The following is a 72,089-nucleotide window of genomic DNA, read 5'->3' on the forward strand; positions in this document are numbered from 1 at the left end:
ACCTTTGAATTTGCAAGAAGTGTGTGCCCACTTTACATTGATTATTTGATATTTGATTGTGGATAAAGCGAGGAGCGTGTGCCTACTTTTATATTTATGATTTAACGTTTAAATGTGGATGAAGGAAGAAGTGTGTGCCTACTTTTATATTTATGATTTGACGTTTAAATGTGGATGAAGGAAGAAGTGTGTGCCTACTTTTATATTTATTATTTGACGTTAAAATGTGGATGAAGGAAGAAGAGTGTGCCTTCTTTTATATTTATGATTTGACGTTTAAATGTGGATGAAGGAAGAAGTGTGTGCCTACTTTAATATTTATGATTTGACGTTAAAATGTGGATGAAGGAAGAAGTGTGTGCCTACTTTTATATTTATTATTTGACGTTAAAATGTGGATGAAGGAAGAAGTGTGTGCCTTCTTTTATATTTATGATTTGACGTTTAAATGTGGATGAAGGAAGAAGTGTGTGCCTACTTTTATATTTATGATTTGACGTTTAAATATGGATGAAGGAAGAAGTGTGTGCCTACTTTTATATTTATGATTTGACGTTTAAATATGGATGAAGGAAGAAGTGTGTGCCTACTTTAATATTTATGATTTGACGTTTAAATGTGGATGAAGGAAGAAGTGTGTGCCTACTTTTATATTTATTATTTGACGTTAAAATGTGGATGAAGGAAGAAGTGTGTGCCTTCTTTTATATTTATGATTTGACGTTTAAATGTGGATGAAGGAAGAAGTGTGTGCCTACTTTTATATTTATGATTTGACGTTTAAATATGGATGAAGGAAGAAGTGTGTGCCTACTTTTATATTTATGATTTGACGTTTAAATGTGGATGAAGGAAGAAGTGTGTGACTACTTTTATATTTATTATTTGACGTTAAAATGTGGATGAAGGAAGAAGTGTGTGCCTACTTTTATATTTATGATTTGACGTTTAAATGTGGATGAAGGAAGAAGTGTGTGCCTACTTTTATATTTATGATTTGACGTTTAAATATGGATGAAGGAAGAAGTGTGTGCCTACTTTTATATTTATGATTTGACGTTTAAATGTGGATGAAGGAAGAAGTGTGTGCCTACTTTTATATTTATGATTTGACGTTTAAATATGGATGAAGGAAGAAGTGTGTGCCTACTTTTATATTTATGATTTGACGTTTAAATGTGGATGAAGGAAGAAGTGTGTGCCTACTTTTATATTTATTATTTGACGTTAAAATGTGGATGAAGGAAGAAGTGTGTGCCTTCTTTTATATTTATGATTTGACGTTTAAATGTGGATGAAGGAAGAAGTGTGTGCCTACTTTTATATTTATGATTTGACGTTTAAATATGGATGAAGGAAGAAGTGTGTGCCTACTTTTATATTTATGATTTGACGTTTAAATGTGGATGAAGGAAGAAGTGTGTGCCTACTTTTATATTTATGATTTGACGTTTAAATGTGGATGAAGGAAGAAGTGTGTGACTACTTTTATATTTATTATTTGACGTTAAAATGTGGATGAAGGAAGAAGTGTGTGACTACTTTTATATTTATTATTTGACGTTAAAATGTGGATGAAGGAAGAAGTGTGTGCCTACTTTTATATTTATGATTTGACGTTTAAATGTGGATGAAGGAAGAAGTGTGTGCCTACTTTTATATTTATGATTTGACGTTTAAATATGGATGAAGGAAGAAGTGTGTGCCTACTTTTATATTTATGATTTGACGTTTAAATGTGGATGAAGGAAGAAGTGTGTGCCTACTTTTATATTTATGATTTGACGTTTAAATATGGATGAAGGAAGAAGTGTGTGCCTACTTTTATATTTATGATTTGACGTTTAAATATGGATGAAGGAAGAAGTGTGTGCCTACTTTAATATTTATGATTTGACGTTTAAATGTGGATGAAGGAAGAAGTGTGTGCCTACTTTTATATTTATTATTTGACGTTAAAATGTGGATGAAGGAAGAAGTGTGTGCCTTCTTTTATATTTATGATTTGACGTTTAAATGTGGATGAAGGAAGAAGTGTGTGCCTACTTTTATATTTATGATTTGACGTTTAAATATGGATGAAGGAAGAAGTGTGTGCCTACTTTTATATTTATGATTTGACGTTTAAATATGGATGAAGGAAGAAGTGTGTGCCTACTTTAATATTTATGATTTGACGTTTAAATGTGGATGAAGGAAGAAGTGTGTGCCTACTTTTATATTTATTATTTGACGTTAAAATGTGGATGAAGGAAGAAGTGTGTGCCTTCTTTTATATTTATGATTTGACGTTTAAATGTGGATGAAGGAAGAAGTGTGTGCCTACTTTTATATTTATGATTTGACGTTTAAATATGGATGAAGGAAGAAGTGTGTGCCTACTTTTATATTTATGATTTGACGTTTAAATGTGGATGAAGGAAGAAGTGTGTGACTACTTTTATATTTATTATTTGACGTTAAAATGTGGATGAAGGAAGAAGTGTGTGCCTACTTTTATATTTATGATTTGACGTTTAAATGTGGATGAAGGAAGAAGTGTGTGCCTACTTTTATATTTATGATTTGACGTTTAAATATGGATGAAGGAAGAAGTGTGTGCCTACTTTTATATTTATAATTTGACGTTTAAATGTGGATGAAGGAAGAAGTGTGTGCCTACTTTTATATTTATAATTTGACGTTATACGGATTTTATACGGATGAATTAAGGATGTGTGGCTCAAAACATTTAAATTTTTGACCGTTGTACCCAACGGAGATGAATAAGTTTATAAAACTTATTGAAAATTGTGTGTGCATGATGGTTATAAAATTATAATAACTTTACATACCGATTTTCAGAACAACATAATGAACCTTTCTGAAACAATACTAAACTCCAATAAAGGGGGTAGATAACTATATTATTTCACCGTTTCAACATTAATGGTAAGAGGATAAGTCAACAAAGCCAACGAGCCTTCTGATACACATAACTAACTAACTAACTAACTAACCATCACGCCGTTGCCTCGCAGGGGTAGGCAGAGAGGACGGACCGCCAAACAACTCGGTCTTGGCACACACTCCTTGCCTCATTCACATGCATACATCGTCTCATACATACATCTGACTCTTGACATGGCCCGACTCTAGTATCTGATTCACTTGATCGTGCCATGTCTTCCTCGGGCGTCCCCGATTTCTGCTACCATTCACATTTGCATCATATATCCTCGTTACACTCCTATCTTCGCTCATTCGCTCTACATGCCCAAACCATCTAAGCGTCCCTTTCTTAATCTTACTCATTACGCTTACATCAGCGTTGCACTCTTTGCGGATCTCCACATTCCTCACACGATCAAACATGGTTTTACCACACATAAGCCTCAGGGATCTCATTTCAACAGCATTCAATCTACTTTCATCCTTTCTTTATTATATCCGTATTATTCTCCGTATTATCCTCGCCTTATAGAGCACGGCTGATTACGGAGGCCATTGAAATTCATAAAAATCCCGTAAACATTAATAGAGACGATGGAGCTAAGCTTAATAGTTCTTGGTATCCGGTAATTGACGGATACACCAGAGCTAAACGAAGAAAACCACTTTAAATAAAAAAATGATACGTTAATGTTAGCTCAGAGGGTTGGAGCTGGCAACACGGTATCACAACCTCATACTTAAGCTCACATTTTAACACAACCTCAAATAAGACATCTGCCCTGATGATGGACACTGCAATGCTGTCCGAAACGTTGGCTAAAGAAGGAGTTAGCGCAACACGGCATAATACCCCAAAAACAAATAACAAAAATATTGCACACTGTTTTCGTACTCTCTCTTTCAAACACCATTACTTTAGACTTACTTACATTCATCATTAACTCATTCTTCATGCATACTTCGTTCATCCTAGACACAAGAGACTGTAGGTCTTCTATACTATTAGCAATCAACACCGCATCATCAGCATACAACAGGCAACATACTTTCAAATTATTCAAATTCGCACCCAATCCCACCTCTTTCAATTCTTGCATACAATTATCCATGTATAGATTGAATAACCACGGTGACATTACGCAGCCTTGTTTAACACCTTTTGTGATATCAAACCACCCCGTAAAATCACCGTTCACCCTAACACATGCAACGCTTCCCTCATACAGAGACGCAATTGCCTGAGTCAGATTTGTATTCACTCCATACTTGGACAACACCTTCCATAGCTTTTTCCTGTCGACTCGGTCGTATGCTTTTTGTAGATCTACAAAGGCACAGAAAAGTTTCTGGGTTTTTGCCAGAAACTTTTCAGTGAGCATACGCAATGAGAAGATCTGGTCCATGCACCCCCTACCACTCATAAAAGCACCTTGCACATCCCATATTTTATCTTTTGTTTCCTTTCTTACTCTTTCAATCAAAGTTCTACCATACAGCTTGCCAACTGAACTTAGCAGGCTAATAGCCCTATGATTTCCACATTCCATACGTGACCCTTTACCTTTGTATAATGGCATAATCACAGCCCTTCTCCAATCTAAAGGCGTATAACCTTCCTTTAAACATTGGTTTAAAAGATTGCACAACCATGTGAGAATTATACGGCTACCTCCTTTAAAATATTCAACTGATACACATGGACAGGATAATACAGCCAGGTATCCCCACAAATTCAAATTCCCGGAGTAATTTAGGAAAGGTTGCTACGTTGAGTAGTTGCTATGGTTACCTGCTACGTGCAACCTACAATACTCACCAGACATTTCAGGTTATAATAATGAATGTGGAATCACAAACTTTATCCAGTACTGGAAGCGCCAATTCTTGAGGGTCAGATACCCACAAGAATGTTTGTGATCCCAGGGTTCTCAGGGGGTTGGGTTCGAAACCAGAAATGTGTCAGGTTACAATGTGTAATTTAGAGTCAAGGAAAGAAGATTTAGAGTAACATTAATGTATATTATTTCGAATACAATACAAGTCTATACACTCTACCGTGTGAGTTATAACGAAAACAATATAATAAAAGCCAGATACAAGCTTACCCCCAAGGTTCCGACCACGCTTTATCTATCTAGCTAATTAAGTAACATCCCACTCGAGCTGGAGCAGCACCTCATCAGGCTGAGCTCCAGGGGGCTCCAGACGGAGCAAGAGGAAGAGTCAGTTCCGCCTCCTGGCGACTGTCCGTGGCAGGAAACTGGCAATCTGGCGACTGAGGAAGAGGAATCTGGTGCCCGCGGTCTCATCCGTGTATCCTGGCGAGGATTCCCTTTATGCAAGGAAAAATAGGCCTCCCTACGGCCATGGTGAAAATGCGGTCGGCGTAGTGCCAAACCGCGAGAAAGAATACCATCCTTAGGCTTCCGGTAACCGGGCACAACATTTCAAGCCACTGGCTTCTTCATCCCATAAAGGATGGGTCGGATTCAAGCAGATCACACGTCTGACTCCGTTTGCGATTCATGATGCCGCGTGGTTACAATATTCGAACTAGCCACGGAACCAATTCCACTATGGAACCTCGTATTTTACTCCATTTATACGACTCTATAAAACTAGACTTCGCCACTCCGATTAAAGGGAAACCATTCCCAAACAATTTCACTCCGGAAAACTGTGACTGTCGTCTGCCGAGAGATCAGGCCCACTCTCTGGTTTCTCTGCAGGCAAGGAAGTGTTTTTTGTTTTTTTTTCTGTTTCCGCCCGGTACAGATTTTAAATTTTAAATTATGATTCGAAATTTTACCAAAACCAATACCCGCGACAATCGCCCAGTTCCTAACTAGGTTAGAGAATCGGCGAGGATAAATGTGATGATGCAGAATAAATTAATGAATAAAATATTAAAACAAAAGGAGTCTAGCCCTGCATCATAACATTACCCCCCTCGCCACCAAATGTTTGCCCTCAAACATATAAAATTGTCGAAATAACCTAACCCTATTCTTTCTAGGTCGGTCCAAGGGTCTACTACAACAGAAAAAAAAACAAAGTGATCAATAAAATACCAGTAGATAATAATAACCATCAATAGGAAGTATTCATATAACAAAATTAAACCAAAGTGAGAATAGCGAATGGGCGTGCCGCAAATCCGGTCGCACTTCATCGAACGTAAGGCAGGATGAACAGGATTGCGGTGCAGCCATTCTTACTTAAATAACTATAATATTGTAGGAACTAAACTTAAAAACTTAATCTAAACATAACAACCAATGTTACGTGAACGGGATCCGCCAACACCCACAGCTTGAATATGCTGGGTGAAGACTGATTGACTTAGCGTCATGGACAACCGTTGACGTTACATTTATAAAAATAATTAGTACATAATTAATAAAAGTAAGACTTAATTAATACAGACGCCACATTTATAACTAACCAAATAACTGACTGTCTATCACATTCATTTTATACAACCAAATGCGATAATGCATCACTGACCCAAAATAGGGTTATAAGCCCGTCAGGCAACACTTTTTAGGGAGCATAGCAACCCTCACTTATCACTGTCTCTACTTCTCCATAGGAGATAAGAAAACACTTTGTCGATGTTTATACCTAATCTACCTAACTAGGTCGTATGGGGGTATCCATAAGAGAACAGAGCAGTTAATGAAAATATACAATCTTAATTCAACAAGAGTGTTAAGCAGTCAACAACCATCGCATAAGAATGGAGCCAAATTAATACAGTATACAGCCATCAATATAGAAGGTGCAATCGGGTTAAGTGATATGCAACTATTATTAGTGCAGTGATCTAGGTATACGTCCAACAGTAACGAAGGCGTAATCGATATTTTTATGAAACAACTTATGGTTTTCTCTGTAAACAGTTGTTCAAAAAAAAAATTGTTAATAATAAGTCTCGCAGGACTGTAACAACAATTATGTATAATAAACTTAGAGTTTATAATAAAAATTCTAAAACAATAGGAAAGGAACATCCCAGGTTACTTACATGGTAGCAAGATTTAATGCAATGCAATTTTTAAAATTAAAAAAAAATTATTTGTAACAAGTACAACAAGTGTGTACACAGAAATGACTGTTGAGAAGTCAAAGAATCAGCAACAAATAAAATTAACATTTATAGATTAAACCTAGGTCAGAACCTACGGAAGGTTTCAATACATCTTCGTATGTTCTGATCTTGACAAAATACAGAAAAATCAGGTTCAAGAATCATAATATGAAAGAAGTGGCTTAAAATGTGGAAGGATCGGTGGTGGGATATCGTTCCACATTATAAGTCAGAACCGTACTTATAAAGGAAAACAAGTAAGTTATGTCTCGTTTCATCAGCAATAAAGCGAACAGCTCCATTTTATCACTATGAGATTAAATGTTCAGTGCACCGCTTGGTGCAGTCTTTAATATATTTTCATGACCCATCAAGACATTTACTGTAAAACAATAACAAAAATATCCGTTTACATATTAATGATGAAACGAGAACAACCAGTGTTCAAGTACGTAATTTGTAGACAATGCTTCTTTGTTTTCACCATCGTGAAACGAAAGAGACAGTGGGAATGTAACTCCTTACATTTCAAGATGTTATATCCTAACACATTTTTTATTTTTTTTTATTGTTGATACATTTTTTTTTACAATATTTCATATTTCAATTTACCGATACGTCAACCCCCGGTGCCGCAAAAAAATGCAGTGTCAGTGAGCCCGAGTTTGGCATTTGATAATTTCTACCAGATGTGGAGACCTCATCGACCGTCACATACCGATATTTCCACCCCCGCTGCCGCCACCATGCTCGCCGTTACCTTTACCGGCTCCGTTATAGACGTCAGAGTCTGTCGGCTATACGACCTGTCCGTGGGTCGGTCACTGATTCGCTCACGACCATCGCCCCTACAAGATGACCCATAAAAAACAATCATCTGGCAATTTCTACACCCCCGCTGCACCGCCCCCGTGCCCCTACGCCCTAGGAAGGACGAAATCGAAATGAAGCCGCGTCTTTTGTCTTCTGCCAATATGAACTAGTACAAACAATTATGCAGTGATTAGTGTATTGTTATAGTGATTATAATACTTTTTGTTTTAGAATTAAGTTTTTTCATTTGGACATCTGGAATAGTTTTGATGGCGTTAGGATTAAGTTAAATATTATACTAATTTGTATGTTAGTGATTTATACCTAAGTATCATTATGTTAGACTAGATAAGCAGTTTGTAGAAGGGAATGGCCGACACAGGTGTCGATGAGGCTCGCTATCCATCACATCGCCAACCCTTCGGTGGCGCAAAGAGGAGGAAGGAACTCGAACAATGTCGAATTGGTACGTGGAATATTAGAGGAGGTATGGAAAGAAAGATGAATGAATTGTGTGACACGATGGTTAGCAAATGTTTGGACATACTTTGTGTAACAGAGAGTATGAAAAAAGGGAGCGGTACAATGCAGCATAATGATAGGCTCGTCATTTGGTCTGGGAGACCAGATACAGAGAGGGCTTGTCAAGGTGTTGCAGCGCTACTGTCTCCCAGAATGATTGAATGTATGTTGCAGTATGAATGTGTAAGTCCGAGAATAATGTGGATTAGGTTCAAAATCGGTTTGACAAGGGTGTTTCTTGTTGTTTGTTATGCCCCTGTCAATTCTGAGAGTGACGAAGAGAAAGATGATTTTTGGACTGGTGTGAATGATGTGATGAGACTGAAAAATATTAATGAAAGGATTATAATGGCAGGCGATTTGAATGGGTGGGTAGGAATTAGACGTGACGGATTTGAATCGGCCTTAGGTATGTTTGGGGATAAAAGAACGAATGACAACGGGAACAGAATACTTGAAGTATGTTTAGAGTGGAACCTTTTTGTGTCCAATACTTTTTTCGATCATAAAGGTATCCACCAATATACGTGGGAAAGAGGAAATGAGAGGTCAATTATCGATTTTGTAGTAATTGACTCTAGGTTGAGAGCCGTTACCGAGGACACGAGAGTTTTCAGAGGGGCAGAGGTTGAAACTGACCACTTTCTGGTGGTGTCGAGAGTAAACCTCTTTCGCGGTTGGCGCTCTAAAGTGAAAACGGTACTAACTCCAACAAGAATCAAAATAGAAAAACTACAAAACGATAATGAGAGGAGTAAGTATGTGAATTGTGCAGAGATGAGATTGAATGAGAAAAAAATGGATGGTCTAAGCATAGACGAAACATGGAACCACATAAAAGTGAGTCTTTGTGAATCTGCTAGAGAGGTGTGTGGAATAAGTACGCAAGGTAGAAAGAAAGGTGATGCATGGTGGGATGATGATATTAAAGCACTGGTCTCAGAGAAGAAGAAAGCATGGTTATGTCTGATTGCGGCTGGCAGTGCTTCCAGCGAAGAGAAGGATCGAGCGGAAGAAGTATATAAGGAATGTAAGAAAAAAGTAAGAGTTGGAGTGAAAGAACGAAAGAAACGCCTGGAAGAGGAAGAAGGAATGAAAATGACAAACCATTTCCAAGAAAACATTAAGTTGTTTTGGAAGGAAGTCAAAAGGTCCCGGTGTGGCCCTGAAACCGGAAGCATGAAAGTAATAAAATCGAAAGATGGAAAAATGTTGACTAATGAGGAAAAAATAAAAGAGAGATGGATGAAGTATTTCGAGGAAGTCTTTGAAAGCGAAGTGAGTGACAGTGATTCTAGCGGCGAATCAGATATGAACGATGATGGACTGAATGTTACCGAAATTAGCATGGATGAGATAGAAAGATCAATTAAGTGTATGAAGAATGGTAAGGCTGTCGGTTTCGACAATATTGCTGCTGAATATTTTAAAGGAGGTAGCCGTATAATTCTCACATGGTTGTGCAATCTTTTTAACCAATGTTTAAAGGAAGGTTACACGCCTTTAGATTGGAGAAGGGCAGTGATCATGCCATTATACAAAGGTAAAGGGTCACGTATGGAATGTGGGAATCATAGGGCTATTAGCCTGCTAAGTTCAGTTGGCAAGCTGTATGGTAGAATTTTGATTGAAAGAGTAAGAAAGGAAACAAAAGATAAAATATGGGATGTGCAAGGTGCTTTTATGAGTGGAAGGGGGTGCATGGACCAGATCTTCTCATTGCGTATGCTCACCGAGAAGTTTCTGGCAAAAAACCAGAAACTTTTCTGTGCCTTTGTAGATCTACAAAAAGCATACGACCAAGTCGACAGGAAAAAGCTATGGAAGGTGTTGTCCAAGTATGGAGTGAATGCGAATCTGACTCAGGCAATTGCGTCTCTATATGAGGGAAGCGTTGCATGTGTTAGGGTGAACGGTGGTTTTACGGGGTGGTTTGATATCACAAAAGGTGTTAAACAAGGCTGCGTAATGTCACCGTGGTTATTCAATCTATACATGGATAATTGTATGCAAGAATTGAAAGATGTGGGATTGGGCGCGAATTTGAGTAATCTGAAAGTATGTTGCCTGTTGTATGCTGATGATGCGGTGCTGATTGCTAATAGTATGGATGATCTGCAGTCTCTCGTGTCTAGGATGAACGAAGTATGCGTGAAGAATGAGTTAATGATGAATGTAAGTAAGTCTAAAGTAATGGTGTTTGAAAGAGAAAGTACGAAAACAGTGTGTAATATAGCTGTGAATGAGGAATACTTGGAGCAGGTGGATGAATTTGTGTATTTAGGAAGCATGTTTACGAGTGATGGGAAGGCTGACAGAGATATTGAAAGAAGAGTAAATGCAGGTAACTCCATTAATGGAGGACTGAACGCAGTTGGCGCTAACAAAAAATTGTCCAAAGAAGCGAAGTTAGCAGTCCACAATGGAGTGCTGGTACCTACCCTGATGTATGGAAGTGAGGCATGGAACTGGCAAAGAAAGGATGAAAGTAGATTGAATGCTGTTGAAATGAGATCCCTGAGGCGTATGTGTGGTAAAACCATGTATGATCGTGTGAGGAATGTGGATATCCGCAAAGAGTGCAAGGCTGATGTAAGCGTAATGAGTAAGATCAAGAAAGGGACGCTTAGATGGTTTGGGCATGTAGAGCGAATGAGCGAAGAAAGGAGTGTAAGGAGAATATACGATGCAATTGTGAATGGTAGCAGAAGTCGGGGGCGCCCGAGGAAGACATGGCACGACCAAGTGAATCAGATACTTGAGTCGGGCCATGTCAAGAGTCAGAACAATAGAAGAGTATGTATGAGACGATGTATGAATGTGAATGAGGCAAGGAGTGTGTGCCAAGACCGAGTTGTTTGGCGGTCCGTCCTCTCTGCCTACCCCTGCGGGGAAACGGCGTGATGGTTAGTTAGTTAGTTAGTTAATTTAGTAATGTTGGCCTCACTGGGTTGTTTACCCGTGCTGAGGCCCCCATTTTATAATTTAAGAATTTATACATTTAAAAAAATAAAAGAAAAACAACATTAAAATAAAGATAAATTTAAAATAAAAAATAAAGATTAAAAATTAAAATATAATTATAACACTAAAAGAAAAATATCAAAAGAGAATGTAAATCGGCATTTATAATGATATATGTGTTTGTGCGTGTTGCGTGTTTTATATATTTTTTTTTGTGTTGCGTGTATATGTTTTATTCTTTTATGTTATAGTATTTTGGCAATATTGTCTTTTTGTTCTACATACTACATGTTAAGGTATATTAACCAATTTCATTATACAAAATTCATAATATTTTTAAATGAGTGTTCATTTGTTCACTTGGAGTCTGTTGTGTACTTAAGTTTAAGTAAATAAATAAATTATTGCTAATAAATAAATACTACATTAATTATTACTAATTCTAATAAGGTTTATTTCTAGTCCATTCAATTCGAGCATTCATACCGGAGTTGATGGTTAATTGTTTTAAGCAAGTAGCTTATAATTAACAATAACAGATATATATAAAAAAAACGCCCTCGCGAGGTATTTAAACATTTCTTCCGAAATGAAATTATGACAGGACCAAAGTCTGTCAGATGGCATGGGAATTCTTCAACTCGGTTGATCAGGCCGGTGAAGTTTTCCGTGCTTAGAAATTCTAATAAGGAACCGAAGTTCTTAATTATTAATAATATCAATCCTCACGAAAGTTGGCCAGACCTTCGGAGGCACTGATGTTCGAAAAGAATTTATACCGGAACATTGTCCGTCTTGACGATATCCTTTACATGGAAATCGCCAGATACTTTTCCTGTAAGGTCTGCCAGGGTATACACTAAATCCGATTTCTTCTTTATTATAACATTTTGCACGAAGCGTGGAGACAATTTTTGAGAGAAGTAATTTAATGCGTTTGACTGAACAAAGTTTCGTCTCCACACGACGTCCCCTACTTGAAATGTGACGTTTCTTCTGCGTAAGTTATAACGATTCGCTCCCGTCTTGTAGGCTTTGAACAAAGCGTCTGAAACCTGCTTGTATATGTTTGCTAGACCCTGTAGCCTTTGAGCATAAGCGGAGGGCGAAGCTCCTCTTTCCGAGTTAATTTCCCCATTATCTATAGGTATACGGTGCAAATCTCCGTCGAGAATTTGCTCCCTGCCGTGCATAAGGAAGTACGGTGTATAATTTGTCGCGCAATTAACAGTGTTGTTCATTGCGGACTGAACCTGTGGCAGAAATTTAGCCCAGTTACGGTGGTCTGATTCCACCAGGATTGACAACGCGGTGCCAAGAGTTTGGTTGTATCTTTCGACGACATTATTCTGTGGAGTATAATACGAGTTATAAAATGGGGGTGGAACATTATAACTCTTAAGGAGGTCCTTAAATTCCTTTGAGATGAATTGGGGCCCGTTGTCACAAATAATAGTTTTCGGTACACCGTGTACTAGGAAAATATTTTCCTCTTAATTCTTTACTATGCTTCCCGCGGTGCCTTTGCGCAGCGGAAATAACCACGTGAATTTAGAGAAAACATCAACGCAAGTTAAAATTACCGTATGTCCTGAATAACTACGAGGCAAAGGTCCTACCAAATCTAAAGATAGCATCTGCATAGGCCTTGTTACTTTTTTCGGGTTAGAAGATAAACCGTTCGGTGGTGCCGTGCTGATTTTATGCGCTTTGCAAACAGCACAATGACTAATAAATTCTTTGACATCTTTGTACATGTTAGGCCAAAAATAGCGAAGTTGTAACTTTTTATATGTTTTAAAAACTCCTGGATGACATGAACGAGTCGACTCATGGGAGTCTGAAATAATAGCTTTCCTATTTTCCTGAGGAATCACCTTCTTCCAAGCAGTGTCCTCCCGTAAGGCTAATTGAGTTTTCGTATGGCGATACAATTCGTTATCTTTAATTTGAAAGTTAGAAAATCTTTGAGGAAAATTCTGGCAACCTTGCCATGCATTTTGGTACCATTTGTCCGACGTAGGTTGAGAGTCAAGACCCGAAATTAGCGCGAGATCCATGCGAGAAAGTACGTCTGGTACAATATGCTGCGTACCTTTACGATGGATGACGTCAAAGGAAAACTGACAAAGACGAGTGCTCCAACGCGCCAGACGACCACTTGGGTTTGACAAGGATCCAAGCCATTTCAGGCTCGAATGGTCTGTAATTACCGTGAAATGAGCCCCTTCTATGTAGGGTCTAAAATGGGTGACAGAATCTAATACCGCTAAAAGCTCTCTTTCCGTGATGCCATAGTTACGTTCGTGGGTATTAAGACAACGTGAATAGTACGCGATCGGGTGTTCGGCACCATCTATATTTTGAATTAGAACACCACCAATTCCAACGGAGCTTGCATCGCAATGAATCGCGAACGGTTCAGAAAAATTTGGCCAGCTTAGAACTGGAGCACTAATAAGAGCTTGTTTTAGATCATTAAACGCTTTATCAGCTTCTGGAGTCCACTTAAATTTACTAACTCCATTCTTTGATCCAGTAAGCTTTGTTAACGGAGCGGCTATACTGGAGAAGCCTTTGATAAAACGTCTAAAATACCCTGAAAGGCCAATAAAAGCTCGAATTCCTTTCGCGTTTTTTGGAATAGGGAAATCCTTAATGCTTTCAATTTTTACCGGGTCCGTCCGAAGCCCCTGTGAATCTACTATGTACCCCAAGTACTTAAGCTCCGATTTACAGAACTCTGATTTTTTTTGATTTATTGTGAGACCCGCGTCTCTCAGTCTTTCGAAAACTTTATTAAGTAGTCTCATATTATGTGAATTAAAATCTTTCGAGATTAAAATTAAATCGTCCAGATAACAGAAAGCGTTATCATCAAATTCAGGTCCAAAAAGAGCGTCAGCCAGTCTTTGGAGTTCGGAGGGTGCATTTTTTAACCCAAACGGCATACGAGTAAATTCGTAGAGTCCCCGACCTGGGACGACGAATGCCGTTTTCTCGCAAGAGTCTTTATCCAGCGCTACCTGCCAAAAGGCCTTACTCAAGTCTATCGAAGACACATATCTTGCGCCACCAAGTTTGTCCAAGATACGTGCGATATGAGGTAGTGGATAACTATCTCTGACCGTGACATTATTAATTTTCCTGGAATCCAGGCAAAATCTCCCTGTCCCATCCTTCTTCTGTACAATAACAACTGGGCTAGACCACGGTGAACGAGAGGGACGGATTACTCCCAAATTTAGCATCTCGTCCACTTCCGCGTCAAGTTGCCTTTGTCTTGCCGGAGACAGAGGATAGTAGCGCTGCTTAATCGGCGGACCATTGGTAACGATTTTATGTTTTACTAAATGAGTTAAACCCAGACCTTTCCTTTCGTAAGAAATAGATTCGAATTTATTAATCATTTTCGAAAGAGCTTTACTCTCAGAAACAGATAATGAAGAAGCCGGCCGTATTGCTCTTAATTCATTAAGGTGACCTTCATGGTCAGGTTCGTGAACTTCTGGAAACAGTTCCGGTGCGATTCGAAACTGCCTCCAAAAGTTGACTCCTAAGATAAAATCAGGTGATAATGATGGGATGACGTAAAAGACAACCTCCTTCGTGATTGTCCTGTACGTCACCGGCAAGGTTAAAGTACCCAGAACAGACTGACTCGAACCGTCAGCTGTTTTAACTTTAAAATCAACTTTTTCTAATTCTACGCCTAAATCTACAAATTGCTTAAAACTATCTCCCCCTAAACAAGAGACTGTTGCTCCACTGTCTAAGAGAGCAGAAAACGTATTATCTAATATATATATATTAACGAATGGACGATTATCTCCCACAACCTCCGGCTTCTGTGGTAGCGGGCCCACCACCCCAGAAGACGGTGTTGACAAAAACTGACGAACCAGTCGGAGCCAACTCTGCCACTCCCGTTCCCTTTGCGCACAGGGAGGGGCGTGTCCAGATTGACTCCAAGCTAGTTTTTTTGAGTGTGATTCTTGCTACCAGTATGTACGGTACCAACGTTAGCATTTTTAGAATTGGAGGCTTTCTTCCAGCATTCCGTTACCTTATGCCCACTTTTCTTACAAAAGTCACAAATAATCTTATTATTTGGAAGAGAAGACGTCTTACGCGTGAAAATAACATTATTGTACGTATTCTGATGACTTTGTTGTTTTTGATGAAAAGTCGAAGTGTTGTGACTATTATTGAAACTAGCCTTATTATTGAAAGACGAATACTTTCTAAAAGTACTATATTTTTCTGGTAGTTCAACCACTTTTTGATTAGAAGAAGAAGACGTTGAAGCTTCAGTTAGTGATTCTAATTTTGTTGCTGCCTTAAGGAGATATTCGAAAGAGATAAAATCTCTTGCTGCTAGTAAGTTTGCATATGATGGTAGCAGTGCCTTCATTGCTAATTGCAGCAGTTCTGCCTCTGGCAGTTTGGCATCAAGTTTATTATTGAGGGCCTTCATTCTCAAAGTAAACTCAAAAACAGACATACCCTTAGGCTGTTTCAAATTAAAAAGTTCTGTTTTTAATTCAATCTGTTTACCCTCTCCCTCGAACTGGTTGATTAATAGCTTGGATAGGTCATCCCACTTTAAATCTGGGGTGTAAATAGACCTATACCACAGTAAGGCAAGACCATCTAGAATTTCATTAAAAGATTTCACTATTTCTTTGTGCGTAATGCCCCGTGATCTGCAACGTTCATCTAACAAACTCAAAAAGTCCCGCACACAGGTTTTACCATCGAACTTGTAATCCCAGTTACCAAGCCCACGCGACGAAGATTCCTTATAAATTATTTTGGTTTCTTTAATTAGGGTAACCTTCCCTTTAACTTCACTATTTATTTCCCCGTCCGAATTATTACCCGTCGTTTCAACTTCGGAGTCACATTCTGAATCATTATTCTCTGAATCTGCATTAGAAATTTGTTTTTGTTTTTTATTAAAAGCGCGCGCTTGTGCGCGTAACGCTTGGAATGTATTATCTGGTTTGATTGACCGCGCCGTTAGTTCCTTAATTAGCTCCTCCTTGGAAGCGTTGTTCACATTCGGAATTGGAGTAGACATGATGACGTCAGAAGTTATACTTGATATAAAATAGAAAAAGAAGATGACCGTTAGTTTCCAAAATCCGAAAGAACTTGTCTATAACATATTATGACAATACTAGAAAGCAAAAACTCAAAAGAAGTATATTAAGTAGAAACACATCAGTATAGTGCGTACCTTTTTCCAATTAAAAATTAATAAAAATAAATTTCGCAACCCTGAAAAATATTTGTGGCAACCTTGATAAATAAGGTAAAAAAAATATATATTTTGTGGCAACCTTGAAAACATTTGTGGCAACCTTGATAAAATATTTATTTCTTTGCCAGCCCTGGTTTTTCCGTACTATTGTAATACTGAACAATGTATTATAATATAATATTATTTATTCACGTATTAAATCCACACGAGAAAAAAAAAATCACTTTTCAAAATGAAAACAATTACCTAATTAGAATACACATTTATGATTTGAAATTATTAGCGAAGACGCAAGCCATGCTATGAACTAATGGCAATGAACCGACTCCCGTTACTTCGATATGCGTTGTTATTTGTGTATAATAATAATAATATTCAGTTGTCAACTGCATTAATAAATAAACATGTTTCAATTTATTATTTAACGGTACCATAAAGGAGGAATGATCCCTAACATTCACACAATTCCTTAAAACAACGCACATAAGAAATTCATACAATCATGCGATAACAATTTCACTTTTACAGTTATCGGGTTAACATTTAACAAACAAGTTTAACATTTTAGGTTATGTATCAGAGCTCCAAGAGAACAAAATAACCCTAAACCATCCAAAAAAAAAACACAATCCTGACACATTTATAGCCGTGTTTTAAGTGGGTCGCCAATTGCTACGTTGAGTAGTTGCTATGGTTACCTGCTACGTGCAACCTACAATACTCACCAGACATTTCAGGTTATAATAATGAATGTGGAATCACAAACTTTATCCAGTACTGGAAGCGCCAATTCTTGAGGGTCAGATACCCACAAGAATGTTTGTGATCCCAGGGTTCTCAGGGGGTTGGGTTCGAAACCAGAAATGTGTCAGGTTACAATGTGTAATTTAGAGTCAAGGAAAGAAGGTTTAGAGTAACATTAATGTATATTATTTCGAATACAATACAAGTCTATACACTCTACCGTGTGAGTTATAACGAAAACAATATAATAAAAGCCAGATACAAGCTTACCCCCAAGGTTCCGACCACGCTTTATCTATCTAGCTAATTAAGTAACATCCCACTCGAGCTGGAGCAGCACCTCATCAGGCTGAGCTCCAGGGGGCTCCAGACGGAGCAAGAGGAAGAGTCAGTTCCGCCTCCTGGCGACTGTCCGTGGCAGGAAACTGGCAATCTGGCGACTGAGGAAGAGGAATCTGGTGCCCGCGGTCTCATCCGTGTATCCTGGCGAGGATTCCCTTTATGCAAGGAAAAATAGGCCTCCCTACGGCCCTGGTGAAAATGCGGTCGGCGTAGTGCCAAACCGCGAGAAAGAATACCATCCTTAGGCTTCCGGTAACCGGGCACAACATTTCAAGCCACTGGCTTCTTCATCCCATAAAGGATGGGTCGGATTCAAGCAGATCACACGTCTGACTCCGTTTGCGATTCATGATGCCGCGTGGTTACAATATTCGAACTAGCCACGGAACCAATTCCACTATGGAATCTCGTATTTTACTCCATTTATACGACTCTATAAAACTAGACTTCGCCACTCCGATTAAAGGGAAACCATTCCCAAACAATTTCACTCCGGAAAACTGTGACTGTCGTCTGCCGAGAGATCAGGCCCACTCTCTGGTTTCTCTGCAGGCAAGGAAGTGTTTTTTGTTTTTTTTTCTGTTTCCGCCCGGTACAGATTTTAAATTTTAAATTATGATTCGAAATTTTACCAAAACCAATACCCGCGACAATCGCCCAGTTCCTAACTAGGTTAGAGAATCGGCGAGGATAAATGTGATGATGCAGAATAAATTAATGAATAAAATATTAAAACAAAAGGAGTCTAGCCCTGCATCATAACAAGGTGCCGCTTTGTCTTGTAGCGAGGTCCCGTTGCAGGTTATAAACCTCCCAGGGATAAAGGGTGAAGGACTTTTAAATTGGTTTAAATTGGAAGGCCAAATTTTGGTGCATTTTCTCAATGTTTCGTTTTCATCGATCGCCACCGATCTGTAAAACTTTTTCTCCTTCACCGTTTATATTTTTATTCAATTTCGAGCGCACCCCGAACGCGAAATCATTAAAAAAAATTCTTGCGCCTTATTGCTCGAAAATTTTGCGTTTTTCGCATTACTCGAACGCAAATTAAAAAGACGATTATTTTTGATCGAGCGTCGTGTCTGATTTAATCAGGTATCGTTGATTTTTTTTTTAAATATCACGAAAAAAAAAAATTAATTTCACGATAAATATTACGAATTTCCTCATTTATCGGGAAAGATTTTTAATTTAAGTGAAATTGTTTTTCTTTGCATAGTGGTATCATTGGAAAAAAAATAATCACGTGGTAACAACGAAACCACGTGGTACGATTTATTTATAAAATCTACATGGTCATCCTAATGATTAAATTCCGTCGCAAACACGCAGTCTGCAGGTGAAATTATCGAAAAAAATCATCGTCCGAAGGTTAAGGAACGTTTTTCGGCCGTCCTACAGATTGCGCTCGGTTCAAAATATCTTACAATAAGCGGCTAAAGTTTTGACATTTGCAATTTGAACCGAAAAATGCCAACAGGCGGGATTTTGGTTAGTCAGAAATCAGCCAATAATAGACACACCGAAGTGATGTGCTTTTATTTTAGGGATGTTACTTCAAAGAAACGATAAAATCTGTGTAGGTACTTACTTTTGCAGTTTATTTTTTTAAATCGATAATGCTTTTGAACGAAATAAAATAAAGTTTGGTAAAATAATTTGGCACGGATACCGTCGCCCAGAAGTGAAAAACTGCATCAATAGCCTCTCGCTAATTTATTATTTCTACCAGGAGCGCAGAACTTGGATGAGGTTAGCCTGGGAGCCATTCATAGGTTTTCATCTGTTTATTTTTTAACGAGTAGGTGCCTAATTGCGTTTTGTAAATATTTTTTTGGTAAATTTTTGATAGTAGGTGCAGGTACCTACACAGATGGTACCGGGTAGAGGTCCTAGGTAGGCAGGTACTGAGAGCGTGTTTAAGCCCGTTTTCTAGGTTAGGTCCGTTGTATTGTAATAAAAAGTATGGATTTAAAATAAAAAAAAACGATAAAATCTGTGTAGGTACTTACTTTGGCAGTATATTTTCAAAATCGATAGTGCTTTTGAACGAAATAAAATAAATGGAAAGTTTTTAGATTCTCACGGCCAAAAGAATTTTTGTTGTTTGTTTTTGGGGTGTTATGCCGTGTTGCGCTAACTCCTTCTTTAGCCGACGTTTCGGACAGCGTTGCAGTGTCCATCATCAGGGCAGATCCGGTAGATCCGAAACGTCGGCTAAAGAAGGAGTTAGCGCAACACGGCATAACACCCCAAAAACAAACAACAAAAAAAATAAAAAAAATAAAGTTTAATAAAAATAATTTGACACGGATACCGTCGCCCCGTAGTGAAAAACTACATCAATAGCGTCATGCAAATTTATAAATCGTACCAAGTAGTTGTAAATTGTAATTGTAAGTGTAAAGTGTAAAGTGTAAAGTGTAAATTGTGAATTGTAAATTGTAAATTGTAGTTGTAGTTGTAGTTGTAAGTTGTAAATTGTAGTTGTAGTTGTAGTTGTAAATTGTAGTTGTAGTTGTAGATGTAGTTGTAGTTGTAGTTGTAAGTTGTAAATTGTAGTTGTAGTTGTAAATTGTAGTTGTAGTTGTAGTTGTAGTCGTAGTAGTAGTAGTGGTACCGTCGCCCCGTAGTGAAAAACTACATCAATAGCGTCACGCAAATTTATAAATTGTACCCAGAGCGCAGAAGTTATATAGGGTGAAGCGGTGTTATTGTTTTGTAAAATAAACATTTTTTAATCAAAAATTTTTCCAGTTTGAGTGTTTGTAATATATTTGAGAGGCGGGCATGGGTACCGTCGCCCCGGGAGCCATTCATATTTTAAGTTTTTGTCTCTTTATTTTTAACGAGTAGGTACCTAATTGCGTTATGAATATATTTTTTTGGTAATTTTTTTTTTAAATATATTAAGTTTGAAGATTTTTTTTATATAATTTTTTCCAATAAAAGTTTTACATTTTACATGTTTGTAGAGCGATGTTTTTTTCCAAAATAAAACTCGCTGGGACTTTTGAAGAATGTCGGTGAGAAAAACCGTACATACGATATGGGTATCAAATTACGCGTCTCGACTTACAGAATCCGAATGGCTCGGTGAAAAAATGATCGGTAAGCTCCTTGGCTCTTTTTTTTCTCAAAATATTCATTTCTTTCTAAACAAAAATATATTTTAATACATTTGTGGTCACACATTCATTGCTTCATTCACATGCAAGCATACATATTTTTCGTGTTAATTGAGCAATTTTTTTTCCAAAATAACAACTTTTGAAGAATGTTGGTGACAAAAACCGTACATACGATATGGATATCAAATTACGCGTCTCGACTCACAGAATCCGAACGGCTCGGTGAAAAAATGATCAGTAAGCTCCTTGGCTCTTTTTTTTCTCAAAATATTCATTTCTTTCTAAACAAACATATATTTCAATACATTTGTGGTCACACATTCATTGCTTCATTCACATGCAAACATACATATTACATTTTTAAAAGTTTATGAATTTTGCGTATTTTTGAGGTTAGGTTAGGTTAGAACATGGAAAATAGGTATTTGAATCAAATCACAAACCAGTCTATACAAACCTAGCGTAGCCCACATACTTTTTGAAAACTGGGATGTAACTCTTAAGGGGACGCGAGCAGGCGTTATTAAAGGGGAAATTTACATTACTTAAAAATTTGTAGTCCCACACCCTCGCCTCATCTACATTCAAATACTACACCACGCAATTAATTTTCACCCATCAGTTGCCTGCAACGGGCAAAAAGCTAGTTACTTAATTATTATCCAAAGTAAGAACCTATAATAATAATAACCTCTTTTGTGCATGTAAATAGTCGTTTCTTGTGGTCATTGTTGAAACAAAGTCTAATAAAAGCATAAAGTGCACGGTAAGGTAAATAATTACTAAAAATACTTTAAATCAGTTTAATTAAAATAAGGGTAATTATTTATCTACCGCCGTGCTTATAGTCACAGATTATGGAAATCACACTTCATTTCAACAATTACTGCAAGAAACAATTGTTTAAAAACCATCCTTAAATCACTTTAGAGTCTGTTATCTGCTTTCATCGACAGTATTTCATTTTGAAATATGTACATTAAAAAACAGCAAACTTACCTGAAATCGAATGAAATTGCTTCTGCATTTCATATATGAGAAGTACATTGCCAAAGGTAAGTCTTTAGGGATTAAGCACACCCTCCATACAGCATCCTCCGAGGTATGTGTTGGCGTCATGTCCATCGATTCCTCTATTCCCCTAGGACATATCTCCATCCACTTTACAGAAATATACCTGGATCGCTGCTGTATTGGGAAGAGTCTCAGAGTCGTTGACTGGGATAGTCCCGGCAGTCAATACTTTGTGTTTCCACAGGCTGTTACTCCTGCATTCCGGCAGACATTCTCATGTGCCAGAGGAGGAGCAGATAACCTTTATTCCATACTTGTATTAACCCTGCTGAAGTGCAACTAATAAGTGTTAATTCTAATTAAATATTAATACATAAGATAAAAACACGGAAATTAAATCAGATATTTGACACCTTGTTTATTGTGATTTTCCAACAAAACTTTCAGGTTGGGTCAGTCAGTTTTATAGGGTCTTTTCACAGTTTTTTTTATTGTCTAAAAAAAATAAGTAAAAAATTACGATAATAATGGAATTTTTATTTTATTTTTACGACGATGAATAAATTTTTTATAACACTTTAAAATGTGCTATTTTTAAAATGCCGCCGAAACGATCATTTCGCGCCGAATAGCTCTGTGACGTCAGCGCCGTCGATTCTGGTCATAAGTGATAGGTTTTAGTTAGTAAATGGTCCGTAAGTTACAATAGGGTCTTTTTACAGTTTTTTTTATTGTCTAAAAAATTTAAGTAAAAAATTACGAAAGTAATGTAATTTTTATTTTATTTTTACGACGATGAATAAAATTTTTATAACACTTTAAAATGTGCTATTTTTAAAAAGCCGCCAAAGCGACGTTTTCGCTCCGAATAGCTCTATAAGGTCAGCTTTGTCGATTCCCGCCAGTGTTACCATGTGCATGGTTTTTACCATGTTTTCATGGTATTTTGGGTCATTTCTAACTCCATGGTTCTTTCAATAAAACAATGTCGAACAAGACACCAAAAACCTGTACTTTCGAATGAGATACGAATTTTCAGCATGGGTCGCGTGGGGAAAATCCCAAACTTTAGGAATGTAGTTCAAACTTCAATAGGTACCTATGGGTTCACATGATAACAATGTATATTTATCTACTTATTGTCTTTGTCAATAAATAATATGAATACATATTAAAAGAAATATTATATATCATGACTTTATGTAGGTACCAAAACTAACTGGCAGTGGAGTGCAGTGAATTTTCAGTGAGCAGATTGCTAAGATTGAAAAATACGACATTAATGATGTTATTATAGCTGAAATTTTTTTTTGTATGACGATTTTTTAACAAAGGTAGGCAATTTTTAATTATACTACCATGGCTAAAAAATCTTCACACAATAAATTGACATTTCGAAAACAAAAAAATCATTTCCAGCTACAACAACATCATTAATGTCGTATTTTTCAATCTTAGCACTCTAGCTCACAAAAAATCACTGCACGCCACTGCTAACTAGGTACTTCGTATAATTCGTATAACTGAGTGTATAGAAGCAATTACTCGCTGGATGACCTCAAATAGATTGAAACTGAATCCCACAAAGACTGAGTTTCTGTGGACTGCTACAAGCAGACGTCAGCATAACATTGAAAACTCCCCAATAACCATTTCCGGAAGTGACATCACTCCAAAAACGTGCATCAAATTACTGGGTGTCAATCTGGATGCTAATTTTTCCCTTAAAACTCAGGTGAACAGAACTGTAAGCACGGGGTTCTTTCAATTAAGGCAAATTAAAGCAGTGCGGAGAAACCTGCCAACAGAGGCGACTAAATTGCTAGTCAATTCCTATGTTGTTTCACGTCTAGATTATTGCAACGGAATATATGCAAGTCTCCCTAAATGTCAAATCAACAAATTACAATCCGTTTTCAACGCCGCGGCAAGGCTTATCACCGGAGTATCTAAATACTCCCACATTTCAGAGCATCTCAAAAATCTGCACTGGCTCAAATGTCCTGAAAGAATCCAGTTCAAGGTATGCTGGATGGTATTTAAGTCACTTAACGGAATGGCTCCGGCTTATTTATCAGAATTGTGTATTCCAGAAGATTCCAACTCCCGACAGTCAACCCTTAGGTCAGCAACGTCATCAGCTATCGGAAGGTTGAAGGAACCAAAGCGCACACCAGATACTAAGTTCGGTGAGCGTGCTTTTGCCGTGTCAGGACCTAAAGCCTGGAATGGACTGCCACATGATTTGAGAATGATCGCAGACTCGACAGAATTTAGGTCTAAACTTAAAACGCACCTTTTCAGACAGTCGTATCCATAATTTCATAAATAAATAAAAATGATAACAAACTAACAATTTGTAGGCTTTTAAGACAGTTAAAATACATTTAAATTAAAATAAAAACTATAGCAGACTTAAGATCATGCGACGACCAGTGTTTTTTGATATAGTGTCCTCTGCGTGCAGTTCTATCTTTTATAAGCATAAACTTTTTAATATAAGTGTGTTTGTTGGAAGTGACTTGCCAGGTAAGTATGTTTTGGTATCATTTCTAAATAACAAATGTAGATCCTAGGAAATAAATTGTACAGCGCCCTTGAGGTGATTTTTCACAAAAACGGCGCTCTACAAATTATCCAATTATTATTATTATTATTATTATTATTACTGTAAAATGTAGGAAAAAAATTATTGGAGTTCTGGGAGAATTTTTTCTCCCTCGTCTCATGGACCTGAAAAAGTTATTTAATTTTCATTATTATTTAATAAAGTTCTAAAAATTTTTCTTGACAACAGCAAAAAATTAAATATAAACTTTTGTTATTGTCCTATTATTGAAAATCCGTTACTGTTTTTTTCGTATTTAAATTCTCAATAAAAAAAACTTTAAAAAAGACATGTTTTTTTTTTCTTCAAAATTTGGTAAAACATGGTTTTTTGTTTTTGGGACATGGTAACACTGATTCCCGCCATAGGTGATATCTGTCAGTTTGTAAATGATTCGTAAGTCACAGTTGGTGTTGTTTGTTGTCTTCCAGTTTGTTTGATTTATATCGTTATATTTTTTCCGATGTCTTCTCACTTGCGATACAAGTATTGTTTGGTTCCTATGTGTGGAAATACTACAGTAAAAACGCCAAATAAGGTGTTTTTAAGCTTTCCCAAGAACGAGAAAATGAGGAAAAAATGGTGTAATGCAATGAAACGGGATCAAAGAAGAAATCCAAGCATTTCTTTGAAAAGTCATCTTCATTGTTGCGAACACCATTTTAATGTAAGTTCCTATGGGTTGAAAATATTCTATATTTATTTATCATAATTTAAGATAAATTCAGTATAACAACGATATTCTAATTTTGCGAGCATAAGCATGTTTTTTTTCAAATCTTACGATTGTTTTGCAAACTACTGAACATCTCTGCTGTAGTCATTGAGGTTTATATAGGTACTTAATGGCATTTATAATGTACATACATACATTTAATGTTAATTTATTTATATTTTAGCTTGAAGAAGACATTGAAAATTATATGAGATGCAGATTAATGGGTGGTATCATGCACTTGAAAAAGAATGTTATTCCACATGAATTCGAGTGCCAAAAAAAAAAAATAGCCACTTCTCGGCAGACGGGATTGAAGCGTTTGCACATGGAAGTTATCAAAAGCGCTCTACAAGCAACCAACAACCAACCAGAAGAGCCAGAGCCACAGCCTTCCACCTCGGCACTGCCAGAAGAGCAAGCTGTAGCTGAAGCAGGACCTCTTCATGTTGCTACCCAAACTTGGTCACTTGCAACACAGGACAAGGCTGTTCAAGCTAACGTCAAATGTCATGTTCGTAGTAAAGCAACATCCACATCAAGGCGACAAACCGATATAGCTTGCTCACCAATGAAGTTTGATGTCAGTTTGACGGCGGAGAGGATACGACCTACACGAGCTGGTGCGACACATGTTGAACCCATAAATAAACCACTGGAACCTCAGGAAACAGGCTCATCGGATTCAGATATCATACTGGAGGATATTACGTATCGTCCAACTTCACCAGACTTTGCAGGTGACGACTTTGAGAGTCAAATTTTCAATGCTCAGATGCGCAAGTCAAGCCTGATGGCCCTTGAACGGAGTCCTAGGTTATGCCTAGGAATCCCAAAAAACATGTACCATCTGATATCCATTTTGGCAAACAAAATACCCACACCGGTAACAAATATTTTAGTAAGTTTAAAGAAAATCCGCTTGGATGACTCATTTGCCATACTGTCTCTGCAGTTTGGAATTTCTATACCATCTGTAAGCCGGATTTTTATGAAAACGGTCTTGTTAATGGACAGATTTTTAAAAAGCCTTATTATATGGCCATCTGCAAGCACAATTAGGTATAATTTACCCATAAGTTTTAGATCAAGATATTCCAAGGTACAATCTATTATTGACTGTTTGGAAATTCAAATTAACAAACCCAATAATCCAATCACTAACCTGGTCAGAATACAAGAGTTGTAACACGCTTAAGTACCTCGTGTCTTGTACTCCGGACGGATTGGTGAATTACATTTCTTGTGGTTATGGTGGACGCGCTTCAGACGCTACCATAGTCGAGGATTGCGGATACCTGGATGCTCTGCGGCCGGGCATGTCCATAATGGCTGACAGGGGATTTAAGAATATAAGTAATCTTCTTCAAATTCGACAGTGCGAGCTAATACGTCCCCCTAGCGTATTTACTAATGTGCTCTGTACTGCGGAAGAAGTAAAGCAAGCAAAGAGGATAGCTGCATTAAGAATCCACGTAGAACGTGTCATCAGCAGGATACGGGAATTCGATATGTGCAAAATGCACGCTTCTACACACCACAATCATATCCCCATCATGGATCAGATCGTAAGAATAGTTTGCGCTCTAATTAATCTACAAGATGTGTTAATTAAAGTGTAGAAAGTATGTGTATTATAAATGTTGACCAGATAACTCAGACAAGTGTGTAATGATCTGCCCTTTCTACTTCAAACTTTACCTTCTCTTCTTTCTACGATAAATTTTCTGTAAGTCCCATAGGAAACTTTTCCATAAGGCTTTGGTTATGTATATATCCGGGGTAGGAAGGTCCTCCCTGCCGTCTTTCAATCCCTTGCCTCTCTCTTTATTACACACCCCTTCAAGTGTGTACATCCTAGTTTGTCTACGTGACGTACGACCTTGAACGTACTCATTTCACGTGACGGTTCAGTATAAAAAGGCTTCACCGAACGTTGTGTTGGGTTTTTGTTTCTCGGTTTAGAAACCTAGTTATCTATATATGTGTGGTATCCCTTGGTTCTTTTGAGATAGAGTGAGTTGAATTCATTACTGCTGTGTTTTAAAACCATTTCATAAACCTTATCTTCTAAGTCGCCTGCTCTCCCCCCACTAGCTACTCGATTCTACCTATCGTAGGGTAATGTGAATATAATAAAGTGTTAGATTTTATATATGTGATATACATACGATAAGTTTATAGTGTTAGTTGTCGGCGCCATCCATGTATATATTTTGGGAGGGGAAGGAGAGGAAAGGAAATGAATTTTTTTTCAAGCTAAGATTGACTCCTCCTCTTACCAAACAAAACTGATGGATGATAATTTGAGCAAGGCGATCGATATCTGCGTGTCTGGATATCACAACCGGCCGGGTCTCCCCTTGTTCCAAATCGGCAACCGTCACGCCAGAATAAAGAAAACCAGGTCTCATCACCAATTTCAGAATTGCCCCAATCTCAAACACCTCCAGGATAACCTACTTTACTGAGTGTAGAAGGGGAAAGCCATGACATCCCTTGTCACGAATCTAGTCGCGAAAGTGTGACACGTAAGGTCCTAAGTTACGAGCCACCTCTAGAAAACATTGTAACTCCCACGTCGTCGGGGATTTACATCCCTTTCTAGGTCAATACATATATAACACACGACGATCTTGTCGACATTTTGCCCGCTTATTAACGATAGGTTGTGTGCCTACCCATTCAGCCAATTATCATGTGAGATATATGTAAGGTCTACTCGATATGCCAAATTTGGGATGAGGACTGTCTGTATTTTAATATTTGGTTCCAGTATTTATTTTATGAGGTTACTAGCATCCTCGTGTATTAGGTATGGGTAACTCCTACTGAATACCTATCCTCTCAGGTAAGGTATAAACGGATAATTGGTTTGATTTTTTGCATTTAATTTAAAGAGGCTGCCTACCTCTCGAAAGGTACCTGTTGAGAAAAGTTGTTCGGTTGGTAGTTTTATTTCGGAGATTACCATCTCCCTCTTCCGACTTTAGATTTGTTTTTGTGCATCCCAATTCGTAACTTAGAAGGTCAAACAATAGATGAAAAGTATTTAATTAGAAGGTCAAATAACGGAAGGAAAGTTTTCATTTTGTTCCGTCTGGTTGCATCCGATCGCTTTCAATTTGGGACGGCATACGCTAGCAAAACTTCCCCTTTGACTGACTGTACACCGCGCCTCTCGGCCTATATATGAAAAGGTCATTGGCCTGTCTCCCACTCACAGCTGATTGACAATGCGTCTAGCGTATTCCTTCTTATGGGAAGATTATTTAGGTTGCAGGCGTTGCAAACTCGGTTCCTGTACCTCGGTTGTATCCTATTATTAAAAGGGTCCTCTGAAATTTAATAAATAATATAAAAAACTCACCCTGTTAGTCACCTCCAAATCCTCGTGTGAAACTTACCTGGTTACACTATATAGCTAAATCACTTTAATTTTCGACCTCCCCCCTACGCTTATAAAAGGGTAATTAAATATTCCTGTAAATAAAATTGTACCTCCCTAATCTGTCAGGATTCGAACCCACAGTTAATAATCTATTTGATTCTCTGGTTTTTCGGTCTCCGTGGATAGAATGCCATCTCGCCAAATCAATAACCTAGCCCGATTAAAACTTGCTGCCTTTATATACGGTCACTCTGTTTTAAAAACGCGATCATTATTATTATTATTTTCATGTTTTTAAGACAAGTAATTTAGTTTGAACTACACATTTAAATCAACACAACTTTATAACACAATCGCGATTGCACAACACCGGGCGCCCCTGAGGTGGGTTTTTACAAAACGGCGCTCTACAAATTATCCAATTATTATTATTGTCATTATTATTAATTGTTTTCTCACTGAGTCGAACCACTTTCACTTCACACAAGCACCGGATCAATAATATTTCACTTTAATTCAATATACAACAAAGCTTTCTAACACTATTTGAATTCACTAATCAACTGCAATTTCACACAACACTTCTGATTTGAATTCATTTCTTGGAGCTCCCAACGTACCCACGTTCAAGAACTGACTGCCCGTCCCTGCGCCCTGTCCCGTGTGAATGTGTTTACTCCAGGCCTGTCTGTCCATAAATCTCCCGTCGTTGTCTAAACAAAAAATTTTTTTGAGCACGTTCGTTTCGTTTATTTTATGTGAGTGTCCAAAACATCACAAGTGGCATTTTAGACTCCCTTTTAAAAGTTATTAAAAATTAAAAGTGATGAAAAAAAACTAGCTTATATAGGTTAAGTTAGATTATGGTTTATTTATTTTTATTTTTCATCACTTTTAAAGACTTCAAAGGTTTCTGAAATTTCACTTTTCCATGTTGCCATGGAACCATTATAATTATATTTGTGTCATAGTATGATAGGAATAAATGATGATTGTGGTGTTTGAACGCATAATATGTATATACATTATATTTTTTAGTAAATAATTACTTTTAATTTATTATGTATCAACATTGTGTAATAAATAATACAACCTACGTTACTGTATTAAGTATTAAAATAATGTTTTCTACTGAAATATAGTTTTTCTTTTACTCACCTAAATAAAAGTACTTAGATTATTACTATACATATAGTATATCCACATACTATACGTTGAAAAATGTTCCACTATATTCAATTGAAAGGTTATATCAGTAATGAGAAGGAATCCAAGGAAGGTAATAAAAACACTTTATATGTACATGTCACACATCTACCCATTTATATTTAAGTTTTTTAAATATAGCATTGGACCAAAATTGGGTACATTTAATAATAAGTTCTTTGCATAATGCTTCATCATACATCACATTACACTGTATGACTTTCTTAGAAGTCTCAAAGTCATAGTTAGCAACACAGTAAAGTGCAGCTGGCTTCCGGGCAAAATGCATTTGTAGTTGCATCTGTGCCATGACTTTGGGAGTAGGTTCCATGGAATCGGTTAGGTAGTTTTTCATTGTCGACTCCTTCGCTGGGCATTTCACTTCAACAATGAAATCTTCTCCCAAAGCATCTGGAGAAGCACCAAAAATTGGATACTCCTTACTCAAAATGAGACCATACTTTTTTAATTTAATTTTATTAGTAGCCTCAATTACTTTTAAGACTTGTTCTTCGAGGATTCTACCACGCTGAATAGCTTTAGTCTCAAAGACTTTAGCACCGAGAATACTTTCAACTAGTGACCCGTCTAGTGTGCAGCAGTGAGCCGCTTCATAAAACTTTGATGCCGTCACCCTACCGTAACGTAAGTTATGCCATAGTATATTGTCAGACTGGCCGATGGTTTTATAGGCTGCCTTCTGACAGGCCTCAACAGTCATTGCCTGTTTACAATATTCAATAAAGTCCCCGGGTGTGGAGCCCATATTATTTCCAAAAAAATTACATTCCATGATGTGGATTGACAGATTTTCAAGAGGTGTTGGGTTTGCATAAAACTTAGTTAACTGTGTATTTATGTGAATGCTAGCATCTATCAGCTCTCTTGCGAAACTCCCATCATCCTCTGGCAAATCCATATGTCCCATGGTCCCCATGTCTTTTGCTTTTATAAACTTCAGGCTTGTACCTATTCCCGCCATCTTGGAGCGTTTCCAATAACATTGGATTGAAGTTTTTGGAGGTTCCTCACTGCGTCTGTGGAGCCATGATAAGAAGGCAAGTGCGTGCTTACAGCCACCTGGAACAATGAGAAGATGCAAAAATTAAGTTACTTTTATTTTGAATGTATGCTTATTTGGCGCCATTGCAGATTGAGGATCAGACATTTTTAAACATTAACTGCATACTTGGATCCATGTTGTCGGAGGGAAGAAACATAGAAACCGGCAAATCATTCTTCAGCCGAGCTGTTGAACTTAAGAATGAGTTTTAGAAACGACCCCTTCTCTTGTGACAAATGTTAACCGTGTAAAAATGTGGGGCGCCTGTTTGGCATGTTTCTCGACTATGAACCAATGCCGAAGGGATCAGTAACACTAGGTCCATCGGACTATCTTTCATTAAAATAACAGTAGAACAAGGATAGCATTCCCACCTAACACATGTGCTCTAAAGATTGCAATATAACAGGGTCAGCAGTTGTGTACTATCTGCAGTATCTATGGGTCCTGTACCGTACGCACAGCTTCTGAGAGGCTAACTTGACTCTGTCTTCGATGGCGCCCCAGTACCTGGGCTGGTCACACCGAGTTACACCGAGCATATCAATGGAAATAATATCGGGAAGATTGCTTCCATTGAAGGAGACTAGTAGATATAAAAATGAGAGTAGAATAGAATACACAAATTAGGAACTAACCTTGGGATGCAGGACAATCTTCACACTTGCATGAATCTACAACCTCCAGTACTTCATTGCAAATCAGTGTTACTGTGTAAGCCTTTGTTCTGATTTTGTGCTCCGGAGTGACTCGAGCTTTCACAGTGCAAATATTGTCAATTCGTTTCACTTGGACATATCCCACTGCACTGTCTCCATAATTTTCCCGTGCTGATCTGTAATATACATAATATTGTTTATCAAAACATTAATCTACCAAACCATAGCATTATCAGCAGGCAGGAGGGAATGTTTTTTTGCAGATTTGACATTTAACATTACAATGAGAACAAATTTATTAATCTACAACCTTTGTATGCGGTTGTAATGTTCAATGTTCTACAGAGCATCTTCTGTCACGGAGGTTAGGAGGCTTGCTGTCTTGTTTCAATTTCATGAAAAGGGGCCAAAATAAACACTATTTGTTAGCATGTTTTTGAAATATTGAAATACATATAGGATTAGTGTGTATACAATATGTTATTCTTACCTTGTCGCTTTAAAACCTCTGAATTCAGCACTTAAAAAATCACTATTCCCAGCTATAAAAGATGCCATCATTATAGCGTCTATTTTAGGCAAATTGTCCGACTGAGCACGTAAAAAACCGCTGTCAGTCATTATAACTACACAATATTATTAAATTACTATAAGAAAATAACACAAGCGTCTTGAATAAATCAATATATCCGGTAAAAACTACAAATAATGTTTTGCCTTCTGACAGCGACTCGGCGTTCATAGAAATGAATGATGTTGACAGTCGGCGGGCGTGACGTCATGATTCGGTCAACCAATCATGGTCCGTTCGGATTTGCCCAATTTTAGGCTGCTTTTAAAATCATTAATTATGAATGAAAATATTAAAATTGGACGTTTTTAATACGATAATCATAATCAGAAAATTAAACTTTAAATCTTCCACATATTTTTAACGGTAAACCTAGTTTGTGAAAATACCCTATTGTTACTAAAACCATCTGCGCTTCACTGAGTAGGCACAGTCAATAATAAAATAGAGTTGTGATGCCCTTAGGAATGTGGTGGGTAACCTCCAGCATCCTCAAAGATGGCATAGGCCCCGAGAGAGACACTAGGACCTGCAGTGTGGAGATTATGTAAAAAAAAATTTCATAACTATTTCAATGAAACAAAATGAATTGTTTGGTATTTTATATATTTTTTTAAAATTCACGCAACTACACAGTCACCATGGTAATGGAACATTTACCTTTTTATACATGCTTTTATTAATATATGCGACAAAATCATTCCAGTACATAAAAATATTTTCAGTTATAGAACTAATTTAGTTAATATATTCTATACAGTTACCATGGTAACATAAACCATACAGTTACCATATTAATATTAATGGAACACAAACCTTTTCTTGCTAGGTACATGCTTTTATTAATATATGAAAATAAATCCTTCAAGAACATAGAAATATTTAAGATGAACTTAATTTAAATAATAATATAGTGGAATGAAGGAATTGATTGTTGACTCTTATAATAATATACATTGAGCAATCAAATTTTAACGCAGAAGATAAAACCAAAATAAATGTGGGATGGTTCTTCCCTTAGGTCAATTGGTGTTTGACCCCCCAAAATTATAAGACAACAATAATAATCTGCATCAAAACAACTGGCATTGTTCTTAATTTATTTAAAATGTAACGCGAACAGCGAGTCGAAGCTTTCATTCACAAGTCCACACGATTCAATTTAAAGAATGTTCACTTTGGCATCTTCTGCGCGCCATAGAATAAACGAGACGGCACTATGTCTTTTGTCTAAATCAGGGGTCTCCAAACTTTTCAGCCGGAGGGCCACATTGACTACTCCAGTGAGTTCGGAGGGCCAAAACCGTTTTAATTTCTAGACACCCATATTTTCTGTCCTAGAGAGGGGGTGGGGGGGTAGACAATAGAATTTTCAGGGATGAAAATATAGCTTTAGATAACGTAGCTTTGAAGATAATTTTTGATACTCGTTTCTCAGACCTTGATATCATTGCGAATCAAATAAAGATTTTTCAAAAAAATCCTCTTGATATATTCGCGCGATACTTGTGGACGCAATGTATTGATGCCAAGTACCTCGCCAACGAGCATATTTATTTATTCGCACGAAAAAATTCGCGGAGTTTTCGCCCCTTCTGAGCAAGGTCTTAGCCATTAGCTGTCGCGGGTCCTTGATGACACTGGTCATAAGATGTCGCGGGCCGGATGGAAGACACTGGCGGGCCGGATACGGCCCGCGGGCCGTAGTTTGGAGACCCCTGGTCTAAATGAAGTACCGAAGCTTAGGGACATAAACATATGTCCATTTCACACGCTTGTAGTGTGTGGAACAATGGTTGTTTTTCAACTGGGAAAGGTTTGGAATAATTTGATAATAATCTTTATGTTGTTAACGATTTAGAATGAAACAAGAAAATTAAGATTTACGCGTAATTCGAACAAAGACATATTGCAAGCTCCAGCACTTTCTTTCACCTTCGGTCAGCGTAGCTTTAGATACTTTGCCACAAAAATATTCAACATGCTCCCAGAAAATATTAAACTGAGTCAAACACAGAAAGAATTTAAAAAATATATTAAAATTTGGATTTATTCAAATGATCGAGCATATACTGGTGCCCTCACCCAAACGCCATGTCACTGGCAGTTATTGTGGTATGTATGGTGATAAAATATGCTTTTTTTGTATGTGTTTATTCAGTTTTTTTATTTGTACATTATTTTTTCTCTTACTTAGATCCTACAAAACTGATCAATAAATTTAATTGTAAGAAATCTCTCACTTTTTCTATTTATTAGCTTATAATAGTATATTTAATTTGAACTTGATACTTATCTTGATCCACAATATCAATAGTTTTTATGTTTGACGGAGGTAGAACAATCTAATTTTCGTTTTTATTTTTGAATAACATGTCTCATTTTTTATATCTTCTGGTAATGAGTTAAATAATTCCGGAATTTTATGTCTTTTTGTTCTATCTCCGTATACATTTTGCGATATTTTAATAATGAACATTTGTGCTTCTCTATGCCTAGTAGGGTAGTTATGGTTTACAGGTTTTTTGAATTCTGTATTCCAGAATTCATCTAGCGTTAGTTGGTAATCTATCCTACTATGTATAGAGAGCACATTACACAAAGAAAACATTTTTTTATAATCGCCTCCACATAATTGTATTTTTTTTTTGCCTGATATCAATTTTAGGAAATGGATTTGTAATTGTTCTATTTTATTTAAGTACGTTAATCCGTAACTATTTACTCCGTATCCTATAATTGATTCCGCTAATGCATTATACATATATACAGTATAATATATTTTTATTAACAAAGTTTTTTAGGTGATAAAATTTCCCTAATATGGACCTTAATCTATTACATACATTTTCAATGTGATTTGACCAGTTAAAATTGACATCTATGGTAAGACCAAGGTATGTATATTGGTAAATTTTTTCTATGTTTGAGCATTTACATGGCAGAGATTGGTTTTTTGTGTGAAAACACAATTAATTAATCAATGCTGTATTTGTATTGTGTATATGCAAACAATAATGTAACCTAACCAAACGCCTTGTCATTGATGGTTATTATAGTATGTATTGTGCTAAAACTTGCTGTATTTGTATTGTGTATATGCTAATAAAAATGTATCCTAAAATAATGTATTGCTGTATAGGAACCTATATTCAACATTTGCAAGTAAACCATAGAAAAAATGCGAGAAACAATTAACTAAAAAATCTGCCTCAACACAGGTTCGCCAAGCGAGGCAGGTTATGCACAACTTAAAATATAATATATTATGCCATTTCTTTATAACACTCATACATATTTACGTTTTCTTCTATTAGAAACTGTTCTAATATTGTAACATTAGTTTTTCAACAATGTCATCGTTACCAACTTACATATAGGTATTTTACTTACTAATGATTTATTATATATTCTGTAATTTTTTTTTGATGAAGTAAATAAATTTAAAAAAACAAAAAAATAAATTCAACTTGCAAAATTTTCACCACGACCACATTCGTCCGTCAGTTGATGAATAATATAAATGTATTGGGCTTTAAATAACAATGCATATTTTCATAGCCACTTTTGGGTAGGATAGTTTTCCGGGCGCTAAATACCCACGCTAGTTTAGCTACACGCCTCTGCTTCAGATTTAAAACTTATAACTTGAGTCAATGTAGTAGTTGAATGTTTCTAGTTACAGTTGTAAGAAAGATTACATTAGATTTCTTAGTCGTAAGTTTCTCAGTCTATTTGCGAAGATCACTAGGAGTGATTTTCCACCAGGAAGTTTTTAATGATTGCGATTTGACTAAATACTTGAAACCAAGCCTGATGGATGGCAGTGACGCATGGAACTGGCAGACAAAAGTAGATTGAATGCCGTAAAAGAGAGATCCCCGAGGTGTTTGTGTGGTAAAACCATGAATGACTGTAAGTTGTGTCATGTCGGAGTGTTGAAAGTAGAATCATATTGTTATTTATTGAATATTATGTAATTTGGTGTGAAGAATTATTAGTATTGAATTGAAAATTCCACTTTTGTGATATCGCAAATTCTTATAATACTCGCGAGTTTTGAGCCAAAAACGGGGATTTTGGCACTAAACGAGAAAATGCGAAATGCACAATTTTCAAGAATATAACGCGGCTTTTCATTTGTATTTTCTATTACCTATATAATATATGAAAGTATGTAACCTCAGCTATGTAATATCAACTTGAAAATGCAGCATACTATCTTTTTCAACTTTTAGATTTAGATCAGTGATTCCCAAAGTGGGTCTATATCGACCCCCAGGGGTCTATGACAACCTGCAAGGGGTCTACGTCAGCGAAAAAAAAAATTGGGGGTCCATGAAATGAAAATGGGGGTCCACGATAGTGGATCTCAACATACACTGATAGTACCTATTTACTTACACTTAACCGACACTAAAGGTGAATCAATATTTCATGTTTGAAGGATTACTTCATTGAAAAAGCAATCCCTTTATCAAATATAATGTCAGTAGCTACAGATGGAGCACCTGCCATGGTTGGACGTTATCGTGGATTTATAAGCTATTTAAAACAAAATGTGCCAGGGGTGTTAGCAATACATTGTGTCATCCATCAACAACATTTAGTTGCTAAAAATTTGATTGTTAGATTACATGAATCTCTTCAATTAGTCATTGATGCAGTAAACCGAATCCGAAGCAACGCGTTGAATACGCGGTTATTTGCGCAGTTGTGAGAAAAAAATGACGAACACTTTCATCAATTACTCCTTCACACTGAAGTACGCTGGCTGTCGAAAGGCTTATGTTTGACAAGATTTTTTGCACTTTTTGAGACTATTTTAGAATTTCTGGATACTAAAGATAAAATTTTAAAAGACAATTTAATGAAGTGGAAAACAGACATCGCCTATTTAACAGATTTGTTTACAAAATTTAGTATGGTTAATTTGCAGTTACAAGGCGAGAGTCTAAATTTCATTAAAACAAAGTCCATCTTATCCGCGTTTCTTGTCAGAGTTAAACTAATGAAGCAAAATATTGGACGGGGCGAATTTTCCCAGTTCCCCAATTTGTCACAGACAAACTGCCAAGAAGACGACGTTTCAACCTACGTTCAACATTTAAATGCCCTATATTCAGATTTTGAAACTAGGTTTGAGGATGTTTTGACAATGGTAATACCACCGTGGATAATTAACCCATATGGTGACATAGAAGAAACGAATGTCATAAAACAAAAGGAACTGACTGAAATAAGTACAAACGAAGAACTTAAGGTTCAGTTTAAGCACGGATATCAGCACTTCTGGCTGCAAAAAAACATACCCGTTACTTATCCCGTATTATGGAATATAGCGAGGAAATTTTTAATTTCCTTTCCATCGTCATACCTAGTGGAAAGGGGGTTCAGCGCTGTTACCAATCTCCTAACGAAAAAAAGAAACAGACTGGACATCATTAGCCGAGGAGACTTAAGATTAAACCTTAACAAAATTGACGCCAAATGTTGATAATTTATTATTAACGCATCAGGTTCATCCTTCCCACTAAAAACATTTACTTATTGCTTAGTTTATTTTATGTTACGTTTATTTTATATAACAGATAATAGTTTTAATTTAAATTCAATTAATAAATGTATAAAACTGAACATGTGTTTTTACTTTAAGTTTTTAACAATAAACTTCACTACAGTTAGAAATTTACAAAAAATCAATATCAGGTAAGTAGGGGGTCTACCAAAAACAGAAAAACATGGCAAGGGGTCTACGACACAAAAAAGTTTGGGAACCTCTGATTTAGATTAAAAAACATAATGGAATTAAAAATTAAAACTCAAGCTGGCCACCTTAAACGGCATAAACGCACTCACACAGGTGAGAAACCACACATCACTAGTTACGAGGAAAATGTTAAATTGTGTTTAGTTGCGCACACGAGTGCTAACCTTTAATAATATAGGCTTGGCCTATTTCAGCATATCGCTTGCCATATATTCACATCAGGAATGTATGGCGAGCGATGTGGTGAAACAGGCCAAGCCCACATTATATTATACTATGAGAGAATAGAATAGGTATTAGCTTTAATGACATTATTTTATTGGTCAGTGATATAATTTATTCCTAATACTGTAAAATAAGAAGGTATAAATACTGTTTATAATGCAAAAAAACAAAATTAAAATTAAGAAATTTCCATATATTAAAGAATGTGTGGCGAGCGATATGGTGAAACAGACCAAGCCCACATATTATGAGAGAATAGAGCTCGTGTGAGACTAGCATTAAGTTTATTTTGGATATGATTGCGTGTGAGTGCGTTTATGACGTTTAAGATAGTCAGCTCGAGAACAGGTGTACGTACACACATCACACGAGAATGGTTTCTCACCTGTGTGAGTGCGTTTATGCTCTTTAAGATGGCCAGCCTGAGAACAGGTGTACGTACACACATCACACGAGAATGGTTTCTCACCGGTGTGGATTAGGTTATGACGTTTGAAATTTCTTTTATCATTAGTAGAGTATTCACATTTGGAACATGACAAACGTTTCTTCTGTGGAAGCGGCACAGTGTAGCTCTGCCCCTTGCTTGTGGAGGGCTGTGAGTCGATTGTCCCCATTCCGCTGGTTGGGGCTCCTCCTGCCACCCGCTCCTCTTCACACTGCGAACTGCCGCCTGCAGAGAACACTTGCTTCATCAAATAACTCCTAATACGGTCATACATGGTTTTATAAACACATACACCTCACCATTCAGTTCACTTTCATCCTTCGTCTGCCAGTTCCAAGCTTCACTTCTATACACCAGTGTTGGTATAAAACCTTAAATTACCTTTGAAATATGATGAATTGTTCAAATTCTGTGAAACAACTGGCCCCAAGTCTTCCATTAAACATATACTTCCAAAACATACAAACTCATCCGCTTGCTCTCAGTATTTACTGTTCATAACTCTATTGCACAGTGCTTTTGTATCTCTCTTCCAAACACCATGGCTTGCATTCATCATTTGTTCCGTCCGCATGACGCCCGCAATATGCACTGAGCCGCTCCCAAAAAGCAAGTAAGTTGATAAATACTTGTACATTGACAGGAAAGCCTTTACAATTTATTTCGCCCTTTTCACTTGGGAGCGTCTCAGTGCGTCGTCCACTATATACGACAGACTGAAGAACTTCCATTCTGTTAGAAATGTGCAACTCATCATCAGCATACAACAGGCAACATTGTGTCAAGATTATTCAATTCCTCAGTTAATTAAACATTTCATATATTGGCTTATTTAAGATCAAACCCAGACTTACTTATTTCTTTTCAAATTACAATGTTTTAAGGTACTTTTTAAGTAAAAAAATTAAAATTTCTTCTATGAAAAAATATTTTTGTACAGTAAAAAAACAATGGAATATCGAAAAAAGTTGTCCATCTTTTTTACTTCTACCATCGTGAAGAAAAAATAACTCCCGAAGTTATGTAAATTATTATCGAAGAAGTGATAACAATTTTTCACACCCCCGTGCGAGATGTGAAAAAATGCAAAGAAAAGCAATGGTTGTCTGTGTTTTTGCTCAATAAATGTAACTATATTGTGACAGATCGATCACAACTCTATTCATTGTAGTGAAGTAGATTGAAAACAATTTGATACCAAAAGTACAATTAAAATATTACATGGATTCAAAGATGATCTTCAATACAGTGATAATAATGAGGGTGGGATGTTTTACAGAATTTGAACTATTCATCAAATTTCGTAGCTAATACATATACAAGTTTTTCAAGTTCTGTAACTATCCGAGTACTGTGAATCAACCGGCCCATGGTAAAATAAAAAAAGAACTTGAATGGATCTTTTACAGAACTTGAATTTGATTAATTGTTCATATTCTGTAAAACAACCCGTCCTTAAGAGTTATTAATTTTAAGTGAAGAGCTATTTACAAATGCATTTAGGCGGTCTCCATGTTAAATTGTATACCCACCAAATGGTCTTTCCAAAAATGACTATGGCTGTGTGAAACGCAGAATTTAAATGTTTAGTGATTATATTTTAATGACCAGGCACTTGGCAACAATTGACTTCCAGTCTGGGACTGGCTCCGGACGGTGCAGTGGTATATAATATAGAAGAATGTATACCTTGGAGCGGAGTGGGTGTACGGGTGCAAAGAGGTGCGTGGTACGTCTTGGGATCTATACCCAGCGTCTTCCCATACTCCGGTCCGTACCATACCAGCAGCTCCGTGTTTGACTCTATATTCTTCACTGTTCTGAAAGCATACGCAGAAGTGCAAATAGAATGTATGGTTAACAGCTGAGGACTAAGTGTAATGTAGTATAGTATACCGCACTGACCTGTAAAAGATTTTCCCCTTGTATTGAAACGCTTGCAGGTTCTGTTCCAGGGTGTTTCGCGAACAATTAACATAGCGCAGCCAGTTGGCATTGCTGATGTTCTCGCCATCGATATAGTGCCTCCCTCCGTTTGGACGGCGCACCTGTACAGCATGATTTGCGAATTGGTATACATGTGGTAAGCGGTTATAGCAAAAGAAGTGAGTAGATGAGTAGTACCTGCCACACGTATTGGCTGTTGGGGTTGGGTCTGCTGGAGAGTTGGCCGCGGTAGGGCCCGAAGCGCAGGCCGCTGGGCAGAGCTTCCGCCGCCCAGGCACCGCGCCCCGCCCCCGGGATTCCCGAGGACCGCAGCGCTACATGCGGGGGGCATCCGAGCTCTGCGTCTCCCGTCTTGTCATCCGGTATTATGAGCAGCGGTCCGTGCAAAGGGCAGAACGTCCGGAAGCGTGCGTCACATTCATCACACCCTGGAAATTCAACACACACACACAGTTACACACACTCCACCACTACACAACACACGAGTACACCCACCACTACACACTTACAGCTGTAAGCGTCGTCCTCCTGTTCCTGCAATTCCATGTAGTTCACCTTCTTCAGTCTTCTCAGCCGCCTCTTCTTGATGTACACTGAAAGTAAGGATGTGTTCATGAAGCCAATTAACCCAACACACACCACAGTATATTCTCTATAGGACTAAAGACTCACCAGGCTCGCTGTCTGGACCCGTGTCTAAGTCCTCCTCCAATGCTCTAACCACCTCATCCATTAACTTTTTCCTCCGTGCGCATCTGCAGGAATCAAAACATGTTAATCACTATGTTAATGCGATCACTATGATTATTGTCAAGTGTCTATAGTAAAGACCAAAGATCACATGAAACAATTTATATAGTTTCAAACAAAATACAACAAACTCTTCATTTCCACACTTACTCGTCTATTTCCAGCTGGCTGAAGCCCTTCAAGCATTGCTCCACTGCGCCAACCTGCAACAATCCAACCAACACACATGACACCTTATTCATACACCACTAATACTGGAGGAACATTAATACAATACGCACCTTATGGTTCTTAAGCTTATTCCGCATTCGGGTCTTCTGTTGTTGTTGCCTGAATGCCGGACTCTTATCTACAAACAGTGAAGAAAAGGAACACTTTAGTAAATTTATTATGAATCTAAATAAAACATGCATTATATAGTATTATGTACCTTGCTTTTTGTTCTTCGACTCTAGCTTTGCCTTGAATTTCTCATACCGAATAACAAAATCTGGTTTTTCAATCTTTCCTGTGGACAAAGTGATAAACATTTATCAGTATGTATAAACCTTGTGATTCATTTTTGGAGTTTTAGGGTGAAATGCAGATCACGCCAAACTCTGGGAATTTAATAAAAATGCACTTTCTAGATGAGAAAAGTGTGTAGAAACTCATTAAAAAAAGAATTAAGGCGCGGAAGAATAAATTGAGGGAGATACAGCCGATCAAAGTTTAATAAAATTGCACTTCGCGATCTGAGGGTAAAATTCGGTTTATGGGAGTATAACCGAAATCGAACTTGATTTAGACTAATTTAGGGCTGGGGAATCCGAATCTGAAAGAATTAGGTGGGGGTCGGCACTATTAACTGAGTTATAGGGTTTTGAAACTTCGTACGCGATACATAGGAACCATGTTTTATTTATCAATTATGACTTAAGAAAATCAAATTAACAACTATTTACTTTTGAAATTTCGGTAGTGCCAACCAAAAAAAAAAGTGTTGCCATATAATAATAATATTTTTTTACAAAATAGGTTAGGTGTTTAGTTTGGGTTAGAGTAGGCAGAAGAACATGGGAAAAAGGTATTAGAATTAAATCACAAACCAGTCTATACAAACCTAGCGTAGCCCACAAACTACTTGAAAACTGGGATATAACTCTAAAGGGGACGCGAGCAGGCGTTATTAAAGGGGCAATTTTGTGTAACAGGAAATAACATGAAAAAAAGATATTAGTATTAAATCACAAACCGTCTATACAAACCTAGCGTAGCCCACAAACTACTTGAAAACTGGGATAAAACTCTAAAGGGGACGCGAGTGGGCGTTATTAAAGGGTCATTTTTTTGTTATAGAAAATCACAGTTAGGTTAGGTTATATATATATATACATAAATTAAGTATTTACAAGATTTTAAATAATAAACTACCAATCTGGCAAATGGTATTTAATTTTCAGAATTTTTCATGCATTGATATTATTATATGGCAACACTTTTTATTTTTTGGATGGCACTACTGAAATTTCAAAAGTATTAACATAGTTTTTAATTTGATTTTCGTGACAAAATATGGCGGCGGGCTGTCCGAATATGGTGATAATATCAGATCGCGAAGTGCAATTTATTAAACTTTGATCGGCTGTATCTCCCTCAATTTATTCTTCCGCGCCTTAATTCTTTTTTTAATGAATTTCTACACACTTTTTTCATCTAGAAAGTGCATTTTTATTCAATTCCCAGAGTTTGGCGTGATCTGCATTCCTCCCGAGTTTTATGCCGTGGTGCGATTCCTCCCTGTTTAGCCAACGTTTTGGACAGCGTCACAGTTACGTAGCGGTGACAGCGCTGCGGAGCGAAAGAATTCACAGTGGAATAGACCTTTTTGTCTACACCTGTACCTGAGTGTAATCCTCAGTAAAGAAGACTGAAAGATAATTGACAACATCACTTAACAACAAGCACAAAGACAACAGCTGCAAGACAAAAACTTAATAGGGACACCAAAACATCACCAAAGTGTGGGTGCACATCTTCCACAATGATGAAAGAAGGAGGAAGCACAACATGGCATAAAACCTTCAAATTTATCCCAATAATAATTTTGCTGTGAAAATCTTAAAACCCTTTTCAATTCGTGCTGATCCAATTTGGTAGGCGGGAATGGGTACCGCCGCCCTGGGAACCATTTATTGGATGACCAACACCTCTGCCACAGGTCACCCCAAGTGGTTCGCTACGTTTGGTGACTTAGCAGGGGTGCCCGGGTTCATGGGTTAAGGTTTGCCCAGGTCTTGGTGGCGGGTGCGTCGGCCCACCTTCTGCGTGGCGGGCCGGTTGGGAGATGCTGGTTGAGGGAGACCCTTTACAACCGGTTACCGCTGTCCGGGCCGCTCGATAGTACAGGGGCCCGACCCTCAGGCTCACGACTAAGGGTGGGCTGCCCCATCAGCGAGTGAAAAAACCCCGCCACTGCTGTTGTGCCAGTTCGTGACCGGAGGGGACCCAGCAGCAGCGTTTGGGGCGCATTGGATGCCCTCTCCAGCCGGACTCTCCCAGCCTATCGCCTAGCACCGCAGTGGGTGGGCTGGAACCAAACGCTCATCACTCTTGGACAGCCTGAACCCCATATTCCTACCCACCCCTCACACCTTTCCATTCCAGACCTTCCTTTCACTTCATACCCTTAAAAACAAAAAAAAACAAAAAAAAAAAAAAATTAAAATCATGAATATACATAAAAACAAACATAACATCTTTACAGCGGCGAGTAGCAGGCGTCCCCGGTGCGGGCCAAAACTGTTGGTAAATTTTGCCAACATTCGCGGCCTGCACACAAATTTAAATTCCGTCCATCACCATCTTTTGTCCCAACGTCCCAACCTTCTTTTCCTATCCGAAACTCAGATAGCCGAGCCGCCAGACTCCTCCTATCTGGACTGCCCGGGCTTTACCCTCGCAAGCAAATTCCGACTGAAAGGAGGAGTCTGCCTCTATAGTCGAGCTGACGTCAACTGTGTGCGACTATTGAGTCTGGAAAACTCCAGATTCGACGTAATGTGGGTGCGCGTCAATCTTGCCAGTACGGCAAGATTCTACGCATGTCTATACCGCTCACCGAACCATAGCGAATCAGACACTTCCGAGCTCTTCAAACATTTGAGCGATACTATTGATGATCTCTTGCCCCGCTACCCTTCGGCCGAGTTTGTTGTTCTGGGGGACTTCAACGTTCATAACGAACCATGGTTGAAGTTCTCAGGCCCAACGGACTCGGCTGGCCGACAGGCGGAATCCTTTGCCATTTGCTACGGATTAGAGCAATTGGTTCAGGAGCCTACAAGGATTCCTGATGTCCAGACTCACCGCTCCAATCTGTTAGACCTATTCTTAACTACTGTGCCACACGGTTATAAGATTGACGTCACAGCGCCTCTGGGATCATCTGACCACTGCCTAGTGACGACATCAATCCCCGTTAGCCTCAGACCAACCAATGAGAGGCTGAGGAGAAAAGTGTGGCACTATAGGTCAGCAGATTGGTTCGGTATGCGGGCCCATTTCAATGCTTTTCCGTGGTCAGCTGTTTGTTTTCGGACTTCGGACCCTTCAAGATGTGCCCAGGAGATTGGTGAAGTCATCAAATCGGCGATGGATGGCTTCATACAATCGACTACTAAAGAAACTGGTGTGGGCTCAAAGCCGTGGTTCAGTCGACAATGCTCCGAAGCAGTTCGACGAAAAAACGCGGCTTACCGAGCCTACAACACATCTCGAACGCCCGAAAGCAGATCAGCATACAACAAATCGGCAAAGGAATGCAAGAGAATCATCAATAGGTCGAAATTCGAACACGACCTGCAGATCAGCAAAAAGCTGGCTGCCTGCCCGCATGGCAGCAGAGCATTCTGGTCGCTTGCGGGCTCAATAGGTCGAAATTTTTGCAAACCCAGTTTGCCACCTCTTACCAGACCTGACGGCTCACTAGCAAACACCGCCACCGAAAAGGCAAACCTTTTAGGGAAAATGTTTGCGGAAAACTCGACCCTCACGACGGGGGTGCTGTTCCGCCGTCGGTTCCTCACTGCGGCTTCTATATGAAAAAGCTGAGGATCCGGCATCGGGATGTACTCCACGTCATACGGGGGCTCGATGTTAACAAAGCTAGTGGACCTGATGGAATACCTGCCCTGGTATTGCAGAGGTGTGCTGCGGAAATAGTTCCAGTTTTGACAAAGCTCTTCAAAATGTCCCTGAAGTGTGGCACTGTGCCCTCTGGTTGGAAAAAAGCGGTAATTCACCCTATTCCCAAGAAAGGTGACCGCTCCAACCCGGCCAACTACCGCCCCATAGCGATCACATCAGTTCTGTCCAAAGTGATGGAACGTGTGATCAACGACAAACTGCTCACATACCTCGAGAAGAACAAAATTATCAACGACCGTCAATACGGATTCCGGCGGAACCGCTCGTGCGGTGATCTTCTCGCGTATGTGACGCATGTTTGGGGGCGGTGCCTGGAACGTCACGGTGAGACCCAAACGGTCGCACTAGACATATCCAAGGCCTTTGACCGGGTCTGGCACCGAGGACTTGTCAACAAATTGCATTCTTACGGACTTCCCGCATCCCTGTGTACGTGGATTGCTGACTTTTTAAGGGATAGGTCGATTCAGGCGGTTGCTGACGGTTTCACCTCTTCCTCGCACTCCATAAATGCTGGCGTCCCACAGGGATCGGTTCTGTCTCCGACTTTGTTTTTGTTGCACATCAATGACCTTTTGACATGTGCACCGATTCATTGTTACGCGGATGACAGTACAGTTCATGATAGCTTTTTGTTTGACAAGCCCCCAAAGGGCACACAAACTCCAACGGCTCGGAGGGCTTTGAAGCAGAGAATGGACGGTTATCTCGAGAGTATTTCCTCCTGGGGTAAAAATAATCTCGTCGAATTTAATGTTTCAAAGATCCAATCCTGTCTGATTACGTCTAAAAGGGATCCAAATGATAATCTAGTCTCCTTCAACGGAAGCAATCTTCCGAACAGGCCTTCCATTGATATGCTTGGTGTAACTATAAGTGACCAGCTCAGGTACGGGGGCTCCATCGAAGCTAGAGTAAAGTTGGCCTCTCAGAAGCTGGGCGTACTGTACAGGGCCCGCAGATACTTTAATAGTACACAACTGCTCACCCTGTACAAATCGCAAGTGCGCCCTACTGTCGAATTTGGCAGCCATCTCTGGTCTGGAGCCCCAAAATACCTGAAAAAAACCCTTGACTCTGTGCAGAAACGGGCGGTCCGTTTGATAGATTCCCCAATCTTAACAAACGGACTGCAATCTTTAGAGCACAGGCGTCAGGTAGGTATGCTGTCCTTGTTCTATCGGTATTACAATGGAAGATGCTCTGAGGAACTAGCGTCATTGATCCCTTCGGCACCGGTGCGTAGTCGGGATACACGCCAAACGCGCGCCCAACATTTGTACACAGTTGACACTTGTCACATGAGAACGGGTCGCTTCTATGATTCGTTCTTAAGTTCAACAGCTCGGCTGTGGAACAAACTGCCGGCCTCTGTGTTTCCTCCCTCCTACAACATGGGACTCTTCAAGACCCATGTTCACTCCTTCCTCTCCACAAAAAGACCCTCCACACAGCATCCCCAAAGATGACATAGGCCCTGAGGGAAATTATTTTCTTCAGGGCCTCCTGTGTGGAGTAAATATAAAAAAAAAAAAAAAAAAAAATTAAGGTTGGTGAAATAGGAGAGGGGAGGAGAAAAGAATCTTACCTTGTTTGTACACGACGTACATGCAATGCGCTCCGTAACGTATCTCTTCAGACATTACACTCCATTCCTTCTTGGTGAAAAAGCCTTTCACATTCAGGTTTTCACTGGCCATTTTAAACATTATATTATAAAAATCTGTAAATTTACTCTACTTCGCTTTGCAAAAAAGCTGCATAATGATAAAACTGTTAAAATGAAACTAAATTCAGCAGCCCAGTATTATACACTGTTATACACTTATATGGGAACTCAGAAGACGCAAGACGCCACTAATTCCCGCGGAATTGGATAAAAGATTTACCAACAGAAAAAGTTATTTTAGGTAGCAAACTTTACGATAATCACTAGAAAGCCGGGGCTAAAAGTTTCAAAGTTCTTTCCAAACTTTTCAATTTTGTATGGTTTGTTAAACTCTACTCAAGGGAGTTAATAATTAATATTATTCAGGTAAAAGATAAGGAGGAACGAGTACAAAAAAAAGAAGTTACTTAAGTTCGAACACGATTAAAATTTATTTAAAAAAATGTATAAAGAAGGGTTAGTCTTAATCTAGCTTAATGATAGTTTTAAATTGTAATTCTTAAAATTAATTGTCCTTTTTCTTAATCCTAAATTATTGTTCATTCAATGTCTTAAAAGTTGGGTCACGTTACGAGATAAATATGCAAAAATTGTTCAGGCACTTCCCTTTACGATGATTCTGGAACCGCGTACTACACGTTCGCACTTATCACTGATACACAAAAAGCGGCAACTTGGGCTGGTTCCGAAGGGCGGAATCAGTTCAGCTTGGGCCACGGCTCCGAAGGGCGGAGTCGGCAGGCAGCGACTTCTGAGAGGGCAGCTTCCTGGGCGGAAGTCTGGCGACCACTCTGGCTTCCTGGGCGGAAGTTCGCGGGGTTACGGGAGAAGCCTCGGTGACCGCTCCAAGGGGGAGGGCAAGAGGTTTCTCGGCGGACGCGAGATGGTGACTCCTGAGAGGCGAGAGCATAAATGAACCTACACCTAGATCGTCATCTTCGTGCTTTTAGTACTGAACATATTTTGTCCGACGGATTTTTTTGGAACTAAGAGAAAAAGAAAGAGAAGGGCGAGAAGGGCATGAGAAGGGAATAGTTGTCACGACGTCACAAACCATCGACCAAAGATAGAGGAAAGTAAAAAAAAAAAAACGGTACTACCATAGACAATATAAATACGGTCCCAATTTATTAGCCTAAAATATTATTTAAAAATGAAAAACTCGTAATTGCATGAATTATTTTATTACTCAAACACAGATAACACAAAAAAGGGACATACAAGCTTGTGTAAACACAAAACACATTTTAAATGAGATTAAAATGTTAACACACCAAAACAGAATATTAGAATATTATTTCATTTAGAGAAAAATAAAACAGTTGTATATAGAAGCGTATGAAGGTATACGCTTCTACGTCCATTTTGGCAGCAATGAGCTCGCTGCTGGGTTCAGGGAAGAAATCTGAAATAAATAAACATCACATTACTCAAACAAAACATAGAATATTATATCTGTAATTCAGTTGCTGGCTTTGAAGAAATAATAATTCTATTGAATGAATATCTTTATCATAATAACGACTCAAATCAACGTCTATTCTTTCATTCTATCTCTCTAATAATAAATAAAGTTAATGATAAGTTACATTAGAAACATTAAACAAACAGAGGGAGATTCGCACCTGCATTTTGGTTAACATCCCGGGTCCCTTGTGCACCAGGTAAATCCCGATATATTCCGATATCTGGAAGATTAAGGGTCGGCAAAGCATCTTTTTTCAACGAGCCACGTCGTTTTTAATTCTTTTGCAAAATGCGAACTACAAACATGTGCATAATTTGCCAAAATCGGGTAATAAATATAATCTATTCTGCCAATTCTCCACGCACATTCCCGAAACAGACTCTCGTTATTGTCGTGTCGCACTGAAACAACATCCTCACAGCTTTCGACACTACAGCGAAATTAGCGAGGCATTTTAACAAATCTACTTTCACTTTTCACAAATATTTACGTCGGCGAAGAACCATGAATATAACCATAAACATGTGGTGTTTTGACTTTTGACTTTTGTTACCACAGATATCCCATTTTATACAACTCAGTTCTTCTATGGCGTTCAAAGTGTTCCTATTGGATATTGGCATTTTAAATATTGCTATGACGTCACCAAACCGCCACCATTCTAGGACCAAAATTTAGGTCGGAGTCGACCCCCCCTGGGCGAGAGCGTGACTGTCAGAGCTGAATCAGTTGTATCCACCCGCGCGATCCGGCGACTGTGGCACGCCTGTGGTGCCGTGCTGGAACTATCGTGGTTCCGCTTTACACCACTTCGGTGCGTCTTCTCGAGTCCGTGGCGCTGGCATCGCCATTCTCACCGCTAGATTGCGCTGTCTGGCTGATTCCGATTAACTAACGGTTCAAAATCTTAATTTATATTTAAGTATCTTAACATTATGCATGCATACACTTAATTAATATCTGTTTGCAATTAAATTTCTAATCTAAGTTGACAATTACTCTTACATCTAGATTTATACTTAATGTACAATATTTTAAAATTACGTTTTTAAATATGACCTTCAAACAATTACAATTTAGACCAGCCTTGGGCGAAGGTTTGTTTTATTGCCGGGTCGCTGGCTTAACGTTCCCATTTCAGAATAACTACTTAATGAGGGTCTAGAGATAAATCTGCCGACTAATGGGTGTATTGCTTGAGTTGGCTTTCTAAATTTTTATTGCGATTTCCGGTCAGGCTCTTTACTAAATACTTAAGGTCTAATAATATCCGACTGCCGCCTCCGTCTGCGTGTAAAAACACAGAGACAGATGCAGGCGCACGTGTTTGCTTTGGCCTTTCTGTGAATTCAAGTCACATGGATACCTAGGGACATATCAATCGCCCCCGGTTTGTTTGACTTGAATTCACAGGGAGATTATAACTAACTTATTAGCTATCATTAACTTTACTATTGCTACGCTATTAACCTAACAACCTAAATTTAACATTACTATTACGATATTGATATTGGTATAAGTTATATAAGAACTAGGTATCGCTTGGCGTCTGTCCTTCTGGCCTGGGTGCTGGACGCAGTTGGTCCGCGTGTACTTTACATGGTTTCCCTCTGCGTTCGATCCAGTAGATATTGCCTCGGCCTGTAGGTATTAGAATTTTATGAGGTCCACTCCACGTGGGGGCAAAACCCGCGTGGAATCCCGCTGCCAGATCTGATTGAGGGTGTTCCCTCATAAAGACCTTTTGACCCGTCTCGTAGTTAGATCTCTCTTCAACCGGCGGGGCATAGCCCTCACTGTACTTTCGTTGGGAGTCCCTGATTGCTTGGTCTTGTTCTGCGCGCTGGCGTGCGGTACTTGCCGGGTTCGTAAATTCATCAGACGTGTGCACCATCCACTCGCCGGGTCGGGGGAGGTCGTAACCTAGAAGAGCTTGGCTAGGTGTTATCCCTGTGGCGGCGTTCTGGCGGCCGCGCAGGGCCCCGAGGAGCGTGGGTATATGGGTATCCCATTGCGCGTGAGCCTGTCCTTGAAGGTAGATTCGTAATCCTTTTTTTATTTCTTGATTGCGCCGTTCCGTAACGTTTGCTCGGGCGTGGTATATGGCTGTAGTCCAATGCAGGCATTGCCAACGCTCGATGGCTTGGCTCCACAAGGCGTTTCTGAACTGGGGACCGTTGTCGGTGAGCAAGGCTCGAGGGTAACCGAATCGGTTGAAAACCTCTGTCTCTAACAGCGTTACTAACTGCGGGGCTTTACTCGAACGAATCGGGAAGGCTTCAACCCATCTAGTGAAGAGATCCGTAACCACTAAGATGAATCGTTTCCCTCTGGCGGTCGTGGGATATGGTCCCATCAAGTCGATGGCCACGAGTTCGAACGGATTTGAAGCTTGGGTACTGCCAAAAGGAGCTGCGGGGCGTCTTGGCCGGGCTCGTGTAGTTAAGCACACCATGCATGCTTGAACATGTTTTTCTACATCAGTGCGCATGTTAGGCCAGAAATAGTGGGCTTGAGCCGCCCTAAGGGTCTCCTTTGCTCCCGGGTGTCCGGCCACAAAACTATTATGGTAGGCGGTGATAACTTTGCTAATCATACTGGTTGGTACTACCAACTGGGGCTCGTTGTGGTTCCTTCTTCTCCAGAGGTAATCGCCCATTTGCTCGTAACTTCGCATGTAGCGACGATCTTGTGCACTGGGAGCATGTCGTGCGCTAACTTGGCGTAGCCGCCTAAGTTTCTGTTGAGTTTCTGGGTCCGTTCTCTGCCGTTCTCTGATTTCTTCTGTTAATGCTAAGTTGATCGGCGTGTCATTGCTCTCCCGGTCCTGGCCTTCCACCTCCTGGAGTGGGGAGTCGCTCTCCTGAGCGACTTCCACGTGCATCACCTGAGCACCTGATTCTTCAGTGCCGCTGTCGCGCGTGGGGTACATCATTCGGTCCAATTCCTCTATGTCGGGATTTATGTACGTATCGCTGGGCTGGCGTCGTGGAATTAGATGAGTACTCAGCCGTTCGCCACGGCCAAAGTGCAAACATCCCCTGTAGAAGTCCACCACGGCTCTCTGAGCGGTAAGCCAAGCGTTTCCTAAGATTAGGGCTTCCCGTAATCCGTCTATAACCAAGAAATTATCTTCGAGCTCCCTTTCCTGTATGGTCCAGTGCAGCGTTGTCTTCGCTAAAATAGCCATTGACGCGGATGCGTGGGCCAAGTTTATTGTGTTAAGCGAGGATTTCTCGCAATTATCGACTGAAACTAGTTCGGCCCTTACGAGGTTATGGGAGGCTGCCGAATCGATGAGTGCTTCGAAATCTCGCCCTTGAATCTTAACTCGAATACGAGGCATGAGGGTAACACTTTCGGCTGTTGCTGTGTTGCACGTTGGATATGTGGAATGAATTTCCATCTCGGGCATATTTGATACTATGACCGCTTGGTTAGGTATATCCGGGCTGTACGTACTTATTAGCGGCGGCACGTGGTTAAACTCATGTTGCGTAATATTCGTCAGAAGTGCGTGTTGGGTGTTTTCTTGCAATATATCGGGTGCTCCATCTAACGTAGTAGAGACTGAGTACATATCCTGGCCACTTGGCCCGGCCAGTGGCTCTTGAGGTGTGAAATTAAATTGCGCAATAGTAGTGGCATTATCCGGTGTAATGTGCGCGCGCGTGTGAGGTGGGGGTTCCCTGACTGGAACGTAGGCAAAGGAACATTGAGGGGACTCTTGAGTGGTTTGTGGTCCAGTTCGCCCTTCTCGTGGGGTACGCTGGTAAAATTCTGGGGGCCCTAGGCGCGACGTTGTCCGACCTGTTCGGCGCCCGGGCTCTGCCAGTTTCCCGCCCTGTGGGACGGACGTTCTGGGCAATCGCTATTCCAATGTCTCCCTGGACAATATTGACACCAGGGGTCTCGCGGTTCTCTTCTCTCGCGGTCGTTACCGCGTCTAATTCCCCTTTCCTGAGGTTGGGGTGGCGGCGTACGGAATAGTGGCTCCTTTGGAAAATCTATGAGGTTAACACGCGAGGTTAGAGTCTCCATCGTGTAAGCCCCGAAGATAAGGCCCGCCTCCAGCAGTTCCCTGTAGCGGGGCGTCATCAGCCCTATTAGCTCTGGGCACAACTCGTCCATGCCCGCTTGTCCAAAAACGCGTTCGTAAACGGCTCGCTTCCGTCGTAAGAAGCATACGCCACTCTCGTTGCTCCGTTGTTGATCCCCATACAACGTGACAATAAGCGATGTTCTGGCTCCATCTACGCCGTAGCGCCTGCGTAGCTGGGCTGTAAAATCTTCCCAACTCCACCGTCCGCGTGAATGTGGCAGCCACCATTTTTGCGCTTCCCCTTGCAACCTGGTAACTGCCTTCTCGACCTTCGTTGCAGGTGAGCAGCTTGTATAATTAAAATAATCCTCGCACGCGGAAATGAATACTTCCGGGTCCTCTTCCGCTAGACCTCCGAATCGGTCTTCCAGAAGTCTTGATTGGCACGTGGTCTGACCCTTGTTCTCCATTCTTGGGGGAGGCTGTGGGAGAGTTTCTACCGCTCCTGCCGCCTGACTAACTTCTGCTGTGGCCGCTCGCGTAGTCCGGGTGCTAGCAGACGCCATTGTTCAAAATATTCTAAATTGTCTAAAAGTAAAATCTATTCCTAAATTTAAAAATATATATACCTAATTTAATTTGAAAAAATCTATACCTAAATTAATAAAAAAAATCAATACCTAAATTAATTAAAACCACATACAGCTAAGTTAATAAAAAAAGCAATACCTAAATTAAAAACAAATCTGTACATAAACTATTACTAAGATTTTTGGGCGCCAAATACTCTTTTGATATGGGAAGCATTAAACCCGGATGTACATATTATAGAGACGAAAAAAATACTGTAAAACATAAATCAAAATTGCCACTTAAAATTAAACAAAATTGTAAATAACCTGAAAATCTATCTAGATTCTAACGAGGCTGTGGACGAATAAATGATTTTACAAATTATGAAAATTGTTCCTCCTTTTGAATTAATTACTCTAATCTCAGGGTCGGGAATCGGAAGTATGCACTTATACTTCTACCAGCCTAAAAGCCGGTAAGCCCCACGTTGGGCGCCAATTGTTAAACTCTACTCAAGGGAGTTAATAATTAATATTATTCAGGTAAAAGATAAGGAGGAACGAGTACAAAAAAAAGAAGTTACTTAAGTTCGAACACGATTAAAATTTATTTAAAAAAATGTATAAAGAAGGGTTAGTCTTAATCTAGCTTAATGATAGTTTTAAATTGTAATTCTTAAAATTAATTGTCCTTTTTCTTAATCCTAAATTATTGTTCATTCAATGTCTTAAAAGTTGGGTCACGTTACGAGATAAATATGCAAAAATTGTTCAGGCACTTCCCTTTACGATGATTCTGGAACCGCGTACTACACGTTCGCACTTATCACTGATACACAAAAAGCGGCAACTTGGGCTGGTTCCGAAGGGCGGAATCAGTTCAGCTTGGGCCACGGCTCCGAAGGGCGGAGTCGGCAGGCAGCGACTTCTGAGAGGGCAGCTTCCTGGGCGGAAGTCTGGCGACCACTCTGGCTTCCTGGGCGGAAGTTCGCGGGGTTACGGGAGAAGCCTCGGTGACCGCTCCAAGGGGGAGGGCAAGAGGTTTCTCGGCGGACGCGAGATGGTGACTCCTGAGAGGCGAGAGCGTGACTGTCAGAGCTGAATCAGTTGTATCCACCCGCGCGATCCGGCGACTGTGGCACGCCTGTGGTGCCGTGCTGGAACTATCGTGGTTCCGCTTTACACCACTTCGGTGCGTCTTCTCGAGTCCGTGGCGCTGGCATCGCCATTCTCACCGCTAGATTGCGCTGTCTGGCTGATTCCGATTAACTAACGGTTCAAAATCTTAATTTATATTTAAGTATCTTAACATTATGCATGCATACACTTAATTAATATCTGTTTGCAATTAAATTTCTAATCTAAGTTGACAATTACTCTTACATCTAGATTTATACTTAATGTACAATATTTTAAAATTACGTTTTTAAATATGACCTTCAAACAATTACAATTTAGACCAGCCTTGGGCGAAGGTTTGTTTTATTGCCGGGTCGCTGGCTTAACGTTCCCATTTCAGAATAACTACTTAATGAGGGTCTAGAGATAAATCTGCCGACTAATGGGTGTATTGCTTGAGTTGGCTTTCTAAATTTTTATTGCGATTTCCGGTCAGGCTCTTTACTAAATACTTAAGGTCTAATAATATCCGACTGCCGCCTCCGTCTGCGTGTAAAAACACAGAGACAGATGCAGGCGCACGTGTTTGCTTTGGCCTTTCTGTGAATTCAAGTCACATGGATACCTAGGGACATATCAGGTTGATATGTAGGTACTACAAATAAGCCCACTGGAGTTGATATTGTTATTTTAGTATATTATATTTTAAAACTGAGAAAAACTTAAATACTATTTGTTCAATTTTTAGTAAAATATCATCTTTAGAATAATGAAGAAACCTGGTACCGGCTTAGTTTAAAATCAACAATTAAATCCAATTTTCTGTATCTAATATAATGAAAAATTTTAATCGCAATATCCATTTAATATAATACCATTTACATTGAATAAATTAATTTTATTTGTAATTTTCCAATGATTTCAATAGTTTAGATGAATACTGAACTCGCTATTTAAAAAATTACAACTTCCCCGAGTTTTTCATTTCATGAGTCCACAATAACCGTTTTGATGTCGCGAGTGTTTTTATTGGTTTGAGTTGGAGTTTGACCAGGACACACGATCTAAACCTGTTAGATTTAGTTTATTAGTCACCTAATATGCCTACATATTTTGAAACATCTAATATTTACATTTTGAACGATTAGTAGCTGAGTAGACAAATGCGCCAGGTTCCCGCATAAGCGCTACGGGTTCAATTCTCTGCTAGCTTAGTTGCACAAGCTTTTAAAAATAATGTTAGTAGGCGGATTTCATAGAATGTCATGTTTGGTAATAATACTTCCTTGCAAAGCATTAGTTACGGACAATGCCCCTCTTTTACAAATGAAGGTACCTGCTTTGACAAATTAATGATTACATACATTATTTTTAGTATGGTAACACATGTATGCCATTTTCAGATCTGACAGTTCAAAATGATTTTGATGTGATTTTGTTTGATATTAGATAGAGGCGCTCTAGGGGCGGCCGGCCAGGGACCGCGGAAGTACTTTATGACGGGGGGGGGCAAACTTGTTTACTCACCCTCTTCCTTCAGTCTCCTCTCCAGTCAATCAACTAGTTTTTTTTAAATTTATTTTTTATTTTTTTATTGTATAAATAGTTAATACATAATATCAACAAACAAGTCCTGCTAAGCCGATTGAATTGGCTTGTCAACAGGTGCTTAAAGTTAGTTTCAAATACATTTTTTAAAGTTATAATTTACATCTTATATCTACAGAATTAACAATTTTTTCATACAATTTTTCATACGTTTTAAAATAAATATTTTTTTCCGATAGCCAATTTTTCACCATATATTTAACCTTATTCATAGATTTACATTGCTTTACAGTGTCAGGTAATAAATTAAATATCTACGGTATGTTGTATTCAAACGTTCTCTGTCCGTATTTATTATTGAATTTCGGAACTATTAACCCGTCATTGCGCGTGAATCTACAGGTAAAATTTTGGCACTTTGAAACAGCAACGGTGTATTATGTCTCTGTTTAAAAATATTAGGGACGATTACTAATTTTACAATTGCGTTTTGTACAACTTGGACTTGTTTCAGATTGGTCATACTAGTATTTCCCCATATGGTTAATCCATATCTAATAATAGATTCTGCCATTGACATATAAATTATTTTAAGTGTTTCAATTGATAGGAAAAAATTTAATGTGTACATTCTGCCAGCAATTGATCTGAGTCTTTTACAGGTTTTTTTAATATGTTTGTCCCATTTGAAAAAGCAATCTACTGTAACACCAAGATAGACATATTCTGTAACTAATTCTAAGCTTTCACATTTACAATTAGTCGGGATATTTTTATGGATGCAATTAAAACTATGAGAAATAATATTAGGATTAAATTAAAATCTGGCATTAGGTGATCTTATATGCATAACTTTGGTTTTTTTAGCATTTATTAATAGTCCTGCATCATGTGACCATTTACAAAGTTGATTAAAGTCAATTTGCATGAGTTCAATTGCAATTTTTAGATCTTTATGTGATATGACCAATGCCGTATCATCTGCAAATACAAAATGTTTAACAAAAGAGAAAAGTTTTTTCATTATAGTTACATAAATTATATATAGTGTAGGTCCCAATATGGAACCTTGTGGAACTCCTGCAGATACATTCATTGTTTTACTAAAAGTATTATTTATTTTGGTACATATTTTTCTATTTCTAAGATAATCTTTAAATAAATTTAACACATTTCCTCTTATTCCAATTTTTTCTAAGGTTTCTAGCAGTTTTTTAGAGTTAATTGTGTCAAAAGCTTTAGAGTTATCGATAAATAACACAATAACATGTAATTTATTATTTAATTGATTATTTATGTAATTGGAAAAATCTTTTATAAATTAGACAAAACGGAGATGACTAGGTCAAACAAATAACAGGTATATAACAATGCTTTATATAACAATCTCTTGACAATTTTTCTTTTATACAACAAACACTTTTTCATTTATGAGAAAAAGCACTGTGAAGGATACAGATAATCTTTACCAGCACAGATAATCCTTCTTTACACAGGTAGTAAAATTGGAGGGGGCGCGGCCCCCCCTCATTTGATTTTGGGGGGGCATTTGGCCCCCTCTGCCCCCCACTTCCGCGGTCGCTGCGGCCGGCTGCTTTTTTAAGCGCTCCGCGTTTATTTTGAAAAATCTTGGGAAGTTCTCAATTTTTTCGGTGTAGATAAAGTGTAAAATAACCGCAATAATTTTTAAGTTAGATGTATAAAAATAAAATAATTTTAGTTTCGCTGATTCGAAATTAATTCAAGTTTTAATACAAAATTTCAAATATTTTAAGTTCAAATCTGCCACGTTGTTCTAGAAGTGCATAATAACGCTGCAGCATCGGTAAAATCGGTCGAAAGAATAGGCCACATGTGCAGTGTGAAAGACAAGCGAGCAAATATTATTACTCTAAGGCGAGCAACCGTGTCAATTGTAAATGCGTCAAGTGATTTATAATGGGTATTCTTTGAACTATGGTGACTGTAAACAATATCCGATACGACAGGGCGACACTACTACATCTCAAAAGTGAAAGTGTTTTTTTGGACCCTAAATTAGCCGCAAAAATATCATTATATGACCTTGGACGCGATAATTATACTACTCGTAAAATTAAATTTCGTGGTTGCCGTGCTGGACGCTATCATAAAAAACATACACTGTGCATCAAAAAGAAACAATATGACACAATATTTTGTGATGCAGCACAGGCTGAAAACACTCCTGCTGTAAGTGATCGGGCTACACTCCTAACTCCAACTCCTAAGTTATAAAAGTGATAGTGTGTTGAACCCTTCAGTGACTGCAAAAGAAACCATATACAATCCAGTCCGTGATCCGAATGTGAAATTTAGATACAGGGGGTGTCGCGGTGGACAAAAAACAAAATATTTATGCAGGGAGGAACAACACGTTCCAAAAATTATTAATAATAACAATGGTAATGAAAATAATAATAAGTCTCCGTCAGTACAGGATGTTCAAGTAGTCGAACCGATCGACAAACAGAATTACCTACCGTCTAAAGCCCTCCGCGATTCTGATAAATTCCACAACAACTTAAATGAAATTAGATTAGAACGACATGCCAACTATAGGAGCAGACAGCTTGCGATTGGTTCCTGGAATGCTCGATCCCTTAACAACAAACTAGAGGTGGTGGACGATATTTTCAGAGACCAAAAACTCCATATCCTTACTGTCACAGAAACTTGGCACGAGAACAGTGATTCGTACTCAATTAAGAGACTTCGAGCTTTAGGGTATGTGGTTATTGAAGAAGCCCGACCTAGTAGGGACCTACCATCAAACAATATCTCACACATGAATCACGGGGGTGTCGCGATAATAGCCCGACCAGGATTACGGCTAAACAAAGTAGCTCTCGGTACATTTAACACGTTTGAGTATATTGGATGCAGGGTTTCTTCTTCAGGAACGTCGTTCATGTTGTGCACCCTTTATAGGCCCGGATCGAAACCAATCTCTGTCGAATTTTATAATGAGTTTTCACAGTTTTTGGAAGTTTCAGTCGGACTCTCCGACACACTCATTATAACAGGCGACATTAATATTCGTCTCGAGCGCGTGACATCACCAAACAATGTTAAATTCTTAGATCTATTAGCCAGCTTTGGATGCCACCAATGGGTCGACGTCCCAACTCATGATGCTGGTGGTACATTAGATGTACTAATTTCAAAGAACAGTGATCCACCGCTTTCAGCAGATAATAATAATAATATTGGACAATTTTTATAGCGCCGCTTTTGTGAGTTATCACCTCTGGGGCCTTAGCATGAGAAGTCGATATAGCCCTATAGCAATACGATATCGTTAAAATACGTCATCAATGAGCACTTAACGACATATGCTAGCACGATCAAAATATAACAACCGACGATTGTTAAAATTCCTTGTCTATGGTCAAAGTAGCGACGGTATCGTTAAAATTGCGAGCATGAGAATGTATCGATAGGATAACTTCCGACCGACGGTTGCTAAAAGCCCGCCGAATATAACGTGGGGTCTTGAGTGTCAGTTAAAACTTTGGTTGGCTGTCGATATACATATATTTTTTAATAATGTCGTTCATTATGCAAAATTTCTGGTTCAATGAAAGGAGGCAGGTTAGGGAAGATCGTAGGATTGAAAGGCGTCGTTTACGCGATCAATTGAATCCGTTCGAACTTGCAGAGACGGAATTCAGACAATTGTTTCGAATATCTCGCATTATGGCTAGAGATCTCATTGATGAATTAACTCCTTTTTTAGTGTCAAAAAATACATTAGGACTTCCAGTATACATTAAAGTGAGAGTATTAAATATTATTGATATCTTAGTAAAACAAAAACACAATATAAATCTATCCACCACTGGAACGACCACGTGAAATAAATAAATTTGTTTCGATTGCTGATGATAATTTTTCACAATAAAGTGATTAAAATTATCAAAAGTGAAGTTTATTAATTAGTTGTATTATTTATGATGTTGACAGGTACTCGCACCCATCAGCTTCTTTGCTACAGGGAGCTACCAACGTGGAGTAGGCCAAGATCACTTCTTGGCGATAGGGCAAACTACCGTTAGCAAGTGCATAAAACTATTTATGAAAGCAGTTTTAGAACATCTGTACAGAAGATGGATACATTTTCCGGCTACAAATGAAGCCCGCAAGCAAGTAGAGAGTAGTTTTAGGGAAAAATTAAACTTTCCACATGTTCTGGGATGCATCGATTGCACCCACATCGCCATCGTCACCCCTTCCAGACACGAGGAGCAGTACAAAAACCACAAAGGATTTTATTCGCTGAATGTTCAAGTGGTAAATATTTTTTCAGAAATAAAACAGCCGGATTGTTGTTTTCAAATTTTATTGAAGGTTTTTTATGTTTGATAAACAGGTCTGCGATGCTACGTTGAAAATATTGAGCATCAACACACGCTTCCCGGGTACTGTCCATGACCAATTCATTTGGAATAATAGTTTAGTCAAAACTGAAATGAACAGACTATACAATCAGAGAATTGGGACATATTTCTTGCTAGGTATGTATTTCAACAACTCATTTAAAAAAAAGGCAAAAAAATCATAATTTAGTAGTTATATGTACCAATTATAATGGGTGTTTTGTTTCAATCAGGCGATTCTGGATATACACTCGAGCCTTATCTGATGACACCAATATTGAATGCAGTCGAGGGGAGTGCCCAATACAGATACACAAAGGCGCACTGTGAGGCGAGATGTTCCGTAGAACGCCTATTTGGGGCATGGAAGGCTATATTCCGTTGCCTCAGGAAAGACAGAGTTCTCCATTATGAGCCCGATGCTGCTGGTCAAATAATTATTACTTGTGCTATACTATACAACATGATGAAGCACTATAAGTCAGTTTCCTTGTTGAACTATACCTATGCATTTAAAAAAGTAAGGCAACAGTACAAAATATTAATAAATTTTTCTCTATTTTCAGATTAACAGACGATTATAATGATAATGTAGAGTTAAGAGAGGTTGAGCTGCTGCACCAGCCTGAAGATGTCAGCAGGGTTGTTGCAGCCCGCAGAGTGAGAGACGAACTAGTGCGAAAGTACTTCTCCCACGAATGATAATATATTAAACAAGGAAACTGACTTATAGTGCTTCATCATGTTCAAACATTGTATCGTATGTACCTACATTGTAAAAACAATTCACGCCTCATAGAGACATTGCAAGAGTTTGAAGAACTGCTACTAATCAAGTATACATATATCATATGCAAAGCGCTGCATGCAATATTTCTCAAAAAGAACTTCAATAGTACTTTAAAACACTGTATTGTATGTACCAACACTGTAAAAACAATTCACGCCTCACAGAAACATTGCAAGAGTTTGAAGAAATGCTACTAATCAAATATACATATATGCAAAGCGCTGCATGCAATATTTCACAAAAAGAACTTCAATAGTACTTTAAAACATTGTATTGTATGTACCAACACTGTAAAAACAATTCACGCCTCACAGAAACATAGCAAGAGTTTGAAGAACTGCTACTAATCAAGTACATATTCATATATGCAAAGCGCTGCATGCAATATTTCACAACAAGTACTTCAATAGTAGTTTAAAACATTGTATTGTATGTACCTACATTGTAAAAACAATTCACGCCTCACAGAGACATTGCAAGAGTTTGAAGAACTGCTACTAATCAAGTACATATTCATATATGCAAAGCGCTGCATGCAATATTTCACAACAAGTACTTCAAAAGTACTTTAAAACATTGTATTGTATGTACCTACATTGTAAAAACAATTCACGCCTCACAGAGACGTTGCGAGAGTTTGAAGAACTGCTACTAATCAAGTACATATTCATATATGCAAAGCGCTGCATGCAATATTTCACAACAAGTACTTCAAAAGTACTTTAAAACATTGTATTGTATGTACCTACATTGTAAAAACAATTCACGCCTCACAGAGACATTGCAAGAGTTTGAAGAACTGCTACTAATCAAGTATATGTATATGCAAAGTGCTGCATGCAATATTACACAACACGTACTTTAAAATATTGTATTGTATGTATCTAAATTGTAAAAAAATGACATTTGTTGTTGAGTTTCACTTTTTCACAAGAAACATAAAAATTATGAACATACAAAACGTTAATAAAAATAAAAATTTAACACACAAAGTATACAAAAAACTTATTATCTTGAAAATTATAAAAAAAAACCTAAAAACTAATCGCAGTATCCTCCGACTCCAACTGCAACGTATAGTTGGGCGAGTTAGCAAATTATGTTGACGGTTGTTTCGATGGTTGAGTTTGTCTAGAATTAGAAATGTTTTATTAGAGATCTCATTCATTCTACTTTCATCGTACCTCCTAGCTGGACTGCTTGCCTCTCCAAGGACAATTGTTAATAATCGTGTTCCATCCCTTGTGAACATACTTCGCAATCTCTCAAGTGACATATTAAATAATGCAATATTTAATTTAATTTGTTCAGTTTTGTACATTAAATGTTTTTAAAAGCCTGTATAGATGTATAGCAAATAAATACCTCGCCAACTGTCGTTGGAGTAAACAAACCCTTTCACGTTCCACTGCCGTGTATCTCTGAAACAAGAGATGATAATTCATTAATTTACTAACTTAATTTACCTTCTATAGTAAATTAGTTATTAGTGCCAGTGAGACGAGACCAGAAAAGCACCATGTCTATGTAGACACTGTATCTTGCCCGGTCTCGGGGTGCCCTGACAAATAATTACAAAAAGGAACAGGAAATACCTCAAAAATGTCAGCAAATCGATCCATTGAACTCTGAAATGATAAATAACAACTCATTAATTTATTTTAAATAACAATAGGTAGTCGACATACTTAAAGGAAGATCATAAATTAATTTATTCATTTTGAATTTCTCGCCAAGCTGGATTTTACATGTTTATTAATTTTTTTTAACACAAAGAATATCTAAACAAACAGAACAATAAAAACTCCACCGCGCAAAATGGAAAAATAGTACATTGGGAATAGTACAGTAAATAAATGAAATAAGTCAAAGCTGGGCATTTTATTTTGTTCTACTAAGATTTAATTCTAATTTAAAAGTACAGTGCCACACTTATAAGTTGGCGGTGGCCTAAACATGATTTGACGCTTTTTCTTTATATTTTAATCTGGCAACTTACACGTGTAGCGCTGTATTTGGGAGTTATTCGAAGAGAAATAGGAAATACCTTAAAAATATTGGAGAAATTATTAATAGCTCCCACAAGCTCCTTGGATGATTTGTTGCTAGCCTCCTGCGCCATCACCATCCGAACCCCCACATCTGGCTTGTCAGTTAGCTTCCTCTTCTTGCTCGGGCGAGAAGGGGAAGCTAACTGCGCCGTCTGGAAATCTGTGGGCCCTTCTCCAACTTCATCGGAATACTGTAAAACACACTAATAATTTTCATTGATAATGAAAGATCAACTAAATTTTGACAGAATATATTATATTAACATTTTAAGACATTAGTGACCTCAACATCCTGCATTATGAGTTCAGTTCCCTCTTCTATACAGCTTTCTGGAAGTCCGCTGCCCTCAGAACTGGCTCTGCCGATGATGTTGATGACCTTCTGTGTCAGGTCAGTTAACACCGGTATCTCGGCAGTGTTTCCAGTCGTGAGTGCAGCTCGCTTGGCATCGGCGTTTTGGGCGCGCAACTTACATTTTAAGTCACGCCATGTCTGTAAAATGTAAAAATAATGTCAGGTTAAAAGTGATTTACGGTCTTATATCAAGTGTCTCGATGATAGATTATATTAGAAGGTCAGCAAAGTTTGCTGCAACCAGTTTGTATAGGTAGGTACAAATACTCACTGTTTTCCACTGCTCGGCTGACTTAGCAGGACCCAAGGGAGGAATGCAGATCACGCCAAACTCTGGGAATTGAATAAAAATGCACTTTCTAGATGAAAAAAGTGTGTAGAAATTCATTAAAAAAATAATTAAGGCGCGGAAGAATAAATTGAGGGAGATACAGCCGATCAAAATTTAATAAATTGCACTTCGCGAACTGATATTATCACCATATTCGGACAGTCCGCCGCCATATTTTGTCACGAAAATCAAATTAAAAACTTTTAATACTTTTGAAATTTCAGTAGTGCCATCCAAAAAATAAAAAGTGTTGCCATATAATAATATCAATGCATGGAAAATTCTGAAAATTAAATATCATTTGCCAGATTGGTAGTTTATTATTTAAAATCTTGTAAATACTTAATTCATGTATATATATAACCTAACCTAACTGTGATTTTCTATAACAAAAAAATGACCCTTTAATAACGCCCACTCGCGTCCCCTTTAGAGTTTTATCCCAGTTTTCAAGTAGTTTGTGGGCTACGCTAGGTTTGTATAGACGGTTTGTGATTTAATACTAATACCTTTTTTTCATGTTATTTCCTGTTACACAAAATTGCCCCTTTAATAACGCCTGCTCGCGTCCCCTTTAGAGTTATATCCCAGTTTTCAAGTAGTTTGTGGGCTACGCTAGGTTTGTATAGACTGGTTTGTGATTTAATTCTAATACCTTTTTCCCATGTTCTTCTGCCTACTCTAACCCAAACTAAACACCTAACCTATTTTGTAAAAAAATATTATTATTATATGGCAACACTTTTCTTTTTTTGGTTGGCACTACTGAAATTTCAAAAGTAAATAGTTGCTAATTTGATTTTCTTAAGTCATAATGGTATATTTATGGTCATAATTGATAAATAAAACATGGTTCCTATGTATCGCGTACGAAGTTTCAAAACCCTATAACTCAGTTAATAGTGCCGACCAGTGGCGGCCGGTGGTCAAAATATGTGGCGGTTCACCGGATTACAACATTAAGTCAGAAAATAAATTAAATAAAGGTACATACCTATTTATAAAGAAGTTCTATTCTCCGCTCCTTTTGTTTAGCGAAGACCTCTATGACTCTCGTGTTGAAATCAGGCATAGACTGAATAAACCTTTTTTCAATGCTTAACACTGATAGAGCGTTCAGTCTGTCCTGGCTAAACGTGTTTCTTAAAAAGGATTTTATTCTTTTTAACGTTGAGAAACATCTTTCGCTTTCAACTGAAGTCATTGGAATGGTGCACACAAGTTTTAGTAACTTCACAGTCTCGGAAAAGTCTTCTAATAAACAAGTACTATAAAAAAGTTGTAAAATTGATAAAGCTCCGTCAGCTTTTGAAAAATCGTCGCGGGCGTAAATTGCACAGAGTTCACCTTTTAACTGAATTTTATTTAGGAAGTCATATGTTTTAAGAGTCACATTGAAATCATGTTCTGGGAAATTTGACCTGTACACGGTGAATTTTTCGCAATCGAGTAATGTTGCTGCAGAAAGATGTTTACTGAATTCAAAGCGTTGTTTCATTTCGGACAGAATTGTATCGCAGACCTCTTTACAAATAATTGATTTGGCGGTTTTTAGTCGTTTAGTAGGTGGCTCAGGAAAATTGTCTGTAGAATTGCGTACATTTTGAACAGATTTTTCAAACTCATTGAGGTTATTTCGGATTATAACGGGATCTAAGTTTTTTAACTGCAATTGTCGGAATAAAATATCACAATGCGGCATAATTTTTTGGAAAAAATTCAACCAATAAATAAATGTTTCATCTTTGAGGTAGCGTAAGAGCATATCAGCTTGATTGATGGTATTGCTGTCATTGTCGGATTCCAAAATCGCCTCCATGCACTCAATTAGGGATTCGCGATTAGTACCAACGGTTTTAATTGTCCTTATATTAAAATTCCACCTCGTCTGAGAAACTGAGGGAATTTTGCGTTTCACTATTTCATTTAAAATATCTGTTCGTTTCGACGACCGCGAAAAAAACTTGGGGAATGTGTGCAAATTCGAAAAAAACATTTTCACTTCTTTACTTTGGGACACACTTTTTTCTACAATTAAATTTAGTTGATGGGCGTAGCAGTGGATGTAATGCGCATACGGAAACACATTTTGAATTTTGGCCTTAACCCCGCCAATTTTCCCACTCATTACAGAAGCACCGTCGTAGCACTGAGCAATGAATTGCTTCGGAGATATATTTAAAATGCCAAGTTCTTGAAACAGCGAATCTGATAATCCAACGGCACAGTGGGATTTTGGTGTTAAATACTTCCAAAACCGTTCGCAGATTTCGCCATTCCGTTCGTAACGAATGATCATTACCATTTGCATAACTGTGGATACATCAGTCGTTTCATCCGCTTGAATCGCTACAAATTCACACTTTGAAATTTGTGATTTTACTTCGCTGTGATACACTTCCAAAATTGCATCTAATATTTCATTTTGTATTGTCTTTGAAGTACCCTTGAATATAGAGTCTGATTCCATATGCTGCTTCATTGCCATATCAAGTTCGACCACAAAATCAATTAAACCACGATACACTCCGGGATTAACCGAGTCTCTTTTTTCGTCATGTCCACGCATAGCTAATTCAAATGCACCACAAAATTTTACGCAATCAATAAGTTTGGACAGGATGTATCGATTTTTATTAACTAGCTCATTATGGTGTTTAACTTGGGCACGGTAGCCTGAATCCAATTGCATTCTGATGTCAACTTTTCCTAAAACCTTTAAGCTTAAAACTTTTTGCAAATGTAAATGACAAGAATTATGTTTTTTGATTTTTTCAGAAAGGTGAGTTAAATCAGTAACACCGCTAATTGTCCAAACTGAATCAACATCGTAAATTAAACACGGAAAACAAAATAAACTATTCAATTGATCACATCCACAGAGCCAAGAAGCTTTGTTATACATTGTTTTGTTAAATGATCGAGTAAACTTCTTCGATCCAGATTTGCATTCTTGTTTTATTATCAGTTCAGGTTTAGGTGGACCGGCATTTTTTATTATCACTTTGTTTTCAAAACTCGACCTATTGTTCTTAATATATTCCACATTCAAACTCATTCTTAATTTATGCGTTGAACAAACACAAAAGTAAACATATATTGGTATAACCTGCAATTGATATGCCTTATTAATAAAATTGATATACAAGATCGATATAACCTGCAACTTCAAAACTTTCGCAGAGTAAGAAAAGTTTTAAATTCAACAGACAGTGTCCGGCAAAGGCGACGGCTGACTGAACTGATATAATAATAAATGAACTGATATAATAAGTAATCTGACCATCATTCATATCTTAATGACAAATTTTATCTTAAATGCTTGTATCGAAGAAGCGAAACATTCGCTGAAAATAGCAGATGGTTAATTGAAACCACGATATCGACAATAACATCAAAAATACGCGTTTTAGTTTAACTTTCTACTGAATAAACCGTTCCTTCTGATGTGGTGGTAAAACCCCGAACGCCGTTCATGATATGGTATTATTTGCAAAGAATAGTATGAACTGGTATGTACCCACGCTTTCGACTGTTCCACAGAATATGCGACAAAGCAGTTAAATTTTGGATCGCAATCGAAAACGAACTGCTACGAACATAGGCACAAGTCGGTCTGCAAGTTGCGCGCTAAGTAGGTACCTTTTGAATGAGATATTATAACCGAACCGAGTTTCGTATTGTGATTAGCCATGTCGGAAATATTGTTGGTTGTTCGGCGCTCGGGAGCACATATTAGCTGGCCGCCACTGGTGCCGACTCCCACCTAATTCTTTCAGATTCGGATTCCCCAGCCCTAAATTAGTCTAAATCAAGTTCAATTTCGGTTATACTCCCATAAACCGAATATTACCCTCAGATCGCGAAGTGCAATTTTATTAAACTTTGATCGGCTGTATCTCCCTCAATTTATTCTTCCGCGCCTTAATTCTTTTTTTAATGAGTTTCTACACACTTTTCTCATCTAGAAAGTGCATTTTTATTCAATTCCCAGAGTTTGGCGTGATCTGCATTTCACCCGGACCCAATTCTGCCAGTTGTTCCGCCAAATTCCGCCACATCTCCTTATTTTTTTGGGAACCCTGAGGTCCCACAAACCTTCCAGCCGCGAACTCCGAATGGTCAGCCATATAGCTGGTTAGCAAATCCATTTGACTGGTCGTCGACCTTACTCTCTTCCTGAAATCATAATATCAGCATTTTGAATATCTTAAAATACTGCGTATGATTGAAATATTAGTAAAAATAACTTCAAAATTTTGACACAATAGAATGTAAGTATATCTCTTTGATAATAATGGAAATTCTTTCACATAAAAAGATAAATAAATAACTTACCCAGCTACCATTGCTTGCGACATCGTAAAATATTAAAACAAACACGGCGGTTAAAATGGTCACGCTTGAAATCTGACGTTTGACGTCTATTCAATTCATAGACAATTCCGTCCCAGTATTGCCAGCGTATATCGATTTGTATTTATTGCCTTATCGATGTCGTGAGAGTTATCAATAGCATTCTCATGCTAGGGAAGTCGTTATAAAATGGTCGGTAGATACGCTTAGCAATCCGATATCGTTAAGTTCGATCGATTCTCATGTATGTGTTCGCTGCTAATAAAGCGCTGACATGTGTCTGCTGCTATTAAAGCGCTGACACAATATCCTCACATAGATAACAGACCTTGGCAGCACCGCTGTGACGTTCAACGAAGATAGAAAATGGAGACTCTGCAGCAAGAATCCCAGGTGGTGAAGAAACTGGACCAGCTGTTGCAGGGAGAGAGTCCTCCCCGTCCACCAACAGTACCAGCACGAGGTTCGTCATCCGTTCAGGTATGTGTCTGCTGCTAATAAAGCGCTGACACAATATCCTCACATAGATAACAGACCTTGGCAGCACCGCTGTGACGTTCGACGAAGATAGAAGATGGAGACTCTGCAGCAAGAATCCTAGGTGGTGAAGAAACTGGACCTGCTGCTGCATCGAGAGAGATTACCGCGTCCACCAACAGTGCCAGCACGAGGTTCGTCATCCGTTCAGGTATGTGTCTGCTGCTAATAAAGCGCTGACATGTGTCTGCTGCTATTAAAGCGCTGACACAATATCCTCACATAGATAACAGACCTTGGCAGCATCGCTGTGACGTTCGACGAAGATAGAAGATGGAGACTCGACAGCAAGAATCTTAGGTGGTGAAGAAACTGGACCTGCTGCTGCATCGAGAGAGATTACCGCGTCCACCAACAGTGCCAGCACGAGGTTCGTCATCCGTTCAGGTATGTGTCTGCTGCTAATAAAGCGCTGACATGTGTCTGCTGCTATTAAAGCGCTGACACAATATCCTCACATAGATAACAGACCTTGGCAGCACCGCTGTGACGTTCAACGAAGATAGAATATGGAGACTCTGCAGCAAGAATCCTAGGTGGTGAAGAAACTGGACCTGCTGCTGCATCGAGAGAGATTACCGCGTCCACCAACAGTGCCAGCACGAGGTTCGTCATCCTTTTAGGTATGTTTTCGCTGCTAATAAAGCGCTGACATGTGTCTGCTGCTATTAAAGCGCTGACACAATATCCTCACATAGATAACAGACCTTGGCAGCACCGCTGTGACGTTCAACGAAGATAGAAAATGGAGACTCTGCAGCAAGAATCCCAGGTGGTGAAGAAACTGGACCAGCTGTTGCAGGGGGAGAGTCCTCCCCGTCCACCAACAGTACCAGCACGAGGTTCGTCATCCGTTCAGGTATGTGTCTGCTGCTAATAAAGCGCTGACATTTGTCTGCTGCTATTAAAGCGCTGACACAATATCCTCACATAGATAACAGACCTTGGCAGCACCGCTGTGACGTTCGACGAAGATAGAAGATGGAGACTCTGCAGCAAGAATCCTAGGTGGTGAAGAAACTGGACCTGCTGCTGCATCGAGAGAGATTACCGCGTCCACCAACAGTGCCAGCACGAGGTTCGTCATCCGTTCAGGTATGTGTTCGCTGCTAATAAAGCGCTGACATGTGTCTGCTGCTATTAAAGCGCTGACACAATATCCTCACATAGATAACAGACCTTGGCAGCACCGCTGTGACGTTCAACGAAGATAGAAAATGGAGACTCTGCAGCAAGAATCCCAGGTGGTGAAGAAACTGGACCAGCTGTTGCAGGGAGAGAGTCCTCCCCGTCCACCAACAGTACCAGCACGAGGTTCGTCATCCGTTCAGGTATGTGTCTGCTGCTAATAAAGCGCTGACACAATATCCTCACATAGATAACAGACCTTGGCAGCACCGCTGTGACGTTCGACGAAGATAGAAGATGGAGACTCTGCAGCAAGAATCCTAGGTGGTGAAGAAACTGGACCTGCTGCTGCATCGAGAGAGATTACCGCGTCCACCAACAGTGCCAGCACGAGGTTCGTCATCCGTTCAGGTATGTGTCTGCTGCTAATAAAGCGCTGACATGTGTCTGCTGCTATTAAAGCGCTGACACAATATCCTCACATAGATAACAGACCTTGGCAGCATCGCTGTGACGTTCGACGAAGATAGAAGATGGAGACTCGACAGCAAGAATCTTAGGTGGTGAAGAAACTGGACCTGCTGCTGCATCGAGAGAGATTACCGCGTCCACCAACAGTGCCAGCACGAGGTTCGTCATCCGTTCAGGTATGTGTCTGCTGCTAATAAAGCGTTGACATGTGTCTGCTGCTATTAAAGCGCTGACACAATATCCTCACATAGATAACAGACCTTGGCAGCACCGCTGTGACGTTCAACGAAGATAGAATATGGAGACTCTGCAGCAAGAATCCTAGGTGGTGAAGAAACTGGACCTGCTGCTGCATCGAGAGAGATTACCGCGTCCACCAACAGTGCCAGCACGAGGTTCGTCATCCTTTTAGGTATGTGTTCGCTGCTAATAAAGCGCTGACATGTGTCTGCTGCTATTAAAGCGCTGACACAATATCCTCACATAGATAACAGACCTTGGCAGCACCGCTGTGACGTTCAACGAAGATAGAAAATGGAGACTCTGCAGCAAGAATCCCAGGTGGTGAAGAAACTGGACCAGCTGTTGCAGGGGGAGAGTCCTCCCCGTCCACCAACAGTACCAGCACGAGGTTTGTCATCCGTTCAGGTATGTGTCTGCTGCTAATAAAGCGCTGACATTTGTCTGCTGCTATTAAAGCGCTGACACAATATCCTCACATAGATAACAGACCTTGGCAGCACCGCTGTGACGTTCGACGAAGATAGAAGATGGAGACTCTGCAGCAAGAATCCTAGGTGGTGAAGAAACTGGACCTGCTGCTGCATCGAGAGAGATTACCGCGTCCACCAACAGTGCCAGCACGAGGTTCGTCATCCGTTCAGGTATGTGTTCGCTGCTAATAAAGCGCTGACATGTGTCTGCTGCTATTAAAGCGCTGACACAATATCCTCACATAGATAACAGACCTTGGCAGCACCGCTGTGACGTTCAACGAAGATAGAAAATGGAGACTCTGCAGCAAGAATCCCAGGTGATGAAGAAACTGGACCAGCTGTTGCAGGGGGAGAGTCCTCCCCGTCCACCAACAGTACCAGCACGAGGTTCGTCATCCGTTCAGGTATGTGTCTGCTGCTAATAAAGCGCTGACATGTGTCTGCTGCTATTAAAGCGCTGACACAATATCCTCACATAGATAACAGACCTTCGTGATATAGAACTGTCAGACCATCGGCTCGTTTGCACTGATATTGATTTTAACCCACCTAAAGTACCATATAAAACAATTGTATCAAGGGAATGGCGTAAATTTTGCTTTAGCGATTTTCTGGAAGAGTTACAGACCTCTCTCTTATGTACACCCAATGTTTGGGAAACAAAGACCCCTACCGAACTTGTCAAGACATATAATAAAATACTTTCATGACTGTTAAATAAATATGCCCCGACATCATCAAAAACACGGAAAGTTCGAAAGTCTGACGGCTGGTTTGACGATGAATGTCGAAACCAGAAGAGACTTATGCGGAAATTAGAGAGGACCTATAGGAAAAACTCTTCTGTAACTACAAGAGACGAGTGGATCCTTTCTCAAAAACAGTATATGTGTAAAATTAATTCCAAAAGATCAGAATATTGGAAAGAAAAGATTAACTCTGAGCGAACCGACCCGCGACGTCTTTGGAACTCAATAAAGACAGTAATTTCCGAAGTCACTGTTCCAACGAAAATAGATATTACCCCGGAAGCTTTCTCAATTTTTTTTCGGGAAAAAATTGAATCCATTCGTGCTTCCGCATCTCACGCCCCTCCGCCAATATTCACTTTAAATTCTAAAGAAATTTTGTCTTCCTTCAAACCCACAACGCTGGAAGAAGTAATAAAAATTATTTCA

The 72,089-nt window shown here is 38.8% G+C and overlaps 2 protein-coding genes, 1 long non-coding RNA gene and 1 pseudogene across 3 annotated transcripts; 1 reads left to right on the plus strand and 3 right to left on the minus strand.

Moving 5' to 3' along the window:
• The first annotated feature begins 25,216 nt into the window (after window positions 1-25,216).
• LOC149408843 (uncharacterized) lies at window positions 25,217-26,790 on the plus strand (annotated as a pseudogene).
• A 3,050-nt stretch (window positions 26,791-29,840) lies between these two features.
• Window positions 29,841-32,392, minus strand: LOC149408844 (uncharacterized). The gene is made up of 3 exons (XM_089650377.1): window positions 31,953-32,392; window positions 31,442-31,638; window positions 29,841-30,820 (listed from the first exon to the last, which is right to left on the minus strand). Exons 1-3 carry the CDS (start codon window positions 32,081-32,083, stop codon window positions 29,841-29,843), a joined length of 1,308 nt encoding a protein of 435 aa, XP_089506503.1. The 5' UTR covers window positions 32,084-32,392.
• Window positions 32,393-60,122: 27,730 nt separating this feature from the next.
• LOC149408845 (uncharacterized) lies at window positions 60,123-60,509 on the minus strand. Its single transcript, XR_016305364.1, has 2 exons — window positions 60,380-60,509; window positions 60,123-60,263 (listed from the first exon to the last, which is right to left on the minus strand). It is a non-coding gene; the product is annotated as an uncharacterized LOC149408845 (long non-coding RNA).
• Window positions 60,510-61,130: 621 nt separating this feature from the next.
• LOC149408846 (uncharacterized) lies at window positions 61,131-63,656 on the minus strand. Its single transcript, XM_089650380.1, has 4 exons — window positions 63,301-63,656; window positions 63,014-63,208; window positions 62,562-62,594; window positions 61,131-62,387 (listed from the first exon to the last, which is right to left on the minus strand). The coding sequence occupies exons 1-4, from the start codon at window positions 63,313-63,315 to the stop codon at window positions 62,274-62,276; spliced, it is 357 nt and encodes a 118-aa protein (XP_089506506.1). The 5' UTR covers window positions 63,316-63,656; the 3' UTR covers window positions 61,131-62,273.
• Between the last annotated feature and the right edge of the window lie 8,433 nt (window positions 63,657-72,089).

This window comes from Hesperophylax consimilis, unplaced genomic scaffold (assembly GCF_061612785.1).
Source record: "Hesperophylax consimilis isolate HC1 unplaced genomic scaffold, BYU_Hcon_1.0 scaffold_50, whole genome shotgun sequence".
Taxonomy (NCBI): domain Eukaryota; kingdom Metazoa; phylum Arthropoda; class Insecta; order Trichoptera; family Limnephilidae; genus Hesperophylax; species Hesperophylax consimilis.

Bases quoted from the DNA above. Each gene is read 5' to 3' on its own strand.
- LOC149408846 (XM_089650380.1), bottom strand. The intron at 62,595-63,013 runs GTATTTCCTATT...TTATCATTTCAG, and splicing joins ATTTCTCCAATATTTTTAAG to AGTTCAATGGATCGATTTGC. The intron at 62,388-62,561 runs GTATTTCCTGTT...CTCTTGTTTCAG, and splicing joins GATTTGCTGACATTTTTGAG to AGATACACGGCAGTGGAACG.
- LOC149408844 (XM_089650377.1), bottom strand. From the start codon at position 32,083: ATGACTGACAGCGGTTTTTTACGTGCTCAGTCGGACAATTTGCCTAAA. The intron at 31,639-31,952 runs GTAAGAATAACA...TGTATATTACAG, and splicing joins AGAGGTTTTAAAGCGACAAG to ATCAGCACGGGAAAATTATG. The intron at 30,821-31,441 runs GTTAGTTCCTAA...TCATTGTTCCAG, and splicing joins AGATTGTCCTGCATCCCAAG to GTGGCTGTAAGCACGCACTT.